Source organism: Oncorhynchus gorbuscha, unplaced genomic scaffold (assembly GCF_021184085.1).
Source record: "Oncorhynchus gorbuscha isolate QuinsamMale2020 ecotype Even-year unplaced genomic scaffold, OgorEven_v1.0 Un_scaffold_2875, whole genome shotgun sequence".
Taxonomy (NCBI): domain Eukaryota; kingdom Metazoa; phylum Chordata; class Actinopteri; order Salmoniformes; family Salmonidae; genus Oncorhynchus; species Oncorhynchus gorbuscha.
The window spans coordinates 1-62,891 of record NW_025747269.1 but is presented as its reverse complement, the minus strand read 5'-3'; the positions used below and the strand labels follow the sequence as shown (position 1 = coordinate 62,891).

General features: G+C 41.2%; 1 protein-coding gene and 1 pseudogene across 2 annotated transcripts; both read right to left on the bottom strand.

Annotated features, from left to right (window-relative positions):
* Nucleotides 1-6,968: 6,968 nt before the first annotated feature.
* LOC124026988 (zinc finger protein with KRAB and SCAN domains 1-like) lies at nucleotides 6,969-16,382 on the bottom strand. Of its 2 annotated transcripts, XM_046339574.1 has the most exons (5): nucleotides 15,184-16,382; nucleotides 14,723-14,820; nucleotides 14,173-14,350; nucleotides 8,278-8,415; nucleotides 6,969-7,941 (listed from the first exon to the last, which is right to left on the bottom strand). In XM_046339574.1, the coding sequence occupies exons 1-5, from the start codon at nucleotides 15,398-15,400 to the stop codon at nucleotides 7,835-7,837; spliced, it is 738 nt and encodes a 245-aa protein (XP_046195530.1). In that variant the 5' UTR covers nucleotides 15,401-16,382; the 3' UTR covers nucleotides 6,969-7,834. The 2 variants fall into 2 exon arrangements, with proteins under 2 accessions (XP_046195530.1, XP_046195528.1); XM_046339572.1 differs by having other exon boundaries at nucleotides 6,969-8,415; nucleotides 15,184-15,921.
* Nucleotides 16,383-25,106: 8,724 nt separating this feature from the next.
* LOC124026989 lies at nucleotides 25,107-57,248 on the bottom strand (annotated as a pseudogene).
* Nucleotides 57,249-62,891: the final 5,643 nt, after the last annotated feature.

Below are 62,891 nucleotides of genomic sequence, written 5' to 3'. Positions count from 1 at the left end.
CAATGTTGAGGTTATATACAGGGGGTACCGGTACAGTGTCAATGTGGAGGCTATATACAGGTGGTACCAGTACAGAGTCAATGTGGAGGCTATATACAGGGGGTACCAGTACAGAGTCAATGTGGAGGCTATGTACAGGAGGTACCAGTACAGAGTCAATGTGGAGGCTATATACAGGAGGCTATATACAGGAGGTACCAGTACATAGTCAATGTGGAGGCTATATATAGGAGGTACCAGTACAGGGTCAATGTGAAGGCTATATACAGGAGGTACCAGTACAGAGTCAATGTGGAGGCTATGTACAGGAGGTACCAGTACAGGGTCAATGTGAAGGCTTGCTCGTGTTTCTTGACCCAAGTCTCTTCTTCTTTTTGGTGTGCTTGAGTAGTGGTTTCTTTGCAGCAATTCGACCATGAAGGCCTGATTCACACAGTCTCCTCTGAACAGTTGATATTGAGATGTGTCTGTTCGTTCAACTCTGTGAAGCATTTATTTGGGCAGCAATTTCTGAGGCTGGTAACTCTAATGAACGTATCCTCTGCAGCAGAAGTAACTCTGGGTCTCAATAAAATGTAAATGAATTACTTAAAAATCATGTGATTTTCTGGATTTTTGTTTTAGATTCCGTCTCTCACGGTTGAAGTGTATCTATGATAAAAAATTACAGACCTCTACATGCTTTGTAAGTAGGAAAACCTGCAAAACGGCAGTGTATCAAATACTTGTTCTCCCCACTGTATAGCCATATTATAACGTATGAAAAGGCTTGTTCGTTCACATGTCATGAATTCACTATGACATGATATTTGTATTACGACTTTTATTATGTAATAGATCATATGGGTTGAAAAGTGTTTTATTAGAAAAGTATGAAAATCTACTTAAATATTATTATTCACATGCCGACCTTACTTACAAGCCCTTCACCAACAATGCAGTAAAAATACTTGTGTTTAAAAATTGTAATGTTTGAAAAGAATGATGAAATAAAAGTAACAAATAATTAAAGAGCAGCAGTAAAATAACAATAGAGAGGCAATGTGGAGGCTATTTACAGGGGGTACCGGTACAGAGTCAATGTGCACCGGTTAGTCAAGGTAAATGAGGCAATATGCACATGTAGGTAGAGTTAAAGTGACTATAATAACCAGAGAGTAGCAGCAGCGTAAAGGGGGTTGTTCTCTGTTTTATGGTGTTGGTTTATTTTGTGGTCTCTATTTTTCCAGACAGTTTAGTCCTGTTTGGACGGACGGATTGTTTCATGGGCCCTTGTGTTTTACATCTCCGTTTTCGCTGTCTTTGGAATAAAGATCCACATTCGGAACTAACCTGCTCTCTGCGCTTGACTCCTCCACCCACCCTTCCAAGAAGCCGTAACATAACTGCCATGTTCACGGGTAGATAGACAGATTTTTACCTTGTTAGCTCAGAGATTGGATCTAGCACCTTTACGGTTACTGGCACAATTTTCTAACCACCTGCCGCCTCTACAGTCATGGCCACAAGTTTTGAGAATGACAAAAATATTAATTTCCACAAAGTTTGCTGCTTCAGTGTCTTTAGATATTTTTGTCAGATGTTACTATGGAATAGTGAAGTATAATTACAAGCATTTCATAAGTGTCAAAGGCTTTTATTGACAATTACATGAAGTTGATGCAAAGAGTCAATATTTGCAGTGTTGACCCTTCTTTTTCAAGACCTCTGCAATCCACCCTGGCATGCTGTCAATTAACTTCTGGCCCACATCCTGACTGATGGCAGCCCATTCTTGCATAATCAATGCTTGGAGTTTGTCAGAATTTGTGGGTTTTCGTTTGTCCACCCGCCTCTTGAGGATTGAACACCAATATGCTCAATGGGATTAAGGTCTGGGGAGTTTCCTGACCATGGACCCAAAATATCGATGTTTTTTTCCCCGAGCCACTTAGATATCACTTTTGCCTTATGGCAAGGTGCTCCATCATGCTGGAAAAGCCATTGTTCATCACCAAACTGTTCCTGGATAGTTGGGAGAAGTTGCTCTCGGAGGATGTGTTGGTACCATTCTTTATTCATGGCTGTGTTCTGAGTAAAAATTGTGAGTGAGCCCACTCCCTTGGCTGAGAAGCAACCCAAACTTGAATGGTCTCAGGATGCTTTACTGTTGGCATGACATAGGACTGATGGTAGCGCTCACCTTGTCTTCTCCGGATAAGCTTTTTTCCGGATGCCCCAAACAATCGGAAATGGGATTCATGAGAGAAAATGACTTTACCCCAGTCCTCAGCAGTCCAATCCCTGTCCCTTTTGCAAAATATCAGTCTGTCCCTGAACTTTTTCCTGGAGAGAAGTGGCTTCTTTGCTGCCCTTCTTGACAACAGGCCATCCTCCAAAAGTCTTCGCCTCACTGTGCGTGCAGATGCACTCACACCTGCCTGCTGCCATTTCTGAGCAAGCTCTGTACTGATGGTGCCCCGATCCCGCAGCTGAATCAACTTTAGGAGCCGGTCCTGGAGCTTGCTGGACTTTCTTGGGCGCCCTGAAGCCTTCTTCACAACAATTGAACCGCTCTCCTTGAAGTTCTTGATGATCCGATAAATGGTTGATTTAGGTGCAATCTTACTGACAGCAATATCTTTGCCTGTGAAGCCCTTTTTGTGCAAAGCAATGATGACGGCACGTGTTTCCTTGCAGGTAACCATCGTTGACAGAGGAAGAACAATGATTCCATGCACCACCCTCCTTTTGAAGCTTCCAGTATGTTATTCTGGAAGAATTTGTTCTTAACTGACTTGCCTAGTTAAATAAAGGTAAAAAATAAAACAATTAATTAAAAATTCAAACTCAATCAGCATGACAGAGTGATCTCCAGCTTTGTCCTCGTCAATACTCACACCTCTGTTAACGAGAGAATCACTGACATGATGTCAGCTGGTCCTTTTGTGGCAGGGCTGAAATGCAGTGGAAAAGTTTAGGGGGGATTCAGTTAATTTGAATGGCAAAGAGGGACTTTGCAATTAATTGCAATTCATCTGATCACTCTTCATAAGATTCTGGAGTATCTTCAAATTGCCGTCATACAAACGGAGGCAGCAGACTTTGTGAAAATTAATATTTGTATCATTCTCAAAAAGTTTGGCCACGACTGTACATAGGTATTCCTTTTGTCCAGATGTAAAAGGGCAGTGTTGAGTGCAATAGAAACCTGGCACCATCCCTACGGTGAAGCGCGGTGGTGGCAACAGGTGTGGGGATGTTTTTCAGCGACAGGGACGGGGAGACTAGTCAGGATCGAGGGAAAGATGAACGGAGCAAAGTACAGAGAGATAATTGATGAAAACCTGCTCAAGAGCACTCAGGACCTCAGACTGGGGCAAAGGTTCATCTTCCAACAGGACAAAGACCCTAAGCACACAGCGAAGACAACATAGAAGTTGCTTTGGGACAAGTCTGATTGTCCTTGAGTGGCCCTGCCAGAATCCGGATTTTAATCCGACCGAACAACTCAGAAGAAATCCTGAAAAAGCTGCACAGCGACGCTCTCCATCCAACCTGACAGATCTTGAGAGGATCTGCAGAGAAGAATGGGAGAAATTCCACAAATACAGGTGTGCCAAGATTGTATTGTCATACCCAAGGCAGCTTGAGGCTATAATCACTGCCAAAAGTGCTTCAACAAAGCACTGAGTAAAGGTTCTGAAAACTTATTTAAATGTGATATTTCAGTTTTAATTTTAAAATGCATATGCATACATTTCTAATCCTGTTTTTGATTCGTCATTATAGGGTGTTGTTGTGCAGATTCATGAGGAAAACCTCCCAATTTAATCCATTTCAGAATATTCCAGTAAATTCAGGAAGTAAACTGAAAATTCCAATTCTCTTCTATGGTTTTCAATGAGGAAAATGTGGAATTTGGTTTACTTTCTGAATTGACTGGAATTGAAATTGAATTGACTCCAACCCTGGTTTTACTACAAATCTGTCAACGTCATAATTTAGTCAATCGATGTTATAATGCATAAAGCTTGTTCTCATTCAGAGTAAATGATTCTAATTGAATAAAACAGAATTAAACAAATCAAATGTATTATGTACCTGAATAACTTCAACAACCTGGTTGATTCTCTGGTTGATTCTCTGCTCAACAACACTGACTGTGAATCAATCTGGTTGATTCTCTGCTCAACAACACTGACTGTGAATCAATCTGGTTGATTCTTTGCTCAACAACACTGACAGTGAATCAATCTGGTTGATTCTCTGGTTGATTCTCTGCTCAACAACACTGACTGTGAATCAATCTGGTTGATTTTTGCTCAACAACACTGACAGTGAATCAATTTGGTTGATTCTCTGGTTGATTCTTTGCTCAACAACACTGATTGTGAATCAATCTGGTTGATTCTATGGTTGATTCTCTGCTCAACAACACTGACTGTGAATCAATCTGGTTGATTCTATGGTTGATTCTCTGCTCAACAACACTGACTGTGAGTCAATCTGGTTGATTCTCTGCTCAACAACACTGACTGTGAATCAATCTGGTTGATTCTCTGCTCAACAACACTGATCGCGTGAGAGACTGAATGACGGCATCCTGCTCCCTCTTCCAAAGTGACAACACTGATGGCTCAACATGGGCTTCCTGGTTATGAAAGAAAGTGTGATGGTGAATTGTAGCCTCTCCCATTGTTTGAAGCAGTTGTAGTCTTTGTTGGCATGTATCCAGACCCCCAGAATGGTAGTAGAAAGGAGCCTGTTCCCTGCATGCTTCCTCACAATCATTGGCTGCCTCGACCACTCCCCCACCTGACCACAGGACCAGTATTGCTGACTGATCTTCATTCCTACAGCCTTCATCACCGTCCCTGGAGTCTCTTCACTGAGTAAGTAAAGATAGTTTAAGAAACCTCTCCCATTCTACTTGTCTATTATCTTTGTTTAGAAATAGTCATTTGTGTGACCTACTGATTTTCCCCACAATTTATTTTAAGGATTTAGAAATATTGAAATGGTAGAACGAGGAATGTCAGAGTCTGGAATATAAATATATAGTTGGTTTAAAATGTATATGATGGTGTATCTAGACATTATGGACCGTATATGAATATAAAAGGTGTGTACAGCAGTAGTTATATAGGATGAGCCTTGACTAGAATACAGGGTGGAGTACTGGGTGGTAGACGGCTAGTAACAGTGACTAAGTTCAGGGCAGGGTACTGGGCGGAGGCCGGCTAGAGGTGACTATTTAACTGTCTGATAACCTGGAGATAGACCATACATTAACCACACAATAGGTATTGTGGTGTCAGCATCATGTTATGGGTATGCTTGTCACCGGCAGGGACTGGGGAGTTTATCAAGATCAAAATAAATATGAAAAGGAGCAAAGTGTAGACTTTGTATAGGCACTGTACAGCCTTAACTGTGGAGTGACCCCATAAAATAGGATATCAGCCAACTCCGTGACAACCACAGAACACAACTATGTATAGTTTACACAAATATTAGTCTCTTAGCTCTTATTGCAGGACTTTGACTGTGGTACATCACCTCCCCAGTCAACCTATTGTGTGTATTGAACATTCATATTGAACAGCCTTACCTATAGAGTAGCACCACCACCCATCAGCCCGTTCTCTTCTTGATGTCAAAGCTGCAGTGTATTGTTGCTATAGGAGTTTATGATTAATAATCCTATTTACTTCAAGACACACTAAGATGTCACCATACTATTCATTTAAAGCCCCTCTGTCAGCTATAAACCATCAGAGTGGGAAACCAACTGACATGGAAACAATGGAGCAAATGTATCACTATCAGAGGGGTGTATTATGACATCATATAGAACTACTCAGACATTCCAAATCAGGCTTCATCCACATCATGAAGGTTGATATTGATCCAACCATTTCAAAAGTAATGACCGGGCTGACGGAAACAGGATATGCCTGAACACTTTTATAAAAGCCGCCAAACTATATGTTAGTTCGTTTGACATGGTGGGGACTTTTTGTGTCAGTAAAAATGTATAAGCGAGAAATGGAGGTGGAAACTCCTTTATGAGCAAATATTTATATAATAACCATCACATCTTAGTTAACTTGGAGTCACGTGATGATATATTGTGTGGTTCTCCCACTACGACTTGGGAACCCGTGCAGTTTATTAGGCTACAGATGAAATAAGTTATGAACTTCACAGGGTGGTGAAAGTGCACGTGATGAGCTTGATGCTCCTTTCCAATACATTTTGAGGGTCTAATTCTGGTGACATGATGATCGATGCTTGGCTGCCATTTGACAAATAAAATAATATCGCTCTCATCCATAATAATCTCATCATGTAGGTAGCCTACCAACCCTGTATCTGTTAGCTGCTGGCTACAGTGCACGGGACAAGAGAAGTTTTGCTATATAATGCAACAGTTTTGATAAACCATCAGTAGAGTTGAAAATGCGATGGAAACCATTGGGAATTTAACAGCAAAAGTTATTTATTAGTCACACAAAGCCTTTAATCTGCAATGAGTCTGTTTGATAGAAACATTTCTGGTGGGAAAATGTATATATTGTTTTATGCAGATTTTTGAATATTCACATGAAAATCTGTCTCAAATGACATGGAAACTTAGCTACTAAGGGGGATATCGATCCAACACCTGCTACTTATTCAAACCAGCCCACTGGGCACAGACATCAGTTCAACATCTAGTTTGTATTTACATTTCTTTGATTCGTCAACTAAAGTGAATTCAACACGAAATCAACACAAAATGTCACCTGTCATTGGATTTAGGTTGCTGGTTGGGTGAAACACAAAATGTTACCTGTGGAAACAATGTTTATTCAATCAGTGGGAGGCTTGTAAATTCCCCCAGGAAAGTGGAACGAGGAACTCTTCTTTGAGACAATGATAAACAGCAATCCTTGGGAGAGTTGTGGTGGATATTATAAAATAAGGATCTGCTGGAGTCCAAGTCAAACCAAGATTCTTTATTTCTGAGCTCAGAGAGAATAACAGAGTTACACAGCGCAGTGGAGACAGTCTGAATTACTGAAGCATTGAGTGATTAGCACATATCTTTATAGTTTCCTGTTCCTGGGCGGGACTTTATTCATACAAGGACACAGGTGCAAATTGGTTTGCAACACAGGATGATACTCCCAAGAACAGGAGCTTATAATAGGACAGTTTCACAAGGTTAGTCACATACTCAGATATGTGGACACATACAATTAACATTTTCCATTACAGAGTCTGAACATTTTCATTTCATTAAATCATCAGTGGGCCAACAATGCAAATGTCAACAATGGAACTAATGCATCACATCCAAATATCACTTGATTATCTGTAGTGCTGGAGGAATGACACACCCAGATAAACACAGAGAGTTTAAAAAGGACCATTTAAACACATGGAATCTGATCTCCTTTATATTCAAACTGACATACTCCATATTCAATTCATGTTTTTAAATAAAATCATAATAATAAATAAAAACATACAAATATATATGTTTGAGTATACTACATAGAGTCAATGTGGAGGCTATATACAGTAGAGTATACCCTGTACCATTTAATTACATATGGTAAAGACAGGTAAACACATTGTCAGTCAACAATATAATACAACAGGAGCACTGTGTATGTTCTCTGATGAATGTTAAGTCAATGTGATGTAAAATATCAACATACACGCTAAGAGAAGTAATTTCTCTCTCCTGTGTGGATTCTCTAATGACGTTTAAATGACTGTTATGAGTAATATGTTTTCCCACAGTCTGAGCTTTTCTAAGCCTTCTCCTCTGTGTGTAGTCTAATGTGTTCTTTCAGGCTTTCTAAATGGGCAAAAGCTTTGCACTTTGGGAGGAGTAGTAAGGCTTCTGCCCTATGTGTATTCTCTCATGTTGTTTCAGGTGTCCACTCTGGTTGAAACACTTTCCACATTGGGAGCAGTGGTAAGGCTTCTCTCCCGTGTGTATTCTCTCGTGTCGTTTCAGATCCCCCGAATGGTTGAAACACTTTCCACATTGGGAGCAGTGGTAAGGCTTCTCTCCTGTGTGTATTCTCTCGTGTAGTTTCAGATCCCCCGAACGGGCAAAACACTTTCCACACTGGGAGCAGTGGTAAGGCTTCTCTCCTGTGTGTATTCTCTCATGCTGTTTCAGCTCCCCCGACCGCTTGAAACACTTTCCACATTGGGAGCAGTGGTAAGGCTTCTCCCCTGTGTGTATCCTCTCATGTTGTTTCGGGTGTGCTTTATGGGCGAAACAGAGTCCACACTGGGAGCAGTGGTAAGGCTTCTCCCCTGTGTGTATTCTCTTGTGTGTTTTCAGTTGTGCTTTCTGTTTAAAACTCTTTTCACACTGGGAGCACTGGTGTCGTCTTGCTGGTTTGGACGTCCCTGGCTCTGGTTCCTCTGAAAGCACATGATAAAACAACCTTGCTACGAGGGTAAATCCTAAATCAGATCTCTCAATAACCTGAGGCCAGTGTTAACAATCTTAGTGTGATTTTAAAACAAATGTAGAGCTTCATGGTAATTACTGCTATGTTTACATTACTTATTCATCCTGTTTTACAAGTCAGAACACAAAAAACTAGACAGTTATAGGACACTGAAGACACAGACGTCGCTGGATTCCAATTGAACAGGTGGTTCTAAATATATAACTTTCATAGCTGTATGATACAGAATGTGACCTACACACTTCCTTAAACATAAAATAACTAAAGAAGTCATTTTGTGTGGAAGACCAAAACTAGTTTTTACGTCGCAGATACAAAGCACATCAGTAACATCTCCCCGTTGTTGAAAGGGTTCGACACATTGCTGTTTAATTGGACCAATTTCTTATTTAGACATTCACAGATTTTCAACATTTTGATTATCGCTGATGTCATATTTTGGGTAAATGTTCCTAAAACTGATAGTAACAACAAAAAACAAAATATAAACACAACATGTAAAGTGTTGGATGGTTCATGAGCTGAACAAAAAATATTGCAGAATTTTACACATCCCTGTTAGTCAACATGTATTCTTTGCCAAGATAATCCATCCACCTGACAGGTGAGGCATATCAAGAAGCTGATTGAACAGCTTGCTTATTACACAGGTGCACCTTGTGCTGGGGATAATAAAAGGCTACATCAAAAATGTGCAGTTTGTTCACACAACAATGCCACAGATCTCTGAGGGAGCGGGCAATTGGCATGCTGACTGCAGGAATGTCCACTGGAGCTGAACCAGTCAAAAGTTTGGACTCACCTACTCATTCAAGGGCTTTTCTTTATTTTTTACTATTTTCTACATTGTAGAATAATAAAGACATCAAAATTATTAAAAAACATATGGAATCATGTAGTAACCACAAGTGTTAAATCAAAATATATATTTTATTCTTCAAAAGTTGCCACCCTTGCTTTCTCTCAAACAGCTTCACCTGGAATTATTTTCCAACAGTCTTGTAGGCATTCCCACATATGCTGAGAACTTGTAGGCCGCTTCCCCTTCACCTCTGCGATCCAACTCATCCCAAACCCTCTTGATTTGGTTGAGGTTGGGGGATTGTGTAGGCCAGGTCATCTGATGCAGCACCCCATTACTCTCCTTCTTGGTCAAATACCTCTTACACAGCCTGGAGGTGTGTTGGGTCATTGTCCTGTTGAAAATCAAATAACAGTGGGACTAAGCCCAAACCAGATGGGATGGCATATAGCTGTAGAATGGTGTGGAAGCCATGCTGGTTAAGTGTGACTTGAATAAATAAATCAATGACATTGTCAACAGCAAAGCACCCGCACACCATCACATCTCCTCCTCCATGCTTCACGGTGGGAACCACACATGCGGAGATAATCTGTTCATCTACTCCTCGTCTCACAAAGACATGACGCTCGGATTCAAAAATCTCAAATTTGGACTCATCAGACCAGAGGACAGATATCCACCGGTCTAATGTCCATTGCTCGTGTTTCTTGGCCCAAGCAAGTCTCTTCTTCTTATTGGTGTCCTTTAGTAGTGGTTTCCTTGCAGCAATTGGACCATGAAGGCCTGATTCACGCAGTCTCCTCTGAACCGATGATGTTGAGATGTGTCTGTTACTTGAACTTTGTGAAGCATTTATTTGGGCTGCAATTTCTAAGGCTGGTAACTCTAATGAACTTATGCATCAGAAGTAACTCTGGAACTTCCATTCTTGTGGTGGTCCTTAAAGTAATGATGGACTGTTGTTTCTCTTTGCTTATTTGAGCTGCTCTTGACATAATATGGACTTTGTCTTTTACCCAATAGGGCTATCTTCTGTATACCACCCCTACCTTGTCACAACAAAACTGATTGGCTCAAACACATTAAAACCTGTTATGGCTAGGGATTCCGCTAGCGGAACATTTCAACAAAATCCGGTGAAATTGCAGAGTGCAAAATATATATATATATTTTTTGAAATATTTAACTTTCATGCATTCACAAGTGCAATGCCACAAATTAAAGCTTAAGACTCCATAATGTTTCATCATTAGATGCTACAGTCCTCCTTTAAGACTCCATAATGTTTCATCATTAGATGCTACAGTCCTCCTTTAAGACTCCATAATGTTTCAAAATTAGATGCTACAGTCCTCCTTTAAGACTCCATAATGTTTCATCATTAGATGCTACAGTCCTCCTTTAAGACATCCTGTTTAGAATGTGTCTGGAAGCGCTACTCTATCTATTCTACTCTCATCCTTTCGGTTTTAATAATATTTTATAATAATAATGTTATAATAGGTAATAACTAAGTTTAATAACTAGGGTTAATACCTGCCTGGCGTACCAACAAAATATTTATTTAGCCCTCTCTAACAATACCGCTACAGAATTAGCATAGTAGGCCATGTAACTTAACCTGTAGTGACACCCAGCCCGTGAACGGGACCGTTACCATCATCTGACACTAATTAGCATAACGCAACAGACATAAATCTTCCTAGAAAATATTCCTATTCATGAAAATCACAAGTGAAATATATTGGAACATAGCTTAGCCTTTTGTTAATCACCCTGTCATCTCAGATTTTCAAAATATGCTTTACAGCCAACGCTAGACAAGCGTCTGTGTAAGTTTATCATAGCCTAGCATAGCATTATGCCTTGCTAGCAGCAGGCAAACTTGTCACGAAAATCAGAAAAGCAATCAAATTAAATCGTTTACCTTTGAACTTCGGATGTTTTCACTCACGAGACTCCCAGGTAGACAGCCAAAGTTCATTTTTTCCCAAAATATTATTTTTGTAGGCGAAATAGCTCTGTTCTTCACGTTTGGCTGAGAAATCGCCCGGAAATTGCAGTCACAATTCCGAAAAATATTCCAAATTAGCTCCATAATATCGACAAAAACATGGCAAACGTTGTTTAGAATCAATCCTCAATGTGTTTTTCTAATATCTATTTGATAATATATCCGTCGGGACAATTCCTTTTCTCAAGGACCGATTGGAGTAATAGCTACCTCTGCACTTTACGCGAGAATCTCTCTCGGAGCCACCATGTGACCACTTACGCAATGTGCCCCCATACGGCTATTCTTCAATAGAAATGCGTAAAACTACGTCACAATGCTGTAGACACCTTGGGGAATACGTAGAAAGCATAAGCTTGTTGATGGTACATTCAAAGCCATATAGGGAGTCATTGGAACACAGCGCTTTCAAAACCTGGGGCACTTCCGGATTGGATTTTCCTCAGGCTTTCACCTGCAACATCAGTTCTGTTATACTCACAGACAATATCTTTACAGTTTTGGAAACATTAGAGTGTTTTCTATCCAAAGCTGTCAATTATATGCATATTCTAGTATCTTTTACTGACAAAATATCCCGTTTAAAACGGGGACGTTTTTTTTCCAAAAATGAAAATAGTGCCCCCTAACACCAAGAGGTTTTAAGGTAATCAGAAATATTTAGGATTAACTTATTCCTTGACACCCATTCTGATACTAACTGCAGCTCTATGTTAAGTGTTGAAGTCATTTCAGTCGATGTAGTAGCTGACATGTACAGTGTTGAGTCAACGCATACATAGACTCACTGGCTTTACTCAAATGTCATTGGCATGTTGTTGGTAAAGATTTAAAAAAGTAGGTGCCAAACAGCTGCCCTGGGGAATTCCTGATTCAAACTTGATTTTGTTGTACAAGCTTCCATTAAAGAACACTCTCTGTGTCCTGTTAGACAGGTAGCTCTGGGGCGGCAGGTAGCCTAGTGGTTAGAGCGGTAGGCCAGTAACCGAAAGATTGCTGGATCGAAACCCTGAGCTGACAAGGTAAAAAACTCTGTCGTTCTGCCCCTGAACAAGGCAGTCCTAGGCCATCATTGAAAAAAAGAATTTGTTTATAACTGACTTGCCTAGTTAAATAAAGGTTATATTTTAAAAGAAAAACTCTTTATCCACAATATAGCAGGAGGTGTAAAGCCATTTTTATCATCAATGTCTCTCAGCCAATCAGTCATTTGTAAGTGCTGTGCTAGTTGAATGAACTTCCCTATAAGCTGAACGTCTATATTTGTTTACTTTGTATCAGGTCAAATATATTTTTTCCAAAATTGTAATGGTTGGTAACAGGCTGATTGGTCGGCTATTTAAGGCTGATTGGTCGGCTATTTAAGCCAGTAAAGGGAGCTTTACTATTCTTGGGTAGTGGAATGACTTTAGCTTCCCTCCAGGCCTGAGGGCACACACTTTCGAGTAGGCTTAAATTAAAGACAAGGCAAATAGGAATGGCAATATCGGCTGCTATCATCCTCAATTTTCCATCCACGTTGTCAGACACCAGTGACTTGTCATTGTTGATTTTATTTGCGCAAAATTTCATTGAAGATGCTCCAAAGATTTTTACTATCCTTCTTCATGTCATTTATCTTTGTTTCATAGTGTAGTTTATTCTTTATATTGAGTTTAGTCACATTATTTCTCAATTTGCAATAGGTGTCACGAATATTACCGAAGGTGGCTCCCCTCCCCGTTCGGGTGGCGCTCGGCGGTTGTCGTCGCCGGTCTACTAGCTGCCACCGATCCTTTTTCGTTTGGTTTTGTCTAATTGTTTTCACCTGTTCATTGTTTGGTTGTTAGGGTGGTAAGTTCGTTTCACCCACTTCTGTTAGATATAGACTTTCATTGAGCAATAAGTTTCATTCTTCATGTCATTTATCTTTGGTTCATTGTGTAGTTTCTTCTTTTTATTCAGTTTATTAAATGATGTCTCAATTTGCAATACATTTGCCAATCAGTTATACAGCCAGACCTATTTGCCATCTCTTTTGCCTCCCTCTTCATCATACCATTTTTAAATTCCTCATCAATCCACGTGTATTTAACAGTTTTTACAGTCATTTTCTTAATGGGTGCTGCTTATTAGTAACTGGGATAAGCAGCTTCAAATGTGTCAAGGGCAGCGTCTGGTTGCTCATCATTACACACCACAGACCAACAAATATTATTTACATCAATAACATAGGAATCACTACATAAAATTGTATGACCTCTTATACACAATATTAGTCCCAGCCTTTGGAACGGTGGTTTTCCTAAACATGGCTCCTATATTGTGATCACTACATCTGATGGATCTGGATGCTGCTTTAAAACCCATTTCTGCAGCATTAGTAAAGATATGATCAAACCATGTTGATGATTTAATTCCTCTACTGTTTGCCACTACCCTGGTAGGTTGATTGATAACCTGAACCAGGTCGCCAGCACTGGTTACAGTTTGAAGCTTTTGTTTGAGTGGGCAGCCTGATCACAGCTTTTCTTCAGTACTAGTTAATTAATTACCAAAGTCTTGAGTTTAGTTTGCCTGTTCTACAGTCTTGTAAAGATAGGGGGTTTGACTGGGACAGGCAATGTAACATCCATAATGTTTTAAGGAAAAGTTTTTGTAAAAAAAGCACCTTACATTGGATCATCTTGAAACTTTCTCTCCAAAGCTAACTTTCATCAAGGTTTTATATGGTCTATTGGTTTCTCTCTTTTCATTGGCAGAATCCTTTTTCAGTGTTATGATATTCATAACATCCATATACACCAGTCTATCTTCCTGTCAACCAACCGACGTCTGCTGGTTGTCCTGGTCACAGATACCGGTGGGCAGATCTATTGTATTAGTTCAAACTAAACTACAGCACTTACTTTGATGTGTCAAATCTGATCCTTTCTTCTCTTCTCCTCCTCTCACAGTTCCACTCAGCCCCGTTGTTTTCCTGCAGTCCACCAGCAGCACAGACAACCTCTTCATACCCAGCAGTAAGGTGATACCGGGAGAGGCACGATACAGGGACTCCGGGAGGGAGGAAGGGCTAGCGTTGTCCTGGTAACCATAAAGAGGGGACACAGACACATATCATTATGGATGCTGATGTCACTGTTGTCATAAAGTGCTTTACAGAAACCCAGCCCCCAAGCGAGAGAAAGCTGTTTGCTAGACCAGACCAAGCTGTACCATCTGGTGTTCTGATCTGGAGAGACTCTTCTCTGGCTCTGGATGCTGATGTCACTGTTGTCATAAAGTGCTTTACAGAAACCCAGCCCAGACCCAGAGAGAGCTAGACCAGACCCAGAGAGAGCTAGACCAGACCCAGAGAGAGCTAGACCAGACCCAGAGAGAGCTAGACCAGACCCAGAGAGAGCTAGACCAGACCCAGAGAGAGAAAGCTGTATGCTAGACCAGACCAAGCTGTACCATCTGGTGTTCTGATCTGGAGAGACTCTTCTCTTCCTCGTCAGCATCAGGATGTTGTTGAAGCTCCCCAGAGGATCCACCATAGTCATGTCTCTCTCCTGTGTAAATGAGAACATAAAAATGAGTAGTAAAATTATAACCGTCTAATAAAATCATAGGGTCTTACAAGAGGCATGAATATGTCCCTTTGATATTTTAAGTAGAGATTATGCTTCAATATTGAATTTTAAAAGCCTGTTATACTAGATGAGGGGAACTTTAATGTAGACCACATGGAGAATTCAATACATCGAATTGAAAAGTCCCTTAAACATATGAACCAATTGCATATCGACCCTTTAACAATTCCTACAGTACTGAACAACATATTCAAGTGTAGAACTTCAGTAGAATAACACTTTAAAACCGCACATTAGTTCAACAACGGCATAGTTTGTGTCCCTGTTGAAGACAGTACTCACTGGTGTTAATCTGATATTCCGTCTCTTCCTCTTTCACCCCCAAAACGTCTTCCTCCTTCACCTTTATTGAGAGAGCATCATCTTCCTCTCTAAACGGTTCTTTCTCTTCTTTCACTATAACAGCCTCCTCTTCCTCCTTTTTCATTCTGAAAGAGTCTTTCTCCATACAGCAGACACCCTCTTCTTTAGCAAGGGAGGAGTAGTTTAGTGAGCTCATGGTCAGGGATGTTAGCTAGCTAGCTAGCATTAGTGTCTAGCCTAGTGCTAGGCACAGTATCAATCTTTAACACGTTTGCAAATTGAACCAGTTGATACGTCAACTTGTTTAAAACACTGAGGTTAGCTAATGTACATTAAAACAGCAGACCTCCTCTTCATTAGCAGGGGATGAGTAGTTTAGTGAGCTCATGGTCAGGGATGTTAGCTAGCTAGTTAGCATTAGCGAATAGCCTAGTGCTCGGCTCAGCATAAATCGTTGCAAATTAGGTTACAGTTAACCAGTTAATACGTCAACAGAACTGTGTTTAAAACACTGAGATTAGATAATGTACATTAACATGGTCTAAAGCGTCAATTTTTCACTTTTATGTTGGCTACAAGCTACCGAGGTGGTCGAAAGAGTTGGCGCCTTGTTGTCCCTGAAGAAGCGTCCGTCCAGTCCATTATACGTCACGCAAGAAGAGACAACTGAAAGACGCTCATCGCCATCTGCTGGCTGGAGGGGGTAACGCAGTTTGGAAACAATAGTGACAACACTTTTTGTATTGGAAAGAACGTCATAATTATTTAATAATAAGCTGATACATTTTCTCTTCCAAATAATACGTTCCTGTACACAGACGTAGAAGCTCAATATGAAAATGTAGATGATTAATAAATACTTATATGAATAGGTAGTGTGTTGATATACATTTTCTCTGTTAATTTTTCACATTCTTTTTTATCTACATGTGACCATACTAATTCCCTTAAAGCCACGCTCTATAAGATACAAATCATCCTGTAAACAACAGAACAAACGCATCACATGCAAATAGCACTTGATTATCTGTAGTGCTTTACACTGGGTAGACAAAACATTAAGAACACCTGCTCCTTCCATGACTTAGAAAGACTAGGTGAATCCAGGCTAAAGCTATGATCCCTTACTGATGTCACTAGTTAAATCCACTTCAATCCGTGTAGATGAAGGGGGGAGACAGGTTAAATAAGGATTTTTAAGCCTTGAGACATGAGACATGGATTGTGCATGTGTGCCATTTAGAGAGTTAATGGGGAAGACAAAATATTTAAGTGACTTTGCACGGGGTATGGTAGTAGGTGCCAGGTGCACCGGTTTGTGTCAAGAACTGCAACGCTGCTGGGTTTTTCAGCTCAACAGTTTCCCATGTGTACCAAGAGTGGTCCACCACCCAAACAGTGGTGGTTTGTGCCGTTTAAGATGAGGCAGGACGATTTGTTTTTCCATGAGCATGGCCTTAATTCTATTACAGCATATTGGACGACTGTCATTCATATTTCACTCACCCTGTTCAATGTAACAGCAATAGGTTTAGGCTACTACATGATACTCTAATTGTCCCTATACCTATCATGAGGTAGCAACCTAGCCTATGAATGAAAGTTTAGAATGTAGGTTCACACAGGTCGAGAGAACATTTTGCGATGACAGACAGTGACACATAGACAGACAGTGACACATTCAATACTGCCTTGCACACTCTCGCCTGCATCTAGCTGAAATAGAGATATCACTGGACAAATTCAGGTATGTTTATCCCCGTTTTGTTCCATTTAAACGTTTGTCAACAGAATCGGCGGAATGAATACACCCCTGATCATGCATAAACACAGTTTCACTTTCATTACAGACACGTTGTATTCCTTCTTGCATCTATGTGCTCTCCTCTTATCACCTTCTCCCTTTGTTTCTGTACTTCAATGCACAACACATCAGCTGTATGTCACCAGGAGAAAAAACCTTTCCAAGCCAAACCATTTCATAACTGAAACACACAGCTTACATTGTTGTCACCATATTAGCTAAAATAACATCATAGTCAACAGAGCTAATAGAACTAACTCGTTTGTAAACCTGCTACAATCATGCAGTAAGTTACAGTGTACAGTCAGTAAGCAGTGCAGCACTTACCAGGGTCCCAGTGGCAATAAATTAGTCAAACCAAAAGCTTGCATTGAAGTACAGAAACAAAGGGAGAAGGTAAATGACGAAATATCTCCCTCTCGCTTCTCCTTCATTTTGGAATAAAATAATTTGTTCAAAACTGTTCAACTATTGTATTTTTCTCTCTTTTAGTCAACTACTCACCACATGTTATGCACTGCAGTGCTAGCTAGCTGTAGCTTATGCTTTCAGTACTAGATACATTCTCTGATCCTTTCATTGGTTGGACATCATGTCAGTTCATGCTGCAAGAGCTCTGATGGGTTGGAGGATGTCCTCCGGAAGTTGTCATAATACCCGTGTAAGTCTATGGAAGCCTTGAGAACCATAATCCTCCCAGGTTTTGTATTGTGGTCAATGTATCCAGAGGAGGATGCAAAATAGTATGTTTTAATAAATTATTTGGTGATGTGATTATATTTAGTATAGTTTTATCTAAAAAGGACCACTTTTAAATATTTTACCTTTTTTATTTTTCTGAAAATAACTGAGGACGATGGTTCTCCCCTTCCTCCTCTGAGGAGACCCCACTGCACCCAAAGGACATCCAGCCAACTTGACCCAATTGTGGGAAGCATTGGAGTCAACATGGGCCAGCATCCCTGTGGAATGCTTTCGACACCTTGTAGAGTCCATGCCCCGACGTATTGAGGCTGTTCTGAGGGGAAAAGGGGAGGGTCCAACTCCATATTAGGAAGTTGCTCCAGATGTTTGGTATAATCAGTGGATATATCTGCCATTTAGCAGACACTTTTATCCAAAGGGATTTGCAGTCATGTGTACAAACACTTTACATATGGGTGGTCCCAGGAATCAAACCCACTACCCTGGTTTAGCACTATACTCCACCAACTGAGCTACAGGACCACAAGGAATGATCAAGGAATGACGCAGATAAACACACACAGCCTGAGTTTCAAAAATATAATTGGATCAAAGACCGTAACATTGAAACTGACATACTTCATATTTAGTTACAATCAAAAATTATTTGTCACATGCGCTGAATACAACAGGTGTGGATCTTAACGTGAAATGCTTACTGACAAGCCCTTAACCAACAACGTAGATAAGAAAAACAAGTGTTAAGAAAATATTACCAAAATAAAACGTTCAAAAAAGTAACACAATAAAAAACAATAACGAGGCAAAATACCAGTACAGAGTCAATGTGGAGGCTATATACAGGGGGTACCAGTACAGAGTCAATGTGGAGGCTATATACAGGGGGTACCAGTACAGAGTCAATGTGGAGGCTATATACAGGGGATACCAGTACAGAGTCAATGTGGAGGCTATATACATGGGGTACCAGTACAGAGTCAATGTGGAGGCTATATACAGGAGGTACCAGTACAGAGTCAATGTGGAGGCTATATACAGGGGGTACCAGTACAGAGTCAATGTGGAGGCTATATACAGGAGGTACCAGTACAGAGTCAATGTGGAGGCTATATACAGGAGGCTATATACAGGGGGTACCAGTACAGAGTCAATGTGGAGGCTATATACAGGAGGCTATATACAGGGGGTACCAGTACAGAGTCAATGTGGAGGCTGTATACAGGGGGTACCAATACAGAGTCAATGTGGAGGCTATATACAGGAGGTACCAGTACAGAGTCAATGTGGAGGCTATATACAGGGGGTACCAGTACAGAGTCAATGTGGAGGCTATATACAGGAGATACCAGTACAGAGTCAATGTGGAGGCTATATACAGGGGGTACCAGTACAGAGTCAATGTGGAGGCTATATACAGGGGGTACCAGTACAGAGTCAATGTGGAGGCTATATACAGGAGGTACCAGTACAGAGTCAATGTGGAGGCTATATACATGGGGTACCAGTACAGAGTCAATGTGGAGACTGTAAACAGGGGGTACCAGTACAGAGTCAATGTGGAGGCTATATACAGGAGGTACCAGTACATAGTTAATGTGGAGGCTATATACAGGGGATACCAGTACAGAGTCAATGTGGAGGCTATATACAGGGGATACCAGTACAGAGTCAATGTGGAGGCTATATACAGGGGATACCAGTACAGAGTCAATGTGGAGGCTATATACAGGGGATACCAGTACAGAGTCAATGTGGAGGCTATATACAGGGGGTACCAGTACAGAGTCAATGTGGAGGCTATATACAGGAGGTACCAGTACAGAGTCAATGTGGAGGCTATATACAGGAGGTACCAGTACAGAGTCAATGTGGAGGCTATATACAGGGGGTACCAGTACAGAGTCAATGTGGAGGCTATATACAGGAGGTACCAGTACAGAGTCAATGTGGAGGCTATATACAGGAGGCTATATACAGGGGGTACCAGTACAGAGTCAATGTGGAGGCTATATACAGGAGGCTATATACAGGGGGTACCAGTACAGAGTCAATGTGGAGGCTGTATACAGGGGGTACCAATACAGAGTCAATGTGGAGGCTATATACAGGAGGTACCAGTACAGAGTCAATGTGGAGGCTATATACAGGAGATACCAGTACAGAGTCAATGTGGAGGCCATATACAGGGGGTACCAGTACAGAGTCAATGTGGAGGCTATATACAGGGGGTACCAGTACAGAGTCAATGTGGAGGCTATATACAGGAGGTACCAGTACAGAGTCAATGTGGAGGCTATATACATGGGGTACCAGTACAGAGTCAATGTGGAGACTGTAAACAGGGGTACCAGTACAGAGTCAATGTGGAGGCTATATACAGGAGGTACCAGTACATAGTTAATGTGGAGGCTATATACAGGGGATACCAGTACAGAGTCAATGTGGAGGCTATATACAGGGGATACCAGTACAGAGTCAATGTGGAGGCTATATACATGGGGTACCAGTACAGAGTCAATGTGGAGGCTATATACAGGAGGTACCAGTACAGAGTCAATATGGAGGCTATATACATGGGGTACCAGTACAGAGTCAATGTGGAGGCTATATACATGAGATACCAGTACAGAGTCAATGTGGAGGCTATATACAGGGGGTAACGGTACAGAGTCAATGTGGAGGCTATATAAATGGTGTGCCGGTACAGTCAATGTGGAGGTTATATACAGGGGGTACCAGTACAGAGTCAATGTGGAGGCTGTATACAGGGGGTACCAATACAGAGTCAATGTGGAGGCTATATACAGGAGGTACCAGTACAGAGTCAATGTGGAGGCTATATACAGGGGTACCAGTACAGAGTCAATGTGGAGGCTATATACAGGGGTACCAGTACAGAGTCAATGTGGAGGCTATATACAGGGGGTACCAGTACAGAGTCAATGTGGAGGCTATATACAGGAGGTACCAGTACATAGTTAATGTGGAGGCTATATACAGGGGATACCAGTACAGAGTCAATGTGGAGGCTATATACAGGAGTTACCAGTAAAGAGTCAATGTGGAGGCTATATACAGGAGGTACCAGTACAGAGTCAATGTGGAGGCTATATACAGGAGGTACCAGTACAGAGTCAATGTGGAGGCTGTATACAGGAGGTACCACTACAGAGTCAATATGGAGGCTATATACAGGAGGTACCAGTACAGACTCAATATGGAGGCTATATACAGGAGGTACCAGTACAGAGTCAATGTGGAGGCTATATACAGGAGGTACCAGTACAGAGTCAATGTGGAGGCTATATACAGGAGGTACCAGTACAGAGTTAATGTGGAGGCTATATACAGGAGGTACCAGTACAGAGTTAATGTGGAGGCTATATACAGGAGGTACCAGTACAGAGTTAATGTGGAGGCTATATACAGGAGGTACCAGTACAGAGTTAATGTGGAGGCTATATACAGGAGGTACCAGTACAGAGTTAATGTGGAGGCTATATACAGGAGGTACCAGTACAGAGTTAATGTGGAGGCTATATACAGGAGGTACCAGTACAGAGTTAATGTGGAGGCTATATACAGCAGGTACCAGTACAGAGTCAATGTGGAGGCTATATACAGGAGGTACCAGTACAGAGTCAATGTGGAGGCTATACAAGGGATGTTTACATTCACTTAGGTTGAAGTCATTAAAACTCAGTTTTCAACCACTCCACAAATGTCTTGTTCACAAACTATAGTTTTGGCAAGTCGGTTAGGACATCTACTTTGTGCATGACAAAAGTCATTTTTCCAACAATTGTTTACAGACAGATTATTTCACTTATAATTTACTGTATCACAATTCCAGTGGGTCAGAAGTTTACATACACTATGTTGACTTTGCCTTTAAACAGCTTGGAAAATGCCAGAAAATGATGTCATGTTTTTCAAAGCTTCTGATAGGCTAATTGATATAATTTGAGTCAATTGGAGGTGTACCTGTGGATGTATTTCAAGGCCTACCTTCACACTCAGTGCCTCTTTGCTTGACATCATGTGAAAATCAAAAGAAATCACCCGAGACCACAGAAAAATTATTGTAGACCTCCACAGGTCTGGTTCATCCTTCGGAGAAATTTCCAAACGCCTGAAGATACCATGTTCATCTTTACATACAACAGTATGCAAGTATAAACACCATGGGACCACACAGCCGTGATACATCTCAGGAAGGAGACTTGTTCTGTCTCCTAGAGATTAACATACAGTGGGGCAAAAAAGTATTTAGTCAGCCACCAATTGTTCTCCCACTTAAAAGATGAGAGAGGCCTGTAATTTTCATCATAGGTACACTTAATTTATGACAGACAAAATGAGAAGAAGAAATACAGAAAATCACATTGTAGGATTTTTAATGAATTTATTTGCAAATTACAAATTGCTTCAACAAAGTACGGAGTAAAGGGTCTGAATACTTATGTAAATGTTATTTTTCAGTTTTTAATTATAAAATACATTTGCAAACATTTCTAAAACCCTGTCTTTGCTTTGTCATTATGGGGTGTTGTGTGTAGATTGATGAGGAAAACATCCCAATTTAATCCATTTTAGATTAAGACGAACATAACAAAATGTGGAACAAGTCAAGAGGTCTGAATACCTCCCGAATGCGTTGTATGTAGAGCAGAATATCAGGAACAGGCTGGATGTGAGAAGGAGGGTGGCATCTCACTGCCATTCAGCATTCAGGAAGTCAACTGAAAATGCCAATTCCCTTCTATGGTTTTCAATTATGAAGAGCTGGTATTGGAATTTGATTTACTTCCTGAATTGACTGGAATTGAATTAGAATTAACTCCAAACCTGTTTTACTACAAAGCTGTCAGCTTCATCATTCAGTCAATCGATGTAATAATGCATAACGCTCACAGATGTGCTTGTTCTCATTCAGAGAACATTTTTTAGTTGAATAACAAGAATAGAATAAAAACATTTTATTATGCACCTGAATAACTTGGACATGGATTACCTGGTTGATTCTCTGCTCAACAACACTGACTGTGAATCAATCTGGTTGATTCTCTGCTCAACAACACTGACTGTGAATCAATCTGGTTGATTCTCTGCTCAACAACACTGACTGTGAATCAATCTGGTTGATTCTCTGCTCAAAAACACTGACTGTGAATCAATCTGGTTGATTCTCTGCACAACAACACTGACTGTGAATCCATCTGGCTGATTCTCTGCTCAAAAACACTGACTGTGAATCAATCTGGTTGATTCTCTGCTCAACAACACTGATTGTGAATCAATCTGGTTGATTCTCTGGTTGATTCTCTGCTCAACAACACTGATTGTGAATCAATCTGGTTGATTCTCTGCTGAACAACACTGACTGTGAATCAATCTGGTTGATTCTCTGCTGAACAACACTGACTGTGAATTAATCTGGTTGATTCTCTGGTTGATTCTTCATCACCGTCCCTGGAGTCTCTTCACTGTCTGATCTTCATTCCTACAGCCTCCATCACCGTCCCTGGAGTCTCTTCACTGTCTGATCTTCATTCCTACAGCCTCCATCACCGTCCCTGGAGTCTCTTCACTGTCTGATCTTCATTCCTACAGCCTTCCTCACCATCCCTGGAGTCTCTTCACCGGGTAAGTATACATTTACATTTACATTTAAGTCATTTAGCAGACGCTCTTATCCAGAGCGACTTACAAATTGGTGCATTCACCTTATGACATCCAGTGGAACAGCCACTTTACAATAGTGCATCTAAATATTTTAAGGGGGGTGAGAAGGATTACTTTATCCTATCCTAAGTATTCCTTAAAGAGGTGGGGTTTCAGGTGTCTCCGGAAGGTGGTGATTGACTCCGCTGTCCTGGCGTCGTGAGGGAGTTTGTTCCACCATTGGGGAGCCAGAGCAGCGAACAGTTTTGACTGGGCTGAGCGGGAACTGTACTTCCTCAGTGGTAGGGAGACGAGCAGGCCAGAGGTGGATGAACGCAGTGCCCTTATTTGGGTGTAGGGCCTGATCAGAGCCTGGAGGTACTGAGGTGCCGTTCCCCTCACAGCTCCGTAGGCAAGCACCATGGTCTTGTAGCGGATGCGAGCTTCAACTGGAAGCCAGTGGAGAGAGCGGAGGATATAGATAGTATAAGAAACCTCTCCCATTCTACTTGTCTATTATCTTTGTTTAGAAATAGTCATTTGTGTGACCTAATGATTTTCCCTACAATTCATTTTAAGGATTTAGAAATATAGAAATGGTAGAACGAGGAATGTCAGAGTCTGGAATATAAATAAATACAATTTGTTTAAAATGTATATGTTGGTGTATCTAGACATTATGGACCGTATATGAATATAAAAGGTGTGTACTGCAGTAGTTATATAGGATGAGCCTTGACTAGAATACAGGGCAGGGTACTGGGCGGAGGCTGGCTAGAAGTGACTATTTGAACATTCATATTGGACAGCCTTACCTATAGAGTACCACCACCACCCATCAGCCCATTCTCTTCTTGATGTCAAAGCTGCAGTGTATTGTTGCAGTAGGAGTTTATGATTAATAATCCTATTTACTTCAAGACACACTAAGATGTCACCATACTATTCATTTAAAGCTCCTCTGTCAGATATAAACCATCAGAGTGGGAAACCAACTGACATGGAAACAATGGAGCAAATGTATCACTATCAGAGGGGTGTATTATGACATCATATAGAACTACTCAGACATTCCAAATATCACTTGATTATCAGAGGGGTGTATTATGACATCATATAGAACTACTCAGACATTCCAAGTCAGGCTTCATCCTCATCATGAAGGTGGATATTGATCCAACCATTTCAGAAGTAATGACCGGGATGACGGAAACAGGATATGCCTGTACACTTTTATAAATGCTGACAGACGATTTGTTACTTCGTTTGACAATTTGTTTGTATATTTGTGTCAGTAAAAATGTCTAAGTGAGAAATGGCTGTGGAAACTCCTTAATGATAACAATCACATCTTAGTTAACTTGGAGTCACATGATATGTTGTGTGGTCCTCCCACTATGACTTGAGAAACCATGTAGTTTATTAGGCTACAGATGAAATAAGTTATGAACTTCAAAGGGTGGTGAAAGTGCACGTGATGAGCTTGATGCTCCTTTCCAATACATTGAGGTTCTTATTCTGGTGACATAATGATCGATGCTTGGTTGCCATTTGACAAATAAGATAATAATCTCATCATTCGGGTAAAAACTTTTATTCAACCAGTGGGAGTATTGTAAATGCCCCCAGGAAAGTCGAAAGAGGAACTCTTCATTTAGACAATAATACACAGCAATCCATGGGCGAGTTGTGGTTGGTATTATAAAATAAGGATCTGCTGGAGTCCAAGTCAAACCAATATTTTTTATTTCTGAGCTCAGAGAGAATAACAGAGTTACACAGCGCAGTGGAGACAGTCTGAATTACTGAAGCATTGAGTGATTAGCACATATCTTTATAGTTTCCTGTTCCTGGGCGGGACTTTATTCATACAAGGACACAGGTGCAAATTGGTTTGCAACACAGGATGATACTCCCAAGAACAGGAGCTTATAATAGGACAGTTTCACAAGGTTAGTCACATACTCAGTTATGTGGACACACAAACAATTAACATTTTCCATTACAGAGTCTGAACATTTTCATTTCATTAAATCATCAGTGGGCCAACAATGCAAATGTCAACAATGGAACTAATGCATCACATCCAAATATCACTTGATTATCTGTAGTGCTGGAGGAATGACACACCCAGATAAACACAGAGAGTTTAAAAAAGGACAATTTAAAACAAGGAACCTGATCTCCTTTATATTCAAACTGACATACTCCATATTCAATTCATGTTTTCTAATAAAAACAAACAAATATATGTTTGAGTATACCCTGTACCATTTAATTTCATCTGGTAAAGACAGGTAAACACATTGTCAGACAACAATATAAGACAACGGGAGCACTGTGTATGTTCTCTGGTGAATTTTAAGTCAATGTGATGTGAAATATCAACATACACGCTAAGAGAAGTAATTTCTCTCTCCTGTGTGGATTCTCTAATGACGTTTAAATCACTGTTATGAGTAATATGTTTTCCCACAGTCTGAGCTTTTCTAAGTCTTCTCCTCTGTGTGCAGTCTAATGTGTTCTTTCAGGCTTCCTAAATGGGCAAAAGCTTTGCACCCTGGGAGGAGTAGTAAGGCTTCTGCCCAGTGTGTATTCTCTCATGCCGCTTCAGGTTTACTCTCTTGTTGAAACACTTTCCACATTGGGAGCAGTGGTAAGGCTTCTCTCCTGTGTGTATTCTCTCGTGTAGTTTCAGCTCCCCCGAACGGACGAAACACTTTCCACATTGGGAGCAGTGGTAAGGCTTCTCTCCTGTGTGTATTCTCTCATGTTGTTTCAGGTTTCCTCTCTGGTTGAAACACTTTCCACATTGGGAGCAGTGGTAAGGCTTCTCTCCTGTGTGTATTATCTCGTGTAGTTTCAGCTCCCCCGACTGGTTGAAACACTTTCCACATTGGGAGCAGTGGTAAGGCTTCTCTCCTGTGTGTATTCCCTCGTGTCGTTTCAGGTTTACTCTCTTGTTGAAACACTTTCCACATTGGGAGCAGTGGTAGGGCTTCTCCCGTGTGTGTATTCTCACGTGTTGTTTCAGCTCCACCGACTGGTTGAAACACTTTCCACATTGGGAGCAGTGGTAAGGTTTCTCCCCTGTGTGTATTCCCTCGTGTCGTTTCAGGTTTCCTCTCTCGTTGAAACACTTTCCACATTGGGAGCAGTGGTAAGGCTTCACTCCTGTGTGTATTCTCTCATGAGCTTTCAGATGTGCTTTCTGGTGAAAACTCTTTCCACACAGGGAACAGTGGTAAGGCTTCTCTCCTGTGTGTATTCTCTCATGAGCTTTCAGGTGTGCTTTCTGGTGAAAACTCTTTCCACAGTGGGAGCAGTGGTGTCGTCTTGCTAGTTTGGACGTCCCTGGCTCTGGTTCCTCCGAGTCTGGCCTTTCTCCTGCCAAAGACAGTGTTATTTTTAAATAGAGACCCGAATAAAACCACATGATAAAACAACCTTGCTACGAGGGTAAATCCTAAATCAGATCTCTCAATAACCCGAGGCCAGTTTTAACTATCTTAGTGTGATTTTAAAACAAATGTAGAGATTCCTGGTAATTACTGATATGTTTACATTACTTATTCATCCTGTTTTACAAGTCAGAACACAAAAACCTAGACAGTTCTAGGACACTGAAGACACAGACGTCGCTGGATTCCAATTGAACAGGTGGTTCTAAATATATAACTTTCATAGCTGTATGATACAGAATGTGACCTACACACTTCCTTAAACATAAAATAACTAAAGAAGTCATTTTGTGTGGAAGTCCAAAACTTGTTTTTACGTCGAAGATACAAAGCACATCAGTAACATCTCCCCGTTGTTGAAAGGGTTCGGACACATTGCTGTTTAAATGGACCAATTTCTTATTTAGACATTCACAGATTTTCAATATTTTGATTATCGCTGATGTCATATTTTGGGTAAATGTTCCTAAAACTGATAGTAACAACAAAAAACTAAAATATAAACGCAACATGTAAAATGTTGGATGTTTCATGAGCATCACTGTTAGTCAACATTTATTCTTTGCCAAGATAATCCATCCACCTGACAGTGTGGCATATCAAGAAGTTGATTGAACAGCTTGGTTATTACACAGGTGCACCTTGTACTGGGGATAATAAAAGGCAACTAGAAAATGTGCAGTTTGTTCACACAATAATGCCACAGGTCTCTGAGGGAGCGGGCAATTGGCGAATAGCTCTGTTCTTCACGTTTGGCTGAGAAATCGCCCGGAAATTGCGGTCACAACTCCAAAAAAGATTCCAAATTAGCTCCATAATATCGACAAAAACATGGCAAACGTTGTTTAGAATCAATCCTCAAGGTGTTTTTCAAATATCTATTTGAAAATATATCAGTCGGGACAATTCCTTTTTCTCTAGGACCGATTGGAGTAATGGCTACCTCTGCACTTTACGCGATAATCTCTCTCGGAGCCACCATGTGACCACTTACGCAATGTGCCCCCATACGGCTATTCTTCAACAGAAATGCGTAAAACTACGTCACAATGCTGTAGAAACCTTGGGGAATACGTAGAAAGCTTAAGCTCGTTGATGGTACATTCAAAGCCATATAGGGAGTCATTGGAACGCAGCGCTTTCAAAACCTGGGGCACTTCCGGATTGGATTTTTCTCAGGCTTTCGCCTGCAACATCAGTTCTGTTATACTCACAGACAATATCTTTACAGTTTTGGAAATGTTAGAGTGTTTTCCATCCAAAGCTGTCAATTATATGCATATTCTAGTATCTTTTCTTGACAAAATATCCCGTTTAAAACGGGGACGTTTTTTCCCCAAAAGTGAAAATACTATTACCCCCTAACACCAATAGGTTTTAAGGTAATCAGAAATATTTAGGACTAACTTATTCCTTGACACCCATTCTGAAACTAACTGCATCTCTATGTTAAGTGTTGCAGTCATTTCAGTCGATGTAGTAGCTGACATGTACATTGTTGAGTCAACGCATACATAGACTCACTGGCTTTACTCAAATGTCATTGGCATGTTGTTGGTAAAGATTGAAAAAAGTAGGTGCCAAACAGCTGCCCTGGGGAATTCCTGATTCAAACTTGATTTTGTTGTACAGGCTTCCATTAAAGAACACTCTCTGTGTTCTGTTAGACAGGTAGCTCTGGGGCGGCAGGTAGCCTAGTGGTTAGAGCGGTAGGCCAGTAACCGAAAGATTGCTGGATCGAAACCCTGAGCTGACAAGGTAAAAAACTCTGTCGTTCTGCCCCTGAACAAGGCAGTCCTAGGCCGTCATTGAAAAAAATAATTTGCTCTTAACTGACTTGCCACCAGTGACTTGTCATTGTAGATTTTATTTGCGCAAAATTTCATTGAAGATGCTCCACAGCTTTTTACAATCATTCTTCATGTATTTTATCTTTGTTTCATTGTGTAGTTTTTTCTTTTTATTCAGTTTAGTCAAATGATGTCTCAATTTGCAATAGGTTTGCCAATCAGTTATACAGCCAGACCTATATGCCATCTCTTTTGCCTCCCTCTTCATCATACCATTGTTAAAATGCCTCATCAATTCACGTGGATTTAACAGTTTTTACAGTCATTTTCTTAATGGGTGCTGCTTATTAGTAACTGGGATAAGCAGTTTCAAATGTGTCAAGGGCAGCGTCTGGTTGCTCATCATTACACACCACGGACCAACAAATATTACTTACATCAACAACATAGGAATCACTACAAAAAAATGTATGACCTAGTTAATTAATGACCAAAGTCTTGAGTTAGATAGGGGTGTTGACTGGGACAGGCAATGTAACATCCATGTTTTAAGGAAAAGTTTTTGTAAAACAAGCACCTTACATCAGATCATCTTGAAACTTTCTCTCCAAAGCTAACTTTCAAGGATTTATATGGTCAACTGGTTTCTCTCTTTTCATTGGCAGAATCCTTTTTCAGTGTTATGATATTCATAACATCCATATACACCAGTCTATCTTCCTGTCAACTAACAGAACTCTGCTGGTTGTCCTGGTAACAGATACCGGTGGGCAGATCTATTGTATTTGTTCAAACTAAACTACAGCACTTACTTTGATGTGTCAAATCTGATCCTTTCATCTCTTCTCCTCCTCTCACAGTTCCACTCAGCCCCGTTGTTTTCCTGCAGTCCACCAGCAGCACAGACAACCTCTTCATACCCAGCAGTAAGGTGCTACCGGGAGAGGCACGATACAGGGACTCCGGGAGGGAGGAAGGGCTAGTGTTGTCCTGGTAACCATAAAGAGGGGACACAGACACATATCATTATGGATGCTGATGTCACTGTTGTCATAAAGTGCTTTACAGAAACACAGCCCAGACCCAGATAGAGCAAGCTGTATGCTAGACCAGACCAAGCTGTACCATCTGGTGTTCTGATCTGGAGAGACTCTTCTTTGCCTCGTCAGCATCAGGATGTTGTTGAGGCTCCCCAGAGGATCCACCATAGTCATGTCTCTCTCCTGTGTAAATGAGAACATAAAAATGAATAGTAAACTTATAACCGTCTAATAAAATCATAGGGTCTTACAAGAGGCATGAATATGTCCCTTTGATATTTTAAGTAGAGATTATGCTTCAATATTGAATTTTAAAAGCCTGTTATACTAGATGAGGGGAACTTTAATGTAGACCACATGGAGAATTCAATACATCGAATTGAAAAGTCCCTAAAATATGTGTACCAATGGCAGATTGACCTTTTAACAATTCCTATAGTACTGAACAACATATTCAAGTGTAGAACTTCAGTAGAATGCCACTTTAAAACCACACATTAGTTCAACAACGGCATAGTTTGTGTCCCTGTTGAAGACAGTACTCACTGGTGTTAATCTGATATCCTGTCTCCTCTTTCACTCCAAAAACGTCTTCCTCCTTCACCTTTATTGAGATAGCATCCTCTTCCTCTCTAAACGGTTATTTCTCTTCTATCACTATAACAGCCTCCTCTTCCTCCTTTTTCATTCTTTTTCATTTTTCATTTCCACCCTCTCCGAGTTGGGCATCTCCGGCGCGGCCCACGCTTGGATTGCGTCCTACCTGACAGGTCGCTCCTACCAGGTGGCGTGGCGAGAATCTGTCTCCTCACCACGCGCTCTCACCACTGGTGTCCCCCAGGGCTCTGTTCTAGGCCCTCTCCTATTCTCGCTATACACCAAGTCACTTGGCTCTGTCATAACCTCACATGGTCTCTCCTATCATTGCTATGCAGACGACACACAATTAATCTTCTCCTTTCCCCCTTCTGATGACCAGGTGGCGAATCGCATCTCTGCATGTCTGGCAGACATATCAGTGTGGATGACGGATCACCACCTCAAGCTGAACTTCGGCAAGACGGAGCTGCTCTTCCTCCCGGGGAAGGACTGCCCGTTCCATGATCTCGCCATCACGGTTGACAACTCCATTGTGTCCTCCTCCCAGAGCGCTAAGAACCTTGGCGTGATCCTGGACAACACCCTGTCGTTCTCAACTAACATCAAGGCGGTGGCCCGTTCCTGTAGGTTCATGCTCTACAACATCCGCAGAGTACGACCCTGCCTCACACAGGAAGCGGCGCAGGTCCTAATCCAGGCACTTGTCATCTCCCGTCTGGATTACTGCAACTCGCTGTTGGCTGGGCTCCCTGCCTGTGCCATTAAACCCCTACAACTCATCCAGAACGCCGCAGCCCGTCTAGTGTTCAACCTTCCCAAGTTCTCTCACGTCACCCCGCTCCTCCGCTCTCTCCACTGGCTTCCAGTTGAAGCTCGCATCCGCTACAAGACCATGGTGCTAGCCTACGGAGCTGTGAGGGGAACGGCACCTCAGTACCTCCAGGCTCTGATCAGGCCCTACACCCAAATAAGGGCACTGCGTTCATCCACCTCTGGCCTGCTCGCCTCCCTACCACTGAGGAAGTACAGTTCCCGCTCAGCTCAGTCAAAACTGTTCGCTGCTCTGGCTCCCCAATGGTGGAACAAACTCCCTCACGACGCCAGGACAGCGGAGTCAATCACCACCTTCCGGAGACACCTGAAACCCCACCTCTTTAAGGAATACCTAGGATAGGATAAAGTAATCCTTCTCACCCCCTTAAAATATTTAGATGCACTATTGTAAAGTGGTTGTTCCACTGGATGTCATAAGGTGAATGCACCAATTTGTAAGTCGCTCTGGATAAGAGCGTCTGCTAAATGACTTAAATGTAATGTAATGTAAATGTCATTCTGAAATGTTCTTTCACTATAACAGCATCTTCTTCCTTCACTATAACAGTCTCCTCTTCCTCCTTTTTCATTCTGAAATGTTCTTTCACTATAACAGCATCTTCTTCCTCCACTATAACAGTCTCCTCTTCCTCCTTTTTCATTCTGAAATGTTCTTCCACTATAACAGCATCTTCTTCCTTCACTATAACAGCCTCCTCTTCCTCCTTTTTCATTCTAAAATGTTCTTTCTCTTCTTTCACTGTAACCTCAACCTCTTCTTCAATGTTCAGCGCCAGAACTTCTTTCTCCAAACAGCAGACCTCCTCTTCTATAGCAGGGATGAGTAGTTTAATGAACTCATGGTCAGGGATGTTAGCTAGCTAGTTAGTATTAGCGACTAGCCTAGTGCTAGGCTCAGCATCAATCTTTAACAAGTTTGCAAATTAGGTTACAGTTAACCAGTTAATAGATCAACAGAACTGTGTTTAAAACACAGATTAGATAATGTACATTAAGATGGTCTAAAGAGTCAATCTTTCACGTTTATGTTGGCTAGCAAGCTACCGACGTGGTTGAAAGAATTTGCGCCTTGTTGTTCCTGAAGAAGCATCCGTCCAGTCCATTATACGTCACGAAAGAAGAGTCAACTGAAAGACGCCCATCGCCATCAGCTGGCTGGAGTGGGTAACGCAGTTTGGAAACAATAGTTACTACACTTTTTGTATTGGAAAGAACGTCATAATAATTTAACACAAGCTGATATATTTTCTCTTACGTCTTACAACTACTACTTTCCTGTACACAGACGTAAAAGCGTAATATGAATATGTAGATGATGAATAAATTCTTCTATGAATAGGAAGTGTGTTAATACACATTTTCTCTGTTCATTTTCACAATCGTTTTTGTCTAGCTGTGACCATACTCTTCCCTTAAAGCCACGCTCTATAAGATACAAATCATCCTGTAAACAATAGAGCAAATGCATCACATGGAAATAGCACTTGATTATCTGTCCTGCTATACACTGAGTATACAAAACATTAAGAACACCTGCTCCTTCAATGACATAGACTGACCAGGTGAATTCAGGTGAAAGCTATGATCCCTTACTGATGTCACTAGTTAAATCCACTTCAATCCGTGTAGATGAAGGAAGGAGGCCGGTTAAAGAAGGATTGTTAAGCCTTGAGACAAATGAGACATGGATTGTGTCTGAGTACCATTCAGAGGGTGAATTGGGAAGACTAAATATTTAAGTGCCTTTGAACGGGGTATGGTAGTAGGTTCCAGGCGCACCGATTTGTGATTTGTTTTTCCAACTCAACAGTTTCCCATGTGTACCAAGAATGGTCCACCACCGTAACAGTGGAGGTCAGTGCCGTTTAAGATGAGGGAGGACCCTTTTGTTTTTCATGGGCATGTCCTTATTTCTACTACAGCATGTTGGATGACTGTCATTCATATTCCATTCACCCTGTTCAATGTAACAGTGATAGGTTTGGACTACTACATGATACTAACATTTTCCCTATACCCATCATGAGGTAGCTACAACCTAGTCCATCTCTGTCGGCGCCGGAAGAGTCGATGAATGAAAGTTCACAATGTAGGCGCACACAGGTTGAGAGAAAAATTTAAGGTGACAGACAGTGACACATTCAATACCACTCTCACCTACTGATCTAGAATGTAATCATTAGTCCAGCAGTTGCAAACGAGAGTTTCTTTTGAACAAATTCAGGTTTGTTTATCGCTGTTTTGTTCTGTTTAAGATGTTTTTCAATGTTAATGTTAATGTTTTTCAATGTTAATGTTAATGTTTTTCAACAGAATCTTCGGAATGAATACACCCCTTGATCATGTGTAAACACAGTTCACATTCATTACAGCCACGTTGTATTCCTTCTCTCCTCCTCTCACCTTTTCCCTTCGCTCCTGGACTTCAATGCACATCAGCTGATGTGACCAGGTGAAAAAAAACTTTTCCAAAACCTCGTAGGTTTGTATTGAAGTCAAAATACTCAGAGGAGAAACGGAAACTCGCTGTTCTCCAGGCTACACCATGGTGCTACCCTACAGAATGCTGCTGAGGCTACTGTAGACCTTCATGTTTTAATCAATTATTTGGTGACGTGACTATATTTAGTCGCCTTCCTCCTCTGAGGAGCCTCCCCTTCCTTCTCTGAGGAGCCTCCCCTTCCTTCTCTCAGGAGCCTCCCCTTCCTCCTCTCAGGAGCCTCCCCTTCCTCCTCTCAGGAGCCTCCCCTTCCTCCTCTCAGGAGCCTCCCCTTCCTCCTCTCAGGAGCCTCCCCTTCCTCCTCTCAGGAGCCTCCCCTTCCTCCTCTCAGGAGCCTCCCCTTCCTCCTCTCAGGAGCCTCCACTGCAGCCAAAGGACATCCAGCCAACTTGACACAATTGTGGGAAGCATTGGGGTCATCATGGGCCAGCATCCCTGTGGAATGCTTTCGACACCTTGTAGAGTCCATGCCCCGACGAATTGAGGCTATTCTGAGGGGAAAAGGGGAGGGTCCAACTCCATATTAGGAAGGTGTTCGAAATGTTTGGTATAATCAGTGGATACATCTGCCATTTAGCAGACACTTTTATCCAAAGCGATTTGCAGTCATGTTTGCAAACACTTAACATATGGATGGTCCCAGGAATCAAACCCACTACCCTGGTTTAACAAGCACGGCCTTGGAACGGTGGGTTAACTGCCTTGTCCAGGGCCAGAATGCTAGATTTTCACATTGTCAGCTCGGGGGATCCTGCCTTGCAACCTTACAGTTAACTAGTCCAACGCTCTAACCACCTGCCTCTCATTGCACTCCACGAGGAGCCTGCCTGTTACGCGAATGCAGTAGAAGCCAAGTTAACACCATCCAGTCCCAGCCTTCAGCTCCATTCAACCCCTCCCATCTGTCTCTAAACACCATCCAGTCCCTTCAGCTCCATTCAACCCCTCCCATCTGTCTCTTAACACCATCCAGTCCCTTCAGCTCCATTCAACCCCTCCTATCTGTCTCTTAACACCATCCAGTCCCACCCTTCAGCTCCATTCAACCCCTCCCTTCTGTCTCTTAACACCATCCAGTCCCACCCTTCAGCTCCATTCAACCCCTCCCATCTGTCTCTAAACACCATCCAGTCCCAGCCTTCAGCTCCATTCAACCCCTCCCTTCTGTCTCTAAACACCATCCAATCCTTTCAACCCCTCCCTTCTGTCTCTAAACACCATCCAGTCCCTTCAGCTCCATTCAACCCCTCCCTTCTGTCTCTAAACACCATCCAGTCCATTCAACCCCTCCCATCTGTCTCTAAACACCATCCAGTCCCTTCAGCTCCATTCAACCCCTCCCTTCTGTCTCTAAACACCATCCAGTCCCACCCTTCAGCTCCATTCAACCCCTCCCATCTGTCTCTTAACATCCATATGGGATTTATATTTGCCATATATATTTTAACTGTGCTGTGATGCTTCACAAAAGTACTAAACTTTTCAATCCTCATAGTTTCTACAGATTGTAAATTAAAGATAAACATTTTTGTTAAAATAATTATAATATTATTGATTGATTGAATAGGACTTTTCAAATCACCCAGTATTGCCATCTGCAGCGTTAGTTCTAGGTAAATGTTGCAATTCTTCAGCGATTCCTGGACATGTGACCAAAAACGAGCTACATATGGACAGTACCAAAATAAATGATCTAATGACTGCCTTCTCACAGCAAAATCTGCAGAGCTGGGAAGATTGTATCCCCATATATAACATTATATTGGTTGCAAGAATTTTGTATAATAATTGAAGCTTTGAATCCGGCGTCATTTTGCATGTCAATTCATAAACCATGTGCCATGGAATCAGTACAATGAAAATCTCTTGCCAACTATTTTGACATTTATTTGGCACAGCTGTCAGTTGTTTGGTCCTTAAATGGAACTGGTAAACATTTCTATTTATCACAATTTGGTCCTTAATGCAGGGCCTTGTTCCTGTTCTACAGTCTAGTAAAGAGAGGGGGGTTGACTGGGACAGGCAATGTAACATCCATCATGTTTTATGGAAAAGGTTTTTGTAAAACATGCACCTTACATGAGATCATCTTGAAACTTTCTCTCTAAATCTAACTTTCATCAAGGTTTTATATGGTCTATTGGTTTCTCTCTAAATCTAACTTTCATCAAGGTTTTATATGGTCTATTGGTTTTTCTCTAAAACAAACTTACATGAAGGTTTTACATGTCAACTAACAAAACTGTCTACCGTGGTGGAAATATACCAGTCTATCTTCCTGTCAACAAACAGAACTCTGCTGGTTGTCCTGGTAACAGACACCAGTCTATCTTCCTGTCAACAAACAGAACTCTGCTGGTTGTCCTGGTAACAGACACCAGTCTATCTTCCTGTCACCAAACAGAACTCTGCTGGTTGTCCTGGTAACAGATTCCAGTGGGCAGATCTATTTAATTTGTTCAAACTAAATTACAGCACTTACTTTGATGAGTCAAATCTGATCCTTTCTTCTCTTCTCCTCCTCTCACAGTTCCACTCAGCCCTGTTGTTTTCCTGCAGTCCACCAGCAGCACAGACAACCTCTTCATACCCAGCAGTAAGGTGCTACCGGGAGAGGCACGACACGGGGACTCCGGGAGAGAGGAAGGGCTAGCGTTGTCCTGGTAACCATAAAGAGGGGACACAGACACATATCATTATGGATGCTGATGTCACTGTTGTCATAAACTGCTTTACAGAAACACAGCCCAGACCCAGATAGAGCAAGCTGTATGCTAGACCAGACCAAGCTGTATGCTAGACCAGACCAAACTGTATGCTAGACCAGACCAAGCTGTATGCTAGACCAGACCAAGCTGTACCATCTGGTGTTCTGATCTGGAGAGATTCTTCTCTGACTCGTCAGCATCAGGATGTTGTTGAGGCTCCCCAGAGGATCCAGGATCGTCATGTCTCTCTCCTGTGTGAATGACAACATCAAACATGGTTGGCTTTTTTATCCCTTTGATATTTTATGTAGAAATGATGCACCAGAATTGGATAGTAGAATCCTGTTATACAAGATGAAGTGAGCTTTAATATAGACCACATGGAGAATAAAATACATCTCATTTAAAAAATATGTACCAATGGCAGTACTGAACAACATATTCAAGTGTAGAACTTCAGTAGAATCCCCCATTTAAAACCACATTCAACAATTGCATCGTTTGTGCCCCTGTTTTTAAGACAGTACTCACTGATGGTAATCGGATATTCTGACTCCTCCTCCTTTTTCACTCCTAAAACATCTTCCTCCTCTTTTATTGAGATATCCTCCTCTTCCTCTTTTACTCCAAAAGGTTCTTCCTCTTCTTTCACTACATTCTCCTCCAATGTTACGGCATCTTCCTCCTTTTTGATTCTGAAAGGTTCTTCCTCTTCTTTCACTATATTATCTTTCTTCAATGTTACGGGATCTTCATCCTTTTTGATTCTGAAAGCTTCTACCTCCTCATTTTCCACTCTGACAACCTCTTTCCCATCTTCCTCTTTCCCTGTAATATCATCCTCTTGTTTCAATGTGATAGCCTCCTCTTCCATTCTGAAAGCTTCTTCCTCTCCTTTCACCAGATCTTTCTCCGTCTAGTTTCGTGACCTCATGCTCCGGGCGATTAGCCTTGTGCAGTATCAAGTTAACACATTCGCTAATTTAAGAAGCAAACTATGTTTAAATTAACAAGTAGATGCGTAAAAAGAATTGTGTTCCAAACACTAAGATTAATATACACAAGATTAGACTAAAGACCTTAAATGCTCCGTTTCTATGTTCGCTAGCAAACCACCGCATTGGTTGAATCAGAAGCCTTTTGTCTCTGTTGAAGAAGCCTCCTGTTCCGTCCACTAGATTATACGTCACGCAAGAAGCATCACCTGAAAAACTCACATCGCCATCTGCTGACTGGAGTGAGCAACACAGATCGGAACAAAAATAAAGCAATGTCAAAAGAAGTCATTTAAAAACAACCAGATGTTATGTTCTCTTACTTCTTACAGCCAATACTTTCCTCCAGGGCTGACCTGCCCATTAGGCAGGATTAGGTGACAGATTGACGAGGGTGGCATATTCAGAACTAAATGGACCAAGGCTCATCACTAACAACACACACATAATTCTGGTCAAAAATAATTTTAAAAACTTCTCACCCAGTGGCATGTGGGCTATTTAGGTGAGTGGTGGTGTTGGACATGAAGCAGTGCCCACTTTGCAAAAGGCAACATGGACAGATATGTCTCTACCTGTGTAGAGCACGAGTCCCTTTACCCTTCCAGTCTCTGAAGTGCCCTGGTATAATTTGTATTCATTTTTTGTTATAGTTATTCTGAACTCTCTGCCTGAAAATCATCATTAAATGTGATTTGTATTTCCCTTCAACTTTTTGAAGATTAAACAGCCAGGAAATGCCCCTGTCTGAGTGCAGTCTACCACTATGTGTAGCTGTTAGCGATGATGCTAATGACAACCATCTTCTGGTTGATGGAAAAGCCAGATTAAACAGCCAGGAAATGCCCCTGTCTGAGTGCAGTCTACCACTACGTGTAGCTGTTAGCGATGATGCTAATGACAACCATCTTCTGGTTGATGGAAAAGACAGATTAAACAGCCAGGAAATGCCCCTGTCTGAGTGCAGTCTACCACTATGTGTAGCTGTTAGCGATGATGCTAATGACAACCATCTTCTGGTTGATGGAAAAGACAGATTAAACAGCCAGGAAATGCCCCTGTCTGAGTGCAGTCTACCACTATGTGTAGCTGTTAGCGATGATGCTAATGACAACCATCTTCTGGTTGATGGAAAAGCCAGATTAAACAGCCAGGAAATGCCCCTGTCTGAGTGCAGTCTACCACTACGTGTAGCTGTTAGCGATGATGCTAATGACAACCATCTTCTGGTTGATGGAAAAGACAGATTAAACAGCCAGGAAATGCCCCTGTCTGAGTGCAGTCTACCACTATGTGTAGCTGTTAGCGATGATGCTAATGACAACCATCTTCTGGTTGATGGAAAAGACAGATTAAACAGCCAGGAAATGCCCCTGTCTGAGTGCAGTCTGCCACTACGTGTAGCTGTTAGCGATGATGCTAATGACAACCATCTTCTGGTTGATGGAAAAGACAGATTAAACAGCCAGGAAATGCCCCTGTCTGAGTGCAGTCTACCACTATGTGTAGCTGTTAGTGATGATGCTAATGACAACCATCTTCTGGTTGATGGAAAAGCCAGATTAAACAGCCAGGAAATGCCCCTGTCTGAGTGCAGTCTACCACTACGTGTAGCTGTTAGTGATGATGCTAATGACAACCATCTTCTGGTTGATGGAAAAGCTTTCCCACAAACCTTGTCAATTAAACGTTAACTACAAAGTAGTCTGTTCCTACCTGGCAGAATGATATCATGAATATTAGCATCAATCCAGTTGTGATTTGTTCAGCAGACTCTGCAATCACATGTGTGCTACAGAGACACCACTTACCAAGCAAGGCTCTTGCTGGTGCCACTTAAATTAAAGGGTATCTACACACAAAAATGAACATGTCTTAGATTTTTCTCAGACTTCAAAAGTGGTCTCCTGATGTGGTTTAAGTATTGTTGTGGACTTAGAGCATCCAATGTTGTTGTTAACCAGAAAATCAGGGACATGTCAGAAACCTGGAAAAATTAAAAGGAGAAAATGGAATTAGGTTTAAAAAAATTGTGGTTAAACTCAAATATACTATATTGATCATAAAAATGAAAGTAAAATTGAATACTTAAAAAAGGTTTAATCTTTGTAAATTATATCATAAATAGGACTGGTGGAGATAACAACAATACATGGAAATGTCTGCACTACCCAAAATTACAACCAACTAATTGCAGCATTACCACAAACATGGTGGAAAGGGGAAAAAGTAAGAGACTTGTCTGTCAGTCCTGCATTAAAGACCAACATTGGTTAAAGAAAATTATAAATGACGCAAGATTCAAAACTTGGGATTTTTCAATTTGAATTATTATACAAAATTTTTGCAACCAATACAATGTTCTATATATGGGGGATACAATCAACCTCTGCAGATTTAGCTGCGAAGAGGCAGAATCATTAGATCATTTGTTTTAGTACTGTCCAAATGTAGCTTGTTTTTGGTCGCATGTCAAGGAATGGCAACATTTACCTGGAGCTAACTCTGCAGACAGCACTACTGGGGGATTTGAAAAGTCATAGTCAATTGATCAATAATATAATAATACGTTTAGCAAACATGTTTATTTTTAATTTACTATCTGCAGAAACTATGAGAATATAAAGGTCATTAACTTTTGTGAAACATCACAGTTAATAATATATGGCAAATAGAAATCAAACTGGATGGTCTTCAGAGATAGATGGGAGAGGTTTAGGGTAACTGAAGGATAGGACTGGATGGTCTTCAGAGATAGATGGGAGAGGTTTAGGGTAACTGAAGGATAGGACTGGATGGTCTTCAGAGATAGATGGGAGAGGTTTAGGGTAACTGAAGGATAGGACTGGATGGTCTTCAGAGATAGATGGGAGAGGTTTAGGGTAACTGAAGGATAGGACTGGATGGTCTTCAGAGATAGATGGGAGAGGTTTAGGGTAACTGAAGGATAGGACTGGATGGTCTTCAGAGATAGATGGGAGAGGTTTAGGGTAACTGAAGGATAGGACTGGATGGTCTTCAGAGATAGATGGGAGAGGTTTAGGGTAACTGAAGGATAGGACTGGATGGTCTTCAGAGATAGATGGGAGAGGTTTAGGGTAACTGAAGGATAGGACTGGATGGTCTTCAGAGATAGATGGGAGAGGTTTAGGGTAACTGAAGGATAGGACTGGATGTTCTTCAGAGATAGATGGGAGAGGTTTAGGGTAACTGAAGGATAGGACTGGATGGTCTTCAGAGATAGATGGGAGAGGTTTAGGGTAACTGAAGGATAGGACTGGATGGTCTTCAGAGATAGATGGGAGAGGTTTAGGGTAACTGAAGGATAGGACTGGATGGTCTTCAGAGATAGATGGGAGAGGTTTAGGGTAACTGAAGGATAGGACTGGATGGTCTTCAGAGATAGATGGGAGAGGTTTAGGGTAACTGAAGGATAGGACTGGATGGTCTTCAGAGATAGATGGGAGAGGTTTAGGGTAACTGAAGGATAGGACTGGATGGTCTTCAGAGATAGATGGGAGAGGTTTAGGGTAACTGGATGGTCTTCAAAGATAGATGGGAGAAGTTTAGGATAACTGAAGGATAGGACTGGATGGTCTTCAGAGCTGGATGGGAGAGGTTTAGGGTAGCTGAAGGATAGGACTGGATGGTCTTCAGAGATAGATGGGAGATGGGAGAGGTTTAGGGTAGCTGAAGGATAGGACTGGATGGTCTTCAGAGATAGATGGGAGAGGTTTAGGGTAACTGAAGGATAGGACTGGATGGTCTTCAGAGATAGATGGGAGAGGTTTAGGGTAACTGAAGGATAGGACTGGATGGCCTTCAGAGATAGATGGGAGAGGTTTAGGGTAACTGAAGGATAGGACTGGATGGTCTTCAGAGATAGATGGGAGAGGTTTAGGGTAACTGAAGGATAGGACTGGATGGTCTTCAGAGATAGATGGGAGAGGTTTAGGGTAACTGAAGGATAGGACTGGATGGTCTTCAGAGATAGATGGGAGAGGTTTAGGGTAACTGAACGATAAATATAACTATTGTATAATACACTGTGTCTGTAAAATGTACATAGTATGTATAAGCTGGACTTAGAAGCCAAATAGTTGTTGTGCATTAGTTTCCTCCAATCAGGGAAGGGGTGGTAGGGTTCCTGGAAAACAAAGGGAAACAGTGCCTTTGGAAAGTATTACAAATGTATATGTATTTTTAAACAGAAATAACTGATTTACATAAGTATTCAGACCCTTTGCTATGAGAATTTAAATTGAGCTCAGGTGCATCTTGTTTCCATTGATCATCCTTGAGATGTTTCTACAACTTGATTGGAGTCCACCTGTGGTAAATTAAATTGATTGGACATGATTTGAGAACTTCTTCAACAGCGACAAAAGGCTTCTGATTGAAACACGCGGTGCTTTGCGAGCAAACCTAAAACCAAAACATTGAAGCTCTTTAGACCAATCTTGTGTATTTTACTCTTAGGTAAACATAATTATGTTCAAAACGCTATCTATTGGTTCATTTAAACGTAATTTGCTTGTTAAATTAGCAAATGTGTTACATTGATACTGTGTAACAGTATGTATAAATCTAATCTGTCCCCTCGCCCATACCCGGGCGCGAACCAGAGACCCTCTGCACGCATCAACATCAGTCACCAACGAAACATCGCGTTACCCATCGCTCCACAAAACCACTACTTCGATGTGTCAGAGCAAGTGACGTCGCCAATTGAAACGCTACTTAGCGCTAAATAATATTTTTAAAATAAATTGGATTCTGAAGTATATTAAGAACCAGAACACTATTTGGAATGTCTTGCCCTTAGTATTATTTGACTCTGTTAGTGGTTTAGAATTTTTGCTTTGATGTCGATAAAAACCGAGTAAAATTGGCTAAATTCCATAAACAGGCGATTTTAGCTTGGATGTTAGCGTATAAACACAGTTTTCCCTCACAGATACCTTCTATGGAACAACAAAGATATACGATTTAAAAATAAGTCTATTTTTTTTCGTAACTGGTTTGAGAATAACTGGCTACTGATCAACCAAACCACAAATATTAGCATCTTAGCTCTTATTGAAGGACTTTGACTGTGGTACATCACCTCCCCAGTCAACCTATTGTGTATTGGACATTCATATTGTACAGTCTTACCTATAGAGTAGCACCACCACCCATCAGCCCATTCTCTTCTTGATGTCAAAGCTGCAGTGTATTGTTGCTATAGGAGTTTATGATTAATAATCCTATTTCAAGACACACTAAGATGTCCCCATACTATTCATTTAAAGCCCCTCTGTCAGATATAAATCATCAGAGTGGGAAACCAACTGACATGGAAACAATGGAGCAAATGTATCACAAATGTATCACTAACAGAGGGTGTATTATGACATCAGATAGAACTACTCAGACATTCCAAGTCAGGCTTCATCCACATCATGAAGGTGGATATTGATCCAACCATTTCAAAAGTAATGACCGGGCTGACGGAAACAGGATATGCCTGTACACTTTCATAAATGCCGACAGACGATTTGTTACTTCGTTTGACAATTTGTAACAACGTTTATTCAACCAGTGGGAGGCTTGTAAATGCCACCAGGAAAGTCGAAAGAGGAACTCTTTCCCCCTTCTGATGACCAGGTGGCGAATCGCATCTCTGCATGTCTGGCAGACATATCAGTGTGGATGACGGATCACCACCTCAAGCTGAACCTCGGCAAGACGGAGCTGCTCTTCCTCCCGGGGAAGGACTGCCCGTTCCATGATCTCGCCATCACGGTTGACAACTCCATTGTGTCCTCCTCCCAGAGCGCTAAGAACCTTGGCGTGATCCTGGACAACACCCTGTCGTTCTCAACTAACATCAAGGCGGTGGCCCGTTCCTGTAGGTTCATGCTCTACAACATCCGCAGAGTACGACCCTGCCTCACACAGGAAGCGGCGCAGGTCCTAATCCAGGCACTTGTCATCTCCCGTCTGGATTACTGCAACTCGCTGTTGGCTGGGCTCCCTGCCTGTGCCATTAAACCCCTTCAACTCATCCAGAATGCCGCAGCCCGTCTGGTGTTCAACCTTCCCAAGTTCTCTCACGTCACCCCGCTCCTCCGCACTCTCCACTGGCTTCCAGTTGAAGCTCACATCCGCTACAAGACCATGGTGCTTGCCTACGGAGCTGTGAGGGGAACGGCACCTCAGTACCTCCAGGCTCTGATCAGGCCCTACACCCAATCAAGGGCACTGCGTTCATCCACCTCTGGCCTGCTCGCCTCCCTACCACTGAGGAAGTACAGTTCCCGCTCAGCCCAGTCAAAACTGTTCGCTGCTCTGGCCCCCCAATGTTGGAACAAACTCCCTCACGACGCCAGGACAGCGGAGTCAATCACCACCTTCCGGAGACACCTGAAACCCCACCTCTTTAAGGAATACCTAGGATAGGATAAAGTAATCCTTCTCACCCCCCTCAAAAGATTTAGATGCACTATTGTAAAGTGGCTGTTCAACTGGGTGTCATAAGGTGAATGCACCCATTTGTAAGTCGCTCTGGATAAGAGCGTCTGCTAAATGACTTAAATGTAAATGTAAATGTAGCTCTTCATTTAGACAATAATACACAGCAATCCTTGGGAGAGTTGTGGTGGATATTATAAAATAAGGATTTGCTGGAGTCCAAGTCAAACCAAGATTCTTTATTTCTGAGCTCAGAGAGAATAACAGAGTTACACAGCGCAGTGCAGACAGTCTGAATTCCCGAAGCATTGAGTGATTAGCAAATTTCTTTATAGTTTCCTGTTCCTGGGCGGGACTTTATTCATACAAGGACACAGGTGCAAATTGGTTTGCAACACAGGATGATACTCCCAAGAACAGGAGATTATAATAGGACAGTTTCACAAGGTTAGTCACATACTCAGTTATGTGGACACACAAACAATTAACATTTTCCATTACAGAGTTTGAACATTTTCATTTCATTAAATCATCAGTGGGCCAACAATGCAAATGTCAACAATGGAACTAATGCATCACATCCAAATATCACTTGATTATCTGTAGTGCTGGAGGAATGACACACCCAGATAAACACACACAAAGAGTTTAAAAAAGGACAGTTTAAAAGAAGGAACCTGATCTTCTTTATATTCAAACTGACATACTCCATATTCAATTCATGTTTTCTAATAAAAACAAACAAATATATGTTTGAGTATACCCTGTACCATTTAATAACATATGGTAAAGACAGGTAAACACATTGTCAGTCAACAATATAAGACAACGGGAGCAGTGTGTATGTTCTCTGATGAATTTTAAGTCAATGTGATGTGAAATATCAACATACACGCTAAGAGAAGTAATTTCTCTCTCCTGTGTGGATTCTCTAATGACGTTTAAATCACTGTTATGAGTAATATGTTTTCCCACAGTCTGAGATTTTCTAAGCCTTCTCCTCTGTGTGCAGTCTAATGTGTTCTTTCAGGCTCCCTAAATGGGCAAAAGCTTTGCACCCTGGGAGGAGTGGTATGGCTTCTGCCCTGTGTGTATTCTCTCATGTCGTTTCAGGTTTCCTCTCTGGTTGAAACACTTTCCACATTGGGAGCAGTGGTAAGGCTTCTCTCCTGTGTGTATTCTCTCATGTTGTTTCAGCTCCCCCGAACGGCCGAAACACTTTCCACATTGGGAGCAGTGGTAAGGCTTCTCTCCGGTGTGTATTCTCTCATGCCATTTCAACGTCCCTGGATGGTTGAAACACATTCCACACTGGGAGCAGTGGTAAGGCTTTTCCCCTGTGTGTATTCTCTCATGCTGTTTCAGCTCCTCTGAACGGCCGAAACACTTTCCACATTGGGAGCAGTAGTAAGGCTTCTCTCCTGTGTGTATTCTCTCATGCTGTTTCAGCTCCCCCGAACGGCCGAAACACTTTCAACATTGGGGGCAGTGGTAAGGCTTCTCTCCTGTGTGTATTCTCTCGTGTTGTTTCAGCTCCTCCGAACGGCCGAAACACTTTCCACATTGGGAGCAGTGGTAAGGCTTCTCTCCAGTGTGTATTCTCTCATGACGTTTCAGCTCCCATGAATGGTTGAAACACTTTCCACACTGGGAGCAGTGGTAAGGCTTCTCTCCTGTGTGTATTCTCTCATGTTGTTTCAGCTCCTCCGAACGGCCGAAACACTTTCCACATTGGGAGCAGTGGTAAGGCTTCTCTCCTGTGTGTGTTCTCTCATGCCGTTTCAGCTCCGATGAATGGTTGAAACACTTTCCACATTGGGAGCAGTGGTGTCGTCTTGCTAGTTGGGACGTCCCTGGCTCTGGTTCCTCCGAGTCTGGTCTTTCTCCTGCCAAAGACAGTGTTATTGTTAAATAGAGACCCGAATGAAACCACATGATAAAACAACCTTGCTACGAGGGTAAATCCTAAATCAGATCTCTCAATAACCTGAGGCCAGTTTTAACAATCTTAGTGTGATTTTAAAACAAATGTAGAGCTTCCTGGTAATTTCTGCTATGTTTACATTACTTATTTTATACATCCTGTTTTACAAGTCAGAACACAAAAAACTAGACAGTTCTAGGACACAGAAGACACAGACGTCGCTGGATTCCAATTGAACAGGTGGTTCTAAATATATAACATTCATAGCTGTATGATACAGAATGTGACCTACACACTTCCTTAAACATAAAATAACTAAAGAAGTAATTTTGTGTGGAAGTCCAAAACGTGTTTTTACGTCGCAGATACAAAGCACATCAGTAACATCTCCCGTTGTTGAAAGGGTTCAACACATTGCTGTTTAAATGGACCAATTTCTTATTTAGACATTCACAGATTTTCAACATTTTGATTATCGCCGATGTCATATTTTGGGTAAAGTAAAAAATAAGGTGAAATATTTGGGTAAATGTTGCTAAAACTGATAGTAACAACAATAAACAAAAATATAAATGCAACATGTAAAGTGTTGGATGTTTCATGAGCTGAAAAAAAGATTGCAGAATTTTTTACATCCCTGTTAGTAAACATGAATTCTTTGCCAAAATAATCCATCCACCTGACAGGTGTGGCATATCAAGAAGCTGATTGAACAGCTTGGTTATTACACAGGTGCACCTTGTGCTGGGGATAATTAAAGGCTACTCGAAAATGTGCAGTTTGGTCACACAACAATGCCACAGATCTCTGAGGGAACAGGCAATTGGCATTATGACTGCAGGAATGTCCCCTGGAGCTGTTGTCAGGGAATTTAATGTACAGTACCAGTCAAAAGTTTGGACTCGCCTACTCATTCAAGGGTTTTTCTTTATTTTTACTATTTTCTACATAGTAGAATAATAGAGAAGACATAAAAATTATTAAAAAACACATGGAATCATGTAGTAACCACAAGTGTTAAATCAAAATATATATTTTATTCTTCAAAAGTTGCCACCCTTGCTTTCTCTCAAACAGCTTCACCTGGAATCCTTTTCCAACAGTCTTGTAGGAGTTCCCACATATGCTGAGAACTTGTAGGCTGCTTTTCCTTCACTCTGCTATCCAACTCATCCCAAACCATCTCGATTTGGTTGAGGTCGGGGGATTGTGTAGGCCAGGTCATCTGATGCAGCACTCCATCACTCTCCTACTTGATCAAATAGCTCTTACACAGCCTGGAGGTGTGTTGGGTCATTGTCCTGTTGAAAAACAAATGACAGTGGGACTAAGCCCAAACCAGATGGGATAGCATATAGCTGTAGAATGCTGTGGAAGCCATGCTGGTTAAGTGTGACTTGAATAAATAAATCAATGACATTGTCAATAGCAAAGCACCCACACACCATCACATCTCCTCCTCCATGCTTCACGGTGGGAACCACACATGCGGAGATAATCTGTTCATCTACTCCTCGTCTCAAGGACAGATATCCACCGGTCTAATGTCAATTGCTCGTGTTTCTTGGCCCAAGCAAGTCTCTTCTTCTTATTGGTGTCCTTTAGTAGTGGTTTCCTTGCAGTAATTCGACCATGAAGGCCTGATTCACGCAGTCTCCTCTGAACCGATGATGTTGAGATGTGTCTGTTGCTTGAACTTTGTGAAGCATTTATTTGGGCTGCAATTTCTAAGTCCGGTAACTCTAATGAACTTATGCATCAGAAGTAACTCTGGATCTTCCATTCTTGTGGTGGTCCTTAAAGTAATGATGGACTGTTGCTTCTCTTCTCTTATTTGAGCTGTTCTTGACATAATATGGACTTCGTCTTTAACCCAATAGGGCTATCTTCTGTATACCCCCTACCTTGTCACAACACAACTGATTGGCTCAAACACATTAAAACCTGTTATGGCATATTAACCTTTGAAACTCGGGGCACTATTTTCATTTTTGGAAAAATAACTTTCCCAAAGTAAACAGGCTATTTCTCAGGACCAGGTGCTAGAATATGCATATAATTGACAGCTTAGGATAGAAAACACCATAGTTTCCAAAACTGTAAAAATATTGTCTGTGAATATAACAGAACTGATATTCCAGGCGAAAGCCTGAGAAAAATCCAATCAGGAAGTGACTCTTATTTTGAAGCCTCTGTGTTCCTATGCATCCCTATTGACCATTGAAAGGGATATCAACCAGATTCTGTTCATGTATAGTCGTCTTTATTAAAAACATGAATAACCACCACGCTGCATTTTGGTCCGCCTCTCTTTCACCAGAAGAAAACCCTTACAGCGTTTGATAAAAAAAAAACACTGATTCCAACTCACCCAGCATGACTATAAAATATCTAATAAGTTACCTGTAAACGCTGTCCAAACATTTCAAACAACTTTCCTAATCCAACTTTAGGTATTTTAAAACGTAAATAATCGAGAAAATTTAAGACGGGATAAACTGTGTTCAATACCGGATAAAAACAACGTGAAGCGAGTGACCTGGAGCGCGCATCAAAACATCAGAGAGCACTAAGCTGGACCCTCGTTCTGAATAGCCGAACTTCTTCATTTCTCTAAAGAAAAACATCAACCAATTTCTAAAGACTGTTGACATCTAGTGGAAGCAATAGGAACTGCAACCAAGTGCCATAGAAAAATGCCACACAAAACCATTTGAAAACAGAGTCACCTCAACAACAAAAAATTCCTCCTGGATGGTTTGTCCTCGGGGTTTCACCTGCCAAAAAGTTATGATATACGCACAGACATTATTGTAACAGTTTTAGAAACTTTAGAGTGTTTTCTATCCAAACCTACCAATTATATGTATATCCTAGCTTCTGGGCAGGTTGCAGGTAGTTTACTTTAGGAACGCCAATCAGTTATTCAGCCAGACCTATATGCCATCTCTTTTGCCTCCCTCTTCATCATACCATTTTAAAATTTATCATCAATCCACGTGGATTTAACAGTTTTCTTAATGGGTGCATGCTTATTAGGAACTGGGATAAGCAATTTCATAAACGTGTCTAGGGCAGCATCTGGTTGCTCGTCATTACACACCTCGGACCAACAAATATTGTTTCCATTGTTGGAATCGACTAAACTTTGAACATGGAAACATTAAAGAAGTGATAGGAAGTGAAAGAGACTGGGTGTTATGTCAGAAGTTAATGGTTCTGTGGATTAGATGAAGGAGAGGTTGAGGTCAGGACAGATTCTCATCAGGGAGAAAGGTCTGGTATCCTGTTACTCTCTTTACTCTCTTCCTGTGGAACCATAAGATGTAAGGATTGGAGAGAAGGAGTGTCTTAAGTGAGACATATAACTGGATGGAACAAATGTTGGGTTGTCTGAATTACAGATGTACAGAACCTTTGGGAATAATTAAACTTGGTTAAAGCTTCTCTAGTGTCCGTGAGTTATTTACTGTGAAAGAAAATAACCTAACAACATCTCAACAACATAGAAATCCCCACAAACAATTGTATGATCTCTTATATAGAACATTAGGCCCAGCCTTTTGGAACTGTGGTTTTCCTAGATATGACTACTATATTGTGATCACAACATCCGTTACACAGGCAATGGTTACAGTTCGAAGCTTTCTCTTGAGTAGGCAGCCTGATCACAGCTTTCCTTCAGTATTAGTTCATTAATTAACTGTGTCTTGAGTTTAGTTTGCCTGTTCTACAGTCTAGTAAAGAGAGGGGGATTGACTGGGACAGGCAATGTAACATCCATAATGTTTTATGGAATGTTTTTGTAAAACAAGCACCTTATATCAGGTCATCTTGAAACTTTCCCTCTAAAGCTAACTTTCATCAAGGTTTTATATGGTCTATCGGTTTCTCTCTTTTCATTGGCAGAATCCTTTTTCAGTGTTATGATATTCATAACATCCATATACACCAGTCTATCTTCCTGTCAACTAACAGAACTCTGCTGGTTGTCCTGGTAACAGATACCGGTGGGCAGATCTATTGTATTTGTTCAAACTGAACTACAGCACTTACTTTGATGAGTCAAATCTGATCTTTTCTTCTCTTCTCCTCCTCTCACAGTTCCACTCAGTCCTGTTGTCTTCCTGCAGTCCACCAGCAGCACAGACAACCTCTTCATACCCAGCAGTAAGGTGCTACCGGGAGAGGCACGATACAGGGACTCCGGGAGAGAGGAAGGGCTAGTGTTGTCCTGGTAACCATAAAGAGGGGACACAGACACATATCATTATGGATGCTGATGTCACTGTTGTCATAAACTGCTTTACAGAAACACAGCCCAGACCCAGATAGAGCAAGCTGTATGCTAGACCAGACCAAGCTGTACCATCTGGTGTTCTGATCTGGAGAGACTCTTCTCTGCCTCGTCAGCATCAGGATGTTGAGTCTCCCCAGAGGATCCACAATAGTCATGTCTCTCTCCTGTGTTAATGAGAACATCAAACAGATGGTGAACTTATTACCATCATCTATTATTACTGTCTATTACAGTCATAGGGTCTTATCAGAGGCATTAATATCTTTAAATTAATTGGGTGCCTTTTGTGTCCCTTTGATATTTTAAGTATAAATTATGCTCCATTATTACATTTTAAAAGCCTGTTATATGTAATTAAATCTAATTTAAAAGTCCCAAAAATACATGTAGCAATGGCAGATTGACCCTTTAACAATTTATATAGTACTGAACATCACATTGAAGTGAATAACTTAAGTAGAATGCCCCTTAAAAACCACACATTAATTCAACAACTGCATAGTTTGTGCCCCTGTTTTTAGGACAGTACTCACTGGTGTTAATCTGATATTCTGTCGTCTCCTCTTTAACTCCCAAAACCTCTTCCTCCTTCACCTTTACTGAGATAGAACCTTTTAGAGAGGAAGAGGATGCTTTCTCTTCTTTCCCTATAACAGCCTCCTCTTCCTCCTTTTTCATTCTGAAAGGTTCTTTCTCTCCTTTCACTGTAATATCCTCCTCTTCGTCTTTCACGACAATGTCCAGAGCCAGAGCATCTTTCTCTCCTTTCACTGTAATATCCTCCTCTTCGTCTTTCACGACAATGTTCAGCGGCAGAGCTTCTTTCTCTCCTTTCACTGTAATATCCTCCTCTTCGTCTTTCACGACAATGTTCAGCGGCAGAGCTTCTTTCTCTCCTTTCACTGTAATATCCTCCTCTTCGTCTTTCACGACAATGTTCAGCGCCAGAGCTTCTTTCTCCGGACAGCAGACATCCACTTCTTTAGCAGGGGATGAATAGTTTAATGAGCTCATGGTCAGGGATGTTAGCTAGCTAGTTAGCATTAGCGAATAGCCTAGTGCTAGGCTCAGTATCAATCTTTAACACATTTGCAAATTGAACAAGCACATTAGGTTCAAGTTAACGTCAAATGAAATGTGTTTTAAACACTGCGATTAGCTAATGCACATTAACATGGCCTAAAAGGTCAATCTTTCAGTTTTTATGTTGTCTAGCAAGCTATCGGGGTGGTTGAAAGAGTTGGCGCTTTGTTGTTCCTGAAGAAGCGTCCGTCCAGTCCATTATACGTCACACAAAAAGCATCAACTGAAAGGCGCTCATCGCCATCTGCTGGCTGGAGTGGGTAACGCAGTTTGGAAACAATAGTTACTACACTTTTTGTATTGGAAAGAACGTCATAATTATTTAACAATAAGCTGATATATTTTCTCTTACGTCTTACAACTAATACTTTCCGGTACACAGACGTAGAAGCGTAATATGAATATGTAGATGATGAATAAATACTTCCATGAATAGGAAGTGTGTTTATACACATTTACTCTGTTAATTGTTTATCTAGATGTGACCATACTATTCCCTTAAAGCTACGCTACAACGCTACAACAGGTGTAGACATTACCGTGAAATTCTTACTGACAAGCCCTTAACCAACAATGTAGTTAAGAAAAATAAGAGGTAAGAAAAAAAGTTACACAATAAAAAAACTATACCGTGGCTACAGAGTCAATGTGGAGGTTATATACAGGGGGTACCAGTACAGAGTCAATGTGGGGGCTGTATACAGGAGGTACCAATACAGAGTCAATGTGAAGGTTTTCTCGTGTTTCTTGGCCCAAGTCTCTTCTTCTTTTTGCTGTCCAACTTTGTGAAGCATTTATTTGGGCAGCAATTTCTGAGGCTGGTAACTCTAATGAACTTATCCTCTGCAGCAGAAGTAACTCTGGGTCTCAATAAAATGCAAATGAATTACTTAAAAATCATTAAATGTGATTTTCTGGATTTTTGTTTTAGATTCCGTCTCTCACGGTTGAAGTGTATCTATGATAAAAATGACAGACCTCTACATGCTTTGTAAGTAGGAAAACCTGCAGAATCGGCAGTGTGTCAAATACTTGTTCTCCCCACTGTATAGCCATATTATAAAGTATGTAAAGGCTTGTTCGTTCACATGTCATGAATTCACTATGACATGATATTTGTATACGTTTTTTTAGACTTTTATTATGTAATAGATCATATGGGTTGAAAAGTGTTTTATTAGAAAAGTATGAAAATCAAATTAAATATTATTATTCACGTGCCGAATACAACCGGTGTAGACCTTAGTGAAATGCTTACTTACAAGCCCTTAACCAACAATGCAGTTAAGAAAAATACTGGTTAAGTAAAATAAATAGTTTTGTTTAAAAAAAAAGATGCACAGCGCCCTGAACCACTGGAGTCTCTTCACTGTCTGATCTTCATTCCTACAGCCTTCATCACCGTCCCTGGAGTCTCTTCACTGTCTGATCTTCATTCCTACAGCCTTCATCACCGTCCCTGGAGTCTCTTCACTGTCTGATCTTCATTCCTACAGCCTTCATCACCGTCCCTGGAGTCTCTTCACTGTCTGATCTTCATTCCTACAGCCTTCATCACCGTCCCTGGAGTCTCTTCACTGTCTGATCTTCATTCCTACAGCCTTCATCACCGTCCCTGGAGTCTCTTCACTGTCTGATCTTCATTCCTGCCTTCACTCATCTTCATTCCTACAGTCCCTCTCTTCACTGTCTGATCTTCATTCCTACAGCCTTCATCACCGTCCCTGGAGTCTCTTCACTGAGTAAGTAAAGATAGTATAAGAAACCTCTCCCATTCTACTTGTCTATTATCTTTGTTTAGAAATAGTCATTTGTGTGACCTACTGATTTTCCCTGCAATTTATTTTAAGGATTTAGAAATATTGAAATGGTGGAACGAGGAATGTCAGAGTCTGGAATATAAATATATACAATTTGTTTAAAATGTATATGATGGTGTGTCTAGACATTGTGGACCGTATATTAATATAAAAGGTGTGTACAGTAGTAGTTATATAGGATGAGCCTTGACTAGAATACAGGGTGGAGTACTGGGTGGTTGACAGCTAGTAACAGTGACTAAGTTCAGGGCAGGGTACTGGGTGGTTGACAGCTAGTAACAGTGACTAAGTTCAGGGCAAGGTACTGGGTGGTTGACAGCTAGTAACAGTGACTAAGTTCAGGGCAAGGTACTGGGTGGTTGACAGCTAGTAACAGTGACAAAGTTCAGGGCAAGGTACTGGGTGGTTGACAGCTAGTAACAGTGACTAAGTTCAGGGCAGGGTACTGGGTGGTTGACGGCTAGTAACAGTGACTAAGTTCAGGGCAGGGTACTGGGTGGTTGACAGCTAGTAACAGTGACTAAGTTCAGGGCAGGGTACTGGGTGGTTGACAGCTAGTAACAGTGACTAAGTTCAGGGCAGGGTACTGGGTGGTAGACGGCTAGTAACAGTGACTAAGTTCAGGGCAGGGTACTGGGTGGTTGACGGCTAGTAACAGTGACTAAGTTCAGGGCAGGGTACTGGGTGGTTGACAGCTAGTAACAGTGACTAAGTTCAGGGCAGGGTACTGGGTGGTAGACGGCTAGTAACAGTGACTAAGTTCAGGGCAGGATACTGGGCGGTAGACGGCTAGTAACAGTGACTAAGTTCAGGGCAGGGTACTGGGTGGTTGACAGCTAGTAACAGTGACTAAGTTCAGGGCAGGATACTGGGCGGAGGCCGGCTAGAAGTGACTATTTGAACATTCATATTGGACAGCCTTACCTATAGAGTAGCACCACCACCCATCAGCCCATTCTCTTCTTGATGTCAAAGCTGCAGTGTATTGTTGCTATAGGAGTTTATGATTGTTATGTTCTGTTAATTACTGATGTCCCCTTTAAGGATGAAGTGCCCTTGGTCATGCGCAGTATTGTTCTATGTTATTCTGTGTGTTCCTGTGCCATTAAACCCCTACAACTCATCCAGAACGCCGCAGCCCGTCTAGTGTTCAACCTTTCCAAGTTCTCTCACGTCACCCCGCTCCTCCGCTCTCTCCACTGGCTTCCAGTTGAAGTTCCATCCGCTACAAGATCATGGTGCTTGCCATGTGAGGGGAACTCAGTACCTCCAGGCTCTGATCAGGCCCTCAAAATAAGGGCACTGCGTTCATCCACCTCTGGCCTGCTGCCTCCCTACCACTGAGGAAGTTTCCCGCTCAGCCCAGTCAAAACTGTTATCTGGCTCCCCAATGGTGGAACAAACTCCCTCACGATCAATCACCACCTTCCGAGACACCTGAAACCCCACCTCTTTAAGGAATACCTAGGATAGGATAAAGTAATCCTTCTCACCCCCCCCCCCCTTAAAATATTTAGATGCACTTTGTAAAGTGGTTGTTCCACTGGATGTCATAAGGTGAATGCACCAATTTGTAAGTCGCTCTGGATAAGAGCGTCTGCTAAATGACTTAAATGTAAATGTAAATGTAATTCTGGTACTAACTAGTTTGAGTAAATGTGAAGCTCCAGGTCAATTGCTTGTATTCAGAGTCTTTCTTATTACATAAATAAGTACTCAGTGTTAAGACACTACAATGATTAATAATCCTATTTCAAGACACACTAAGATGTCACCATACTATTCATTTAAAGCCCCTCTGTCAGATATAAATCATCAGAGTGGGAAACCAACTGACATGGAAACAATGGAGCAAATGTATCACTATCAGAGGGGAGTATTATGACATCAGATAGAACTACTCAGACATTCCAAATATCACTTGATTATCAGAGGGGTGTATTATGACATCATATAGAACTACTAAGACATTCCAAATCAGGCTTCATCCACATCATGAAGGTGGATATTGATATTGATCCAACCATTTCAAAAGTAATGACCGGGATGACGGAAACAGGATATGCCTGTACACTTTTATAAATGCCGACAGACGATTTGTTACTTCGTTTGACAATTTGTTTGTATATTTGTGTAAGTAAAAATGTCTAAGCGAGAAATGGCTGTGGAAACTCCTTAATGATAACAATCACATCTTAGTTAACTTGGATTCACATGATGATATGTTGTGTGGTCCTCCCACTATGACTTGAGTAACCATGTAGTTTATTAGGCTACAGATGAAATAAGTTATGAACTTCACAGGGTGGTGAAAGTGCACGTGATGAGCTTGATGCTCCTTTCCAATACATTTTGAGGTTCATATTCTGGTGACATGATGATCGATGCTTGGTTGCCAATTGACAAATAAAATAATAATCTCATCATTCGGGTAACAACGTTTATTCAACCAGTGGGAAGGATCTGCTAAGGATCTGCTAAGGATCTGCTGGAGTCCAAGTCGAACCAAGATTCTTTATTTCTGAGCTCAGAGAGAATAACAGTTACACAGTGCAGTGTAGACAGTCTGAATTCCTGAAGCATTGAGTGATGAGCACATATCTTTATAGTTTCCTGTTCCTGGGAGGGACTTTATTCATACAAGGACACAGGTGCAAATTGGTTTGCAACACAGAATGATAGTCCCAAGGACAGGAGATTATAATAGGACAGTTTCACAAGGTTAGTCACATACTCAGTTATGTGGACACACAAACAATTAACATTTTCCATTACAGAGTCTGAACATTTTCATTTCATTAAATCATCAGTGGGCCAACAATGCAAATGTCAACAATGGAACAAATGCATCACATCCAAATATCACTTGATTATCTGTAGTGCTGGAGGAATGACACACCCAGATAAACACACACAGAGTTTTAAAAAAGGACAACATATTCAAACTGACAGACTCCATATTCATGTTTTCTAATAAAAACAAACAAATATATGTTTGAGTATACCCTGTACCATTTAATTTCATATGGTAAAGACAGGTAAACACATTGTCAGTCAACAATATAATACAACGGGAGCACTGTGTATGTTCTCTGATTAATTTTAAGTCAATGTGATGTGAAATATCAACATACACGCTAAGAGAAGTAATTTCTCTCTCCTGTGTGGATTCTCTAATGACGTTTAAGTGACTTGTGAGTAATATGTTTTCCCACAGTCTGAGCTTTTCTAAGCCTTCTCCTCTGTGTGCAGTCTAATGTGTTCTTTCAGGCGTCCTAAATGGGCAAATGGTTTGCACCCTGGGAGGAGTGGTAAGGCTTCTCTCCTGTGTGTATTCTCTCATGTTGTTTCAGGTTTCCTCTCTGGTTGAAACACTTTCCACATTGGGAGCAGTGGTAAGGCTTCTCTCCTGTGTGTGTTCTCTCATGTTGTTTCAGGTTTCCTCTCTGGTTGAAACACTTTCCACATTGGGAGCAGTGGTAAGGCTTCTCTCCTGTGTGTATTCTCTCATGTAGTTTCAGCTCCACCGAACGGCTGAAACACGTTCCACATTGGGAGCAGTGGTACGGCTTCTCTCCTGTGTGTATTCTCTCATGTTCTTTCAGCTTCCCCGACCGGGCAAAACACATTCCACATTGGGAGCAGTGGTACGGCTTCTCTCCTGTGTGTATTCTCTCATGTAGTTTCAGCTCCCCCGAACGGGCGAAACACTTTCCACATTGGGAGCAGTGGTAAGGCTTCTTTCCTGTGTGTATTCTCTCATGTTGTTTCAGCGCCCCCGAACGGACGAAACACTTTCCACATTGGGAGCAGTGGTAAGGATTCTCTCCTGTGTGTATTCTCTCGTGTAGTTTCAGCTCCCCGAACGGCCGAAACACTTTCCACATTGGGAGCAGTGGTAAGGCTTCTCTCCTGTGTGTATTCTCTCGTGTTGTTTCAGCGCCCACGAACGGCCGAAACACTTTCCACATTGGAAGCAGTGGTAAGGCTTCTCCCCTGTGTGTATTCTCTTATGTGTTTTCAGTTGTGCTTTCTGTTTAAAACTCTTTTCACAGTGGGAGCACTGGTGTCGTCTTGCTAGTTTGGACGTCCCTGGCTCTGGTTCCTCTGAGTCTGGTCTTTCTCCTGCCAAAGACAGTGTTATTTTTAAATAGAGACCCAAATGAAACCACATGATAAAAAAACCTTGCTACGAGGGTAAATCCTAAATCAGATCTCTCAATAACCTGAGGCCAGTTTGAACAATCTTAGTGTGATTTTAAAACAAATGTAGAGCTTCCTGGTAATTACTGCTATGTTTACATTACTTATTTTATACATCCTGTTTTACAAGTCAGAACACAAAAAACTAGACAGTTCTAGGACACTGAAGACACAGACGTCACTGGATTCGAATTGAACAGGTGGTTCTAAATATATAACTTTCATAGCTGTATGATACAGAATGCGACCTACACACTTCCTTAAACATAAAATAACTAAAGAAGTAATTTTGTGTGGAAGTCCAAAACTTGTTTTTACATCACAGATACAAAGCACATCAGTAACATCTCCCCGTTGTTGAAAGGGTTCGACACATTGCTGTTTAAATGGACCAATTTCTTATTTAGACATTCACAGATTTTCAACATTTTGATTATCGCTGATGTCATATTTTGGGTAAATGTTCCTAAAACTGATAGTAACTACAAAAAACAAAAATATAAACGCAACATGTAAAATGTTGGATGTTTCACTGTTAGTCAACATTTATTCTTTGCCAAGATAATCCATCCACCTGACAGGTGAGGCATATCAAGAAGCTGATTGAACAGCTTGCTTATTACACAGATGCACCTTGTACTGGGGATAATAAAAGGCTACTCGAAAATGTGCAGTTTGTTCACACAACAATGCCACAGATCTCTGAGGGAGCGGGCAATTGGCATGCTGACTGCAGGAATGTCCACTGGAGCTGTTGTCAGGGAATTTAATGTACAGTACCAGTCAAAAGTTTGGACTCACCTACTCATTCAAGGGATTTTCTTTATTTTTACTATTTTCTACATTGTAGAATAATAAAGACATCAAAATTATTAAAAAACACATGGAATCATGTAGTAACCACAAGTGTTAAATCAAAATATATATTTTATTCTTCAAAAGTTGCCACCCTTGCTTTCTCTCAACCAGCTTCACCTGGAATCCTTTTCCAACATTATTGTAGGCGTTCCCACATATGCTGAGAACTTGTAGGCCGCTTTCCCTTCACCTCTGCGATCCAACTCATCCCAAACCATCTTGATTTGGTTGAGGTTGGGGGATTGTGTAGGCCAGGTCATCTGATGCAGCACTCCATCACTCTCCTTCTTAGTCAAATAGCTCTTACACAGCCTGGTGGTGTGTTGGGTCATTGTCCTGTTGAAAATCAAATGACAGTGGGACTAAGCCCAAACCAGATGGGATGGCATATAGCTGTAGAATGGTGTGAAAGCCATGCTGGTTAAGTGTGACTTGAATAAATAAATCACTGACATTGTCAACAGCAAAGCACCCGCACACCATCACATCTCCTCCTCCATGCTTCACGGTGGGAACCACACATGCGGAGATAATCTGTTCATCTACTCCTCGTCTCACAAAGACATGACGCTCGGATCCAAAAATCTCAAATTTGGACTCATCAGACCCAAGGACAGATATCCACCTGTCTAATGCCCATTGCTCGTGTTTCTTGGCCCAAGCAAGTCTCTTCTTCTTATTGGTGTCCTTTAGTAGTGGTTTCCTTGCAGCAATTCGACCATGAAGGCCTGATTCACGCAGTCTCCTCTGAACCGATGATGTTGAGATGTGTCTGTTGCTTGAACTTTGTGAAGCATTTATTTGGGCTGCAATTTATAAGTCTGGTAACTCTAATGAACTTATGTATCAGAAGTAACTCTGGGTCTTCCATTCTTGTGGTGGTCCTTAAAGTAATGATGGACTGTTGGTTCTCTTTGCTTATTTGAGCTGTTCTTGACATAATATGGACTTCGTCTTTAACCCAATAGGGCTATCTTCTGTATACCACCCTACCTTGTCACAACACAACTGATTGGCTCAAACACATTAAAACCTGTTATGGCACATTAACTCTTGAAACTTAGGGGCACCTTTAAGACTCCATAATGTTTCATCATTAGATGCTACAGTCCACCTTTAAGACTCCATAATGTTTCATCATTAGATGCTACAGTCCTCCTTTAAGACTCCATAATGTTTCATCATTAGATGCTACAGTCCTCCTTTAAGACTCCATAATGTTTCATCATTAGATGCTACAGTCCTCCTTTAAGACTCCATAATGTTTCATCATTAGATGCTACAGTCCTCCTTTAAGACTCCATAATGTTTTATCATTAGATGCTACAGTCCTCCTTTAAGACTCCATAATGTTTCATCATTAGATGCTACAGTCCTCCTTTAAGACTCCATAATGTTTCATCATTAGATGCTACAGTCCTCCTTTAAGACTCCATAATGTTTTATCATTAGATGCTACAGTCCTCCTTTAAGACTCCATAATGTTTTATCATTAGGTGCTACAGTCCTCCTTTAAGACTCCATAATGTTTTATCATTAGATGCTACAGTCCTCCTTTAAGACTCCATAATGTTTCATCATTAGGGTTAATACTGCCTGGTGCACCAACAAGACTCCATAATGTTTTATCATTAGATGCTACAGTCCTCCTTTAAGACTCCATAATGTTTTATCATTAGGTGCTACAGTCCTCCTTTAAGACTCCATAATGTTTTATCATTAGATGCTACAGTCCTCCTTTAAGACTCCATAATGCTTCATCATTAGGTGCTACAGTCCTCCTTTAAGACTCCATAATGTTTCATCATTAGATGCTAGCCTCCTTTAAGACTCCATAATGTTTTATCATTAAATGTTATCATTAGATGCAGTCCTCCTTTAAGACTCCATAATGTTTTATCATTAGATGCTACAGTCCTCCTTTAAGACTCCATAATGTTTTATCATTAGATGCTACAGTCCTCCTTTAAGACTCCATAATGTTTTATCATTAGATGCTACAGTCCACCTTTAAGACTCCATAATGCTTCATCATTAGGTGCTACAGTCCTCCTTTAAGACTCCATAATGTTTTATCATTAGATGCTACAGTCCTCCTTTAAGACTCCATAATGCTTCATCATTAGATGCTACAGTCCTCCTTTAAGACTCCATAATGCTTCATCATTAGATGCTACAGTCCTCCTTTAAGACTCCATAATGTTTCATCATTAGGTGCTACAGTCCTCCTTTAAGACTCCATAATGTTTCATCATTAGATGCTACAGTCCTCCTTTAAGACTCCATAATGCTTCATCATTAGATGCTACAGTCCTCCTTTAAGACTCCATAATGTTTCATCATTAGATGCTACAGTCCTCCTTTAAGACTCCATAATGCTTCATCATTAGGTGCTACAGTCCTCCTTTAAGACTCCATAATGCTTCATCATTAGGTGCTACAGTCCTCCTTTAAGACTCCATAATGTTTCATCATTAGATGCTACAGTCCTCCTTTAAGACTCCATAATGCTTCAGCATTAGGTGCTTTCCTCCTTTAAGACTCCATAATGTTTCATCATTAGATGCTACAGTCCTCCTTTAAGACTACATAATGCTTCATCATTAGATGCTACAGTCCTCCTTTAAGACTCCATAATGTTTCATCATTAGATACTACAGTCCTCCTTTAAGACTCCATAATGTTTTATCATTAGATGCTACAGTCCTCCTTTAAGAATCCATAATGTTTCATGATTAGATGCTACAGTCCTCCTTTAAGACTCCATAATGCTTCATCATTAGATGCTACAGTCCTCCTTTAAGTCTCCATCATGTTTAGAAAGAGTAGCGCTTCCAGACACAATCTATTCTACTCTCATCCTTTTTCGGATTTAATAATATTTAATAATAAAAATAACAATGTTATAATAGGTAATAACTAACTCAACTAGGGTTAATACCTGCCTGGTGCACCAACAAAATCTTCATATTTATCCCCCTCTAACAATCCTGCTACAGAATTAGCATAGTAGGCCATGTAACTTAAGGTGATCAGAAATATTTAGGACTAACTTATTCCTTTTGCCACCCATTCTGAAACTAACTGCAGCTCTATGTTAAATGTTGCAGTCATTTCAGTTGCTGTAGCTGACGTGTACAGTGTTGAGTCATCCGCATACATAGACCTTTTGTGAGGCCTGAGGGCTTCACTGTTTGTGTGGCTTGTTAAAGACAAGGCAAATAGGAATGGCAATATTGGCTGCTATTATCCTCAATTTTCCATCCACGTTTGTCAGACACCAGTGACTTGTCATTGTAGATTTTATTTGCTGTTTCATTGAAGATGCTCCACAGCTTTTTACAATCATTCTTCATGTATTTTATCTTTGTTTCATTGTGTAGTTTTTTCTTTTTATTCAGTTTAGTCAAATGATTTCTCAATTTGCTAGTTTTGCCAATCAGTTATATAATAATTCCTCATCAATTCACGTGGATTTAACAGTTTTTACAGTCATTTTCTTAATGGGTGCTTGTCTTAGTAACTGTTTTTCAAATGAAAATATCTCAATTTGGTTTAGTCACATATCTGTTTGCAATAGGTGTCACGAATATTACCGGCTTGTCTTCTGTGGCGCTTGTGTGGGCTTGTCTTCCTGTTTGTGTGGGCTTGTCTTTGTTTGTGTGTTCTTGTTTGGTTGTTTGTGGTGGTTCTTTCTTCTGTTTGTGTGGGCTTGTCTTCTGTTTGTGTGGGCTTGTCTTCTGTTTGTGTGGGCTTGTCTTCTGTTTGTGTGGGCTTGTCTTCTGTTTGTGTGGGCTTGTCTTCTGTTTGTGTGGGCTTGTCTTCTGTTTGTGTGGGCTTGTCTCCTGTTTGTGTGGGCTTGTCTTCTGTTTGTGTGGGCTTGTCTCCTGTTTGTGTGGGCTTGTCTTCTGTTTGTGTGGGCTTGTCTCCTGTTTGTGTGGGCTTGTCTTCTGTTTGTGTGGGCTTGTCTTCTGTTTGTGTGGGCTTGTCTCCTGTTTGTGTGGGCTTGTCTTCTGTTTGTGTGGGCTTGTCTTCTGTTTGTGTGGGCTTGTCTCCTGTTTGTGTGGGCTTGTCTCCTGTTTGTGTGGGCTTGTCTTCTGTTTGTGTGGGCTTGTCTCCTGTTTGTGTGGGCTTGTCTTCTGTTTGTGTGGGCTTGTCTCCTGTTTGTGTGGGCTTGTCTCCTGTTTGTGTGGGCTTGTCTCCTGTTTGTGTGGGCCTGTCTTCTGTTTGTGTGGGCTTGTCTCCTGTTTGTGTGGGCTTGTCTTCTGTTTGTGTGGGCCTGTCTTCTGTTTGTGTGGGCCTGTCTCCTGTTTGTGTGGGCTTGTCTCCTGTTTGTGTGGGCTTGTCTCCTGTTTGTGTGGGCTTGTCTTCTGTTTGTGTGGGCTTGTCTCCTGTTTTGTGAGAGGTGTTCGTGTCTGTTGTTTTTTTTCGCTACCAGAGTTAAGAAATTAATTAAATAAAGTGGAGTTTTTTTTTTTTCGCTGTCCAGATATTTAAGACTTAAGTTAAGACTTAAATGGAGTTTATTTACGCCCATGTTTGGTGTTACCATTTGTACCTTGTTTGGTTGGACATTAAAGCGTGTTTTTCCCCGTATCCTCTGCTCTCTGCGCCTGACTCCACACCCATTCACTCATTGAGCGTTACAATAAATTTCATTCTTCATGTCATTTATCTTTGGTTCATAGTGTAGTTTCTTCTTTTTATTCAGTTTAGTCAAATGATGTCTCAATTTGCAATACATTTGCCAATCAGTTATACAGCCAGACCTATTTGCCATCTCTTTTGCCTCCCTCTTCATAATACCATTTTTTAATTCCTCATCAATCCACGTGGATTTAACAGTTTTTACAGTCATTTTCTTAATGGGTGCTGCTTATTAGTAACTGGGATAAGCAGCTTCAAATGTGTCAAGGGCAGCGTCTGGTTGCTCATCATTACA

Excerpts from the sequence above, each read along its gene's own strand:
- LOC124026988 (XM_046339572.1), bottom strand. The coding sequence starts at position 15,400 with ATGAGCTCACTAAACTACTCCTCCCTTGCTAAAGAAGAGGGTGTCTGC. Across the intron at positions 14,821-15,183 it reads GGAATATCAGATTAACACCA|GAGAGAGACATGACTATGGT; the intron begins GTGAGTACTGTC and ends TCATTTACACAG. Across the intron at positions 14,351-14,722 it reads CCAGATCAGAACACCAGATG|GACAACGCTAGCCCTTCCTC; the intron begins GTACAGCTTGGT and ends TATGGTTACCAG.